This window comes from Nerophis ophidion, unplaced genomic scaffold (assembly GCF_033978795.1).
Source record: "Nerophis ophidion isolate RoL-2023_Sa unplaced genomic scaffold, RoL_Noph_v1.0 HiC_scaffold_44, whole genome shotgun sequence".
NCBI classification, from domain to species: domain Eukaryota; kingdom Metazoa; phylum Chordata; class Actinopteri; order Syngnathiformes; family Syngnathidae; genus Nerophis; species Nerophis ophidion.
In genome coordinates this window covers 850,072-922,160 of record NW_026906966.1, presented here as the reverse complement: position 1 = coordinate 922,160, position 72,089 = coordinate 850,072, and the positions used below count along the sequence as shown (strand labels likewise).

General features: G+C 40.0%; 4 protein-coding genes and 2 non-coding genes across 7 annotated transcripts in view; 3 read left to right on the top strand and 3 right to left on the bottom strand.

Moving 5' to 3' along the window:
• The window catches only part of LOC133546813 (oocyte zinc finger protein XlCOF8.4-like), a 5,639-nt gene extending 2,652 nt beyond the window's left edge, over positions 1-2,987 (top strand). Inside the window, exon 2 of one of the 2 annotated variants that reach the window (XM_061892639.1) lies at positions 1,267-2,987. In XM_061892639.1, coding sequence (XP_061748623.1) covers positions 1,317-2,024 — 708 coding nt within the window. In that variant the 5' untranslated portion in view covers positions 1,267-1,316 and the 3' untranslated portion in view covers positions 2,025-2,987. The remainder of the gene's footprint in view (positions 1-1,266) is intronic. The other variant, XM_061892638.1, reaches the window with a different exon arrangement.
• A 4,351-nt stretch (positions 2,988-7,338) lies between these two features.
• On the top strand, positions 7,339-7,411 carry trnak-uuu (transfer RNA lysine (anticodon UUU)). The gene has a single exon. It is a non-coding gene; the product is annotated as a tRNA-Lys (tRNA).
• A 607-nt stretch (positions 7,412-8,018) lies between these two features.
• On the bottom strand, positions 8,019-8,091 carry trnaf-gaa (transfer RNA phenylalanine (anticodon GAA)). Its single transcript has one exon. It is a non-coding gene; the product is annotated as a tRNA-Phe (tRNA).
• An 18,822-nt stretch (positions 8,092-26,913) lies between these two features.
• LOC133546810 (zinc finger protein 391-like) lies at positions 26,914-39,112 on the bottom strand. The gene is made up of 3 exons (XM_061892632.1): positions 38,712-39,112; positions 37,446-37,712; positions 26,914-29,187 (listed from the first exon to the last, which is right to left on the bottom strand). Exons 1-3 carry the CDS (start codon positions 38,812-38,814, stop codon positions 27,908-27,910), a joined length of 1,650 nt encoding a protein of 549 aa, XP_061748616.1. The 5' UTR covers positions 38,815-39,112; the 3' UTR covers positions 26,914-27,907.
• A 1,039-nt stretch (positions 39,113-40,151) lies between these two features.
• On the bottom strand, positions 40,152-41,857 carry LOC133546815 (gastrula zinc finger protein XlCGF57.1-like). Its single transcript, XM_061892641.1, has one exon. It carries the CDS (start codon positions 41,855-41,857, stop codon positions 41,156-41,158), a length of 702 nt encoding a protein of 233 aa, XP_061748625.1. The 3' UTR covers positions 40,152-41,155.
• A 10,510-nt stretch (positions 41,858-52,367) lies between these two features.
• On the top strand, positions 52,368-61,167 carry LOC133546820 (gastrula zinc finger protein XlCGF48.2-like). The gene is made up of 3 exons (XM_061892648.1): positions 52,368-52,500; positions 54,112-54,334; positions 59,384-61,167. The coding sequence occupies exons 2-3, from the start codon at positions 54,112-54,114 to the stop codon at positions 60,430-60,432; spliced, it is 1,272 nt and encodes a 423-aa protein (XP_061748632.1). The 5' UTR covers positions 52,368-52,500; the 3' UTR covers positions 60,433-61,167.
• The last annotated feature ends 10,922 nt before the right edge of the window (positions 61,168-72,089 follow it).

Below are 72,089 nucleotides of genomic sequence, written 5' to 3'. Positions count from 1 at the left end.
TTAAGCAATGACAGTTTGAAAGAAAAAAAAAACAGCTTAGTTTTATTAGTCAACGTTGCAACTTTTTCTAAATTACATTTAGCCTTTAAGCTCTTTTATTTCACTTTTGTTTATGTTTTTGTTTATTTTAATAGTATTTTTAGAATGTGCTGTGGGCCTTTAAAACATTAGCTGTGTACCGCAAATGGCCTCCAGGGCACACTTTTGACACCCCTGCTATAGATAATAAAAAATTAAATCTGATTAATCAAAGGATAAAAATCAGAGCCTGGCGACGAATGCGCGTTTATCATAACTCTCTCGCTCTCTCTGGCCCTCCCTCACGAATGCTGCTGCGTGCACCACTTTTTGTTTTGTTTTTAACCCCTTCTTAACCCTGAACGTACATTGAAAATACACGCAACCATAACTTAAAATGCCGGACATTCGAGGCATTTAAGAAACTCCACCTGGACATCTCCATAAAGAGGATATATCTCGTGAAAAGAGGAGGTGTGGTCAGTCTATCATATCCCAGTCGTTGCTAGCATGCCGTGTGTTGTTGTTTTTTTGATTGATTGAAACTTTTATTAGTAGATTGCACAGTACAGTACATATTCTGTACAACACCCGAATAAGTTTTTCAACTTGTTTAAGTCGGGGTCCACGTAAATCAATTCATGGTGCCTCGGTGTGCATTATTTACACAACGTGCGGCGCTACTTATATGTCCGTGTCGGATCAGTTCACCTCCGAACCGAAACCTCCGTACCAAAACGGTTCAATGCAAATACACGTACCGTTGCACCTCTACCCATTTATCATTATTTATCATTTAATATTTTACTGCATATTTCAGCAACTAAATTAGGAGCCTGTGTAGTCTGTTTTAAAATTGTTCTGTTAATATTTATATGTGAAATAATATATTACAAAATCCCTTTAAACTATGTTGTCTATCCATATGAAAAAGTTCTGTCCATGAATTGATTAACGTGGACCCCGACTTAAACAAGTTGAAAAACTTATTGGGGTGTTACCATTTAGTGGTCAATTGTACGGAATATGTACTGTACTGTGCAATCTACTAATAAAAGTATCAATTAATCAATCAATCAATCAACCTGGTTTGTTTTTCTTTTCCTGTGAATAATGTTGTAAGAGCAGCGTTTTTCTGCGTCACTGAGATTTTAAGACAGTTCATACGATGACTTGTTTTTCCTAAGTGGATGTAAAAGTACTGAACGCATTGTGTGACTGAGCAGAGATGCTGTGTTTGTCTTGCAGACGTCTGTGAAGAACATCTTCACCCTCAGCAACAGAAGTGGAGCTTCAGGATGCAGACGGAGGAGCCACAGCCCTCCCACATTAAGAAGGAAGAGGAATACCTTCAGATCTCCCATTTTAAAAAGGAAGAGGAAAACCCAATAATCCCCCAGTTTAAAGAGGAAGCGGTAGATCCACAGAGTCCACACATTAAGGAGGAAGAGGAGGACCCACTGACCCCTCACAATAAAGAGGAAGAGGAAGAACACAGCATCAATCAGCAGGGAGAGCATCTTGAAGGACTGGAGGAGGTTGATGTCACCAAGATGCCAGTGACTGGTGTCCCTGTGAAGAGTGAAGATGATGAGGTGAAAGGTGAAAGTGAGGAGAGGGGAGGGGGGGAGCCTCCAAGCAGCAGCTCAACACAACACATGACAACAGAAGCTGATGGAGACCACTGTGGAGGATCACAAGCAGACAAGCTCTTAGCTCCACTATCAGATAGTGAGGACACAACGTCACACTCTCCTGACACTGATGATGAAGACTCTAAAGATGATAAGACATGTCACACTGACAACACTCACTTCACTTGTTCTCTCTGTCACAAAACCTTTAAATACCATAGTCTTCTGAAAACCCACATGAGAACACACACTGGAGAAAAACCCTTTTCTTGTTCACTCTGTAGTAAAGGTTTTACACAAAGTTGGAGTTTGAAATTGCACATGAGAATACACAGTGGTAAAAAAACATTTTGTCTGTTCAACCTGTGGTAAAGGTTTTACACAAAGTACAGATGTGAAAATACACATGAGAACACACACTGGTGAAAAACCTTTTTCCTGTACAACCTGTGGTAAAGGTTTTACAGAAAGTCAAAATTTGAAAAGACACATGAGAACACACACTGGTGAAAAACCTTTTTCTTGCTCAGAATGTGGTAAAGGTTTTGTACAAAGTCCCCTTTTAAAAGTACACATGAGAACACACGCTGGTGAAAAACCTTTTGTCTGTTCAATCTGTGGTAAAGGTTTTGTACAAAGTCCCCTTTTAAAAGTACACATGAGAACACACACTGGTGAAAAACCTTTTGTCTGTTCAATCTGTGGTAAAGGTTTTACAGAAAGTCGATGGTTGAAAGTGCACATGAGAACACACACTGGTGAAAAACCGTTTTCCTGTTCAATCTGTGGTAAAGGTTTTACAGAAAACTGGTGTTTGAAAGTACACACTAGAACACACACTGGAGAGAAATCCCATTCCTGTTCAATCTGTAACAGAAGCTTTTGTGAAGGATCAAATCTTTCACAGTACACATGAGAAGACACCCAGGAGAGAAAGTGTTGAGTTGCAGTGTGTGTGGTGAAAGATTGTCTTCTAAGTAGCAGTGTAAGAAACACAAGTGTGCTGGTGAGAACAGCAGCAGCAAATGAAACTGCAGGATTTGAAATAAACTGTCCAGACTTTCATTTTGACTTTCTAACAACATCAGCACATATAACATGTGTGACATTGTTGTTTGTCTAACAATCTTTTTAATATGCTTCCACGTTTATAGATTAGATATTTTATATGAATGATTTTATCAGTCAAGCACATGCATTAATATGCAACATTGTGTACTTTTATTAAAAAATGGACAGAACAATTTGAGTAGATTAGATAGTAAACAGTACAACACATATTTTACATGCAATAAACATTTTGTGTGTATGTATACACACACACACACACACATATATATATATATATATATATTTATATATATATATAATTATATATATCCTGTATATTCATCATACAATTTTATATGAAATATTGTATTTGTAATTGTTAATAATCCCATAGATTATCACCTTTATATGATATACATATGTACTGGTTCACATCTGAAACATCTTCTGGACCACTTCAGGAAGCATATTATTATTTACTTTATACATCATTTGAACAGTTGTCTTTTATACAATTGTAAAATGTGTGACTTTTTCAATCATCTCTTGGGTCTCTATAATCATTTGTTATTCATTATCGTCATTACTCTGTATTATGATGATTGTGTTGTGATTGTTTTATATGTATGTCCCCAGACCTTTATGCAGTATACAAGTGAGAGAAAATGGCAGAATTTTTTTTTTTGTGAAATGATGGTTTTGTTTTTACAAACTTACATTTGTGGATTATATATATTGTGTTTTAAACATTTGTTTTACTGTTTTTTATGTTCTTTTTTAACATCCCCAAAACAACATCAATATCAGTCAAAGTTTGGAGTGTCAGACAAAAGCCAATATTGTACATCATCCCACAGAGATTTACTTTGCACACATTCTTAAAATAAACTGTTTATTGTGTTTCCCTATCACAGATCGAACAAGTGTTGTCTTCAATTGCAAAACAACATCCAAAATATTACTTTAAGTGGTCAATTCCGTCTTTTTTTTTCTTAAATTAAGTCTTTTGCCTTAGAAAGAATGGAACATTTTAAGTTATGAGTTTTTTTCTTGTTCCAGGTTGTACTTAATGAAATCTTCAAATAATAAACTATTTTTATCAGTCAATAAGTGCATCAGTGACCAAATGCCTTTTTCAAACCATTGCTGTACAAAGATGGATTTGTTTCTCATTTTAATATAAGAACAATTCCATAGTGGAGTATTGTGTGTGATGAAGTTGTGTTTGTAAATTAGTTTCCAGTACAACAACACTTGCTGGTAGGGATGAGTACTGTTCACATTTCAACTGTCCATCCATCCATCCATCCATTTTCTACCGCTTATTCCCTTTCGGGGTCGCGGGGGGCGCTGGCGCCTATCTCAGCTACAATCGGGCGGAAGGCAGGGTACACCCTGGACAAGTCGCCACCTCATCGCAGGGCCAACACAGATAGACAGACAACATTCACACTCACATTCACACACTAGGGACCATTTAGTGTTGCCAATCAACCTATCCCCAGGTGCATGTCTTTGGAAGTGGGAGGAAGCCGGAGTACCCGGAGGGAACCCACGCATTCACGGGGAGAACATGCAAACTCCACACAGAAAGATCCCGAGCCTGGATTTGAACCCAGGACTGCAGGAACTTCGTATTGTGAGGCAGACGCACTAACCCCTCTGCCACCAAATTCCACTACCTCCAAATCAATACCAGTCCTCAACAGTACGACTTTTTGGTACTTTTGTGTCCGTTAATAATATTGATTGTTTGTGATAAATTTGTATTGCAATGTTTAAAAATAAGATTATTATTGATAATTGCGGTCCTTTCGTTACCCTTTGTTTTTTTGTTTTTTTTGTTTTCATATCATCATTTACATGTAGCTTTATTTACATTTGCAAGTCCAGTACGCTAGATGGCTGTAGTGTAAATTCATAATGTGTTTTGTTGCGCCCAAAAAAGTGTTAATACTGAATATATTGGATTTATTATGCACCAGCTGTCTGATACTAACATTCATCTTAGTTATAGTTTTAATTAACTCATTTGGTGGGTGTTAACGTCATGAGAAATTGCTAATGCTAATCAGTAGCATGTCAATAGCAAAGCCAATGTATATTAGCATCAAGCTAACATAACTTTAATAGCGTTTTTTGAGTCCATTTCTTTGTTGGCATTGACAATTGCAACATTTGTCTAAAGGTAGTTTGACTCAGACTGCTCTCAGTGCTGCTGGAGTGACCTCCAAATGCCAAACAGAGGTCAAATGAGTTTCCAAGTTGGATATTCAACAGACATTCAACATCCAGCCAGGCTGACTGTTTGAAAACTCATGCCACGTCTGTCAGTCCCTGCTGACAAGTGCTTTAGTTTAAGGGACCGTCAATAAAGTACTTGTCATTAGCTCACTAAGAACATTTCAATTGTCAGTAGCTTTAGTCATGTGACCTAGAACCTCAAACCTACTTTCATATTGTTTGTTCATCACTGCTGTAGTCGGCTCATGCCTTGAATTGTCCAGTTTTAAGGGATAAACAGTAGAAAATGGATGGATGGAAGCATGTTTAGTGACAGAGTGGAAACTGTCAAACCTCAAGCCCACCAAGTGCTTGAACCCAAAGCAGTTTTGGGAGAAAAGTTTACTGGTCAGATGAGACTTTGCCTCACCTCCAATCAAGAGTGAAAAGGCTGATCTTTGTACACAAGCAGCTTTTCCAACAAGACAACAATATTAAACACACATAAAAACTGTTTTCAAAGGGTTTCAGGCAGGTTTCTGGAATGTCCGTTCCAGAGACTGGACCTTAACCCTGCTAAACATTTGAGAACATTGCTTTGAACTGGCTCTGTTTCAAGAAAGCAACACATTTCAATCAAATCTACCAGTATTTCCAAGAACGGGGTCAAATATGCGAGTAAAATGTTGCCAGAAGCATCTTGCTTCATTTTTATTTATTTTTACGTGTTGTGAAGAAACCCTTAATTGTTCCGTCGTAAGAACATCAGACTTTCATTCTGACTTCCAGGATTCAAGGCCATAATTTTTATGGACAGAATTTCGAGGCACAGTCAGGGCGTTGAGGGGATCGCGTTTGGTGACTGCAGGATTAGGTTTCTGTTTTTTGCAGATGATGTGGTCCTGATGGCTTCATCTGGCCAGGATCTTCAGCTCTCACTGGATCGGTTCGCAGCCGAATGTGAAGCGACTGGGATGAGAATCAGCACCTCCAAGTGTGAGTCCATGGTTCTTGCCCGGAAAAGGGTGGAGTGCCATCTGCGGATTGGGGAGGAGACCCTGCCCCAAGTGGAGGAGTTCAAGTACCTCGGAGTCTTGTTCACGGACATGATGTTTAATGTGAAATGGTATGAAATTGTCTGATGTATTATGTTGTAAGTATGTTCAATGAAATAAACACAAGAAAGAAATAAAAGAAAGAAAGTATAGATCGACTGACTGAGTTTATAATGCAATTTTACCAAGTGATAAAGTAACAGCACAAAGCACACATCAGTCATATTAAATGATGCATCAAGGACAATACTGTAATGACATCAAATAGATATTTTTAATTTCACCAGAGTACCTGGTTGGTTTCACATCTTGTTCAACCACTTACCAGAGGGAACAAGATACCTCTTTTTTCAAAAATCATCATCAAAAAAGTATAGCTTGAAGAAAGGCTAAAGTGCCATGACACGGAGTCGAACTGGGATTGCAGCGGCCACAACACAGAGTACTAACCACTATACCATCACAGATATAACTGAGAATGTGTTTGTTTCACTGTTCATGTTCATAGACAGAATAGTCACATCTAGTTTGAATGCTAGTGACCAAGCCCCAACAATTTTTACTCTAACAAGAGGAAGGCGTGCTCAGGTAAGATTTGTTTTGTTTCACCTTTTTCCTCACCCACTTTATTCTAAATAAATGTCCCGAGTATACCAACAGATACAACTTCCAGTTATCTATTCACAATGATAACAAGACAAAATGTTCGAGTTAGTAGATATTTATTTTAAATGCAAGAAAACACTCTCAAAGAAACAGCACTGAATTTTGTTTCAGTTCAATTAACGAAAACCAATGAGCTAGCCAGGAGTTGAACCTAGAATCTTCTGGTCTGTGGTCAGACGTGTTATCCATTGCACCACTAGCCCTATGTGAAGCCTGATTTTACTGTAGTACAAGTTGTATATCGTAAACATCTTAGGCCAAAGGAACACACAGTTTACATGAGGCTTACTACCAAAACAGGGCTTTACTGACTGCTTATGTTGGACTTTAAAATCTAGTGACCTTCTATTTGTTGCAGCCTGGGCCTTCACCAGCTCTACCTGTTGCAGCTAACCTCCACTAAAAATTAAAACAAAATGCTTCTGGCAATATTTTGGGGAGCATCCAAGTTAAATGCAGCTCAGAGTTGGCAACTTTGGGAGAGGAGCTTCTTTTTTGGTCAAAACCTTCTTTGTTGATGACGATGTAAAACTGGCCTATCTGTCAAAAATGAGCTTTGGGTTCAAGCACTTGGGGAGCTTGAACTTTGACAGTTCCCAGCTTGTCACTGAACATGCTGACTAATTCACTTTCACCTGAGATTGCCAATATGGATGTTATCTCAGATGTTGGACATATCAGCACATCAAAGGTCCTGGGTAGCTCAGTCGGCAGAGCATCAGACTTTTAATCTGAGGGTCCAGGGTTCAAGTCCCTGTTTAAGTGGCTGATGCTGACCGCCATACATTTCTCAAAAAATGTCCCTTTACCCCCCTGCAGCAGTCCTTCGAATCTATATTTAATTTAAATAGTTTTCAACAATGATTGTTTTTCCTCTGTTTAATTTGAAAAACTGATAGTCAAAAACCTCCCTCACATCCACTTTAGTTCAGGTGGGAGAGCGTTAGTGTGATCATCTGAAGGTTTAACCGCAATACCTTAAACACAAATTGTTAGACAGTGTATCTGTATGAAAAAGTTGTGGTTAATATTTTGCTGTAGGTGTGTTAGATGCACCTTCACCTCACACTGAGCTCAGCTTTATTACTCTCAGTTTCAAGTTATACAGTCCAAGACAAACCCCTAAGGCAACAAATTTGTGTTTGAAACAGCCCGATGGAAGGCTCAGTTAAAGACCAAACATTGGCTTAAGGAACGATACACCGTTAAACCACGTAACGGTTGTCCAAATTAAAAAGAGAGGAAAGGTGTGTAACTACTGATACTAGGATTCCACCAGCAAGGTTGGCAGGCCAGGGAGACCATTTCAGTATTGTAAGAGCCACAGAAGGATTATTAGTAAGAAGATTTGATTCTGAAACTCAGCGAGTTGTGCTGAAACCCGGGATCGAACCAGGGACCTTCAGATCTTCAGTCTGACGCTCTCCCAACTGAGCTACTTCAGCTACGCAAAACCTTCTCGGGTTTATACATTCAAATGTAACCAAGGTCTGCCCTATTGGTGACTTTTGAGGGGTGGAAGGAGGTCTTTCCAAGGGGTCTCAAAGTCTAGTATTGGTCAGCAGAACAGGTACTTGAGTCCCGGAAGCTCAAAAAGAATGTCTTGCGCTCCATGACTGAGCATTTCAGGGTCTCTAAAAAATGTACCAAAATGCTTCTGAAGAATGTTTTACTACCGAGAATGTTATGATTATTGCAAACATTTGGCAGATTTTTCAGAAATGTTCAAAAGTTCTTAGCAGGCTAATAATTAATTCTTCAAGTGTAGATGAACCTTGCTTAGAAGAAAGGTAGTTTAAACGGTATAAGAACAGATACAACTACCAGTTATACATTCGCAATAATAAAGAGAAAAAAAACACATATTTCAGTTAATATATTTAAAAAAAAAAAAAAAAGCAAAATAAACACCCCCCAAAATTGTACAGAATACTGTTTCAGTTGAGTTAACAAACAACAGCACGCTGGCTAGGAGTTGAACCTAGAATCTTCTAGTCCGTAGTGAGACACATAATCCATTGCATCACTATCCCTACAGAAAGAAACATCTTACTGTAGGACAGGTTGTGTTTCGTAAATATCTTACGCCAAAACAACACACAGTTTACATCCTCAGGATGTAAGACATTATTTGGATTCTTATTTGAACGACGTCACACAGAAATGTAATGTATGAATGAGTGAGAATGAGGGAGGGATGTTTTGGGTTGGTGCACTAATTGTAAGTGTATATTGTGTTGTTTATCTTGATTTAATAATAATAAAAAAAAGAGTAATCCTTCGAGCCGGATTTGAACCAGCAACCTAAGTATTTCAGCATGAGCAACTACAGTCCTCCGCTCTACCAACTGAGCTATCGAAGGTTAGCATCACCTCATACTTACTCTGATGTTTGAGTCACTTTAGTATCAAACAATCAAAGTTGACTTATATAGCCCTAAATCACAAGTGTCTCAAAGGGCTGCACAAGCCACAACAACATCCTGGGCTCAGATCCCACATCAGGGCAAGAAAAAACTCAACCCAATGGGATGACAATGAGAAACCTTGGAGGGGACCGCAGATGTAATTAAAAATATACCAAAATGAGGCCATGTCATTGAAGAATGTTTTACTGCCATAAATGTTAGGAATATTGCATACAATTAAACTTCATTTAACCTGCCTGAAACCCTTTGAAACCATCTTGTTTGAATACCCTGTTGTGTACCTTGTTCAGCCATGTTGCTGTTAATTGGACTTTAACAAAAGTAGCTGACTATTTGTCTCAACTGACTATTAAACTTGTGTCCCCAAGGCATTTGGCTCCAACATGTGGGGAACATCCAAGATAAATCCAGCTCAGAGTTGGCAACTTCGGGAGAGTAGCTTCTTTTTTGGTCAAAACCTTCTTACTTGATGAGGGTGTAAAAGTGTCTTAATTGTCAATAATGAGGTTTGTGTTCAAGCAATTGGTGAGTTGAGCTTTGACAGTTCCCAGCTTGTCACTGAACATCCTAACTAATCCACGTTCATCTGAGGTTGCCAATATGGCTGTTCTCTTAGATGTTGGGCAAATCAGGCTTGAAGAGGGACTGGGTAGCTCAGACAGCAGAGCATCACACTTTTAATCTGAGGGTCCAGGGTTCAAGTCCTTATTCAGGCAACTCCAGCTATCTTCTTTACATTTCTGCAAAGACTTCACTTAGCAGTCCTGTAACCTGTATTTAGTTTGAATAGTATCTGTCTTTTTCATTGTAAATTGTTAAATATGTATATTTACACAGAAAAGTTCTACATGGCTGAGGGCGTAAGATTGTCGCCCGCAGGTTGGAAGGAAAATAAATAAAGCTGAGAACAGTGGAACAAGTCTCATCATTGTGCTGACCCACAACAGTTACGTAAGCTTTTGGCGACGCTCCCAGCATAGGGCGCCCTTTTCCCCTTTTGCTTTTGTCACAAAGGCTGTCGGTACTTGCCATACTTGTCAATACAGCTACATATTGCTGGTCCAAACAAAACGCTGCTCTCCACCCAAAACATGTTTGTTTAGTTTTGACTGGGTTTGGGATTGAAAGTAAGATTTGCAGTATCCCCAAGAGTGAGCCACGTGTGCGATCAAGGCACTTCAGTGCTCATGTTACAGGCCCCGCACTGAGTAGCCTGGTCCTAGTGTTCACTTCAGTGCTCATGTTACAGGCCTCGCACTGAGTAGCCTGGTCCTAGTGTTCACTTCAGTGCTCATGTTACAGGCCTCGCACTGAGTAGCCTGGTCCTAGTGTTCACTTCAGTGCTCATGTTACAGGCCTCGCACTGAGTAGCCTGGTCCTAGTGTTCACTTCAGTGCTCATGTTACAGGCCTCGCACTGAGTAGCCTGGTCCTAGTGTTCACTTCAGTGCTCATGTTACAGGCCTCGCACTGAGTAGCCTGGTCCTAGTGTTCACTTCAGTGCTCATGTTACAGGCCTCGCACTGAGTAGCCTGGTCCTAGTGTTCACTTCAGTGCTCATGTTACAGGCCTCGCACTGAGTAGCCTGGTCCTAGTGTTCACTTCAGTGCTCATGTTACAGGCCTCGCACTGAGTAGCCTGGTCCTAGTGTTCACTTCAGTGCTCATGTTACAGGCCTCGCACTGAGTAGCCTGGTCCTAGTGTTCACTTCAGTGCTCATGTTACAGGCCTCGCACTGAGTAGCCTGGTCCTAGTGTTCACTTCAGTGCTCATGTTACAGGCCTCGCACTGAGTAGCCTGGTCCTAGTGTTCCCAATCATGTGTCCTGTTACAGGCCTCGCACTGAGTAGCCTGGTCCTAGTGTTCACTTCAGTGCTCATGTTACAGGCCTCGCACTGAGTAGCCTGGTCCTAGTGTTCACTTCAGTGCTCATGTTACAGGCCTCGCACTGAGTAGCCTGGTCCTAGTGTTCACTTCAGTGCTCATGTTACAGGCCTCGCACTGAGTAGCCTGGTCCTCGTGTTCACTTCAGTGCTCATGTTACAGGCCTCGCACTGAGTAGCCTGGTCCTAGTGTTCACTTCAGTGCTCATGTTACAGGCCTCGCACTGAGTAGCCTGGTCCTAGTGTTCACTTCAGTGCTCATGTTACAGGCCTCGCACTGAGTAGCCTGGTCCTAGTGTTCACTTCAGTGCTCATGTTACAGGCCTCGCACTGAGTAGCCTGGTCCTAGTGTTCACTTCAGTGCTCATGTTACAGGCCTCGCACTGAGTAGCCTGGTCCTAGTGTTCACTTCAGTGCTCATGTTACAGGCCTCGCACTGAGTAGCCTGGTCCTAGTGTTCACTTCAGTGCTCATGTTACAGGCCTCGCACTGAGTAGCCTGGTCCTAGTGTTCACTTCAGTGCTCATGTTACAGGCCTCGCACTGAGTAGCCTGGTCCTAGTGTTCACTTCAGTGCTCATGTTACAGGCCTCGCACTGAGTAGCCTGGTCCTAGTGTTCCCAATCATGTGTCCTGTTCTGCTTTACAGGAATACAAAGAAGACACAAAGTGCTTGATTGTCTTCTCATGGCAGGGTGTGGCCTGACTCTTTTATTAAACATGTCTACTGTTGCTTGAATAAACCTCTTCACTTGACATGTTTGTACTGTATCCTGACATGGCCTCCTTTTAATATTGCTGCTTTCTTTTTTCTAGATAGTCACTGTCACTATAAATCAATTACAATTACACATTTTCTTACCTGACTATACCTAGAAAAGGTCTTAACAATCAGAGTTTTAAAGGCCTACTGAAATGAGATGTTCTTATTTAAACGGGGCTAGCAGGTCCATTCTGTGTCATACTTCATCATTTCACCATATTGCCATATTTTTGCTGAAAGGATTTAGTAGAGAACAAATATAACCTTAGAGGAAAATCTAATTTAAAACATGCACATACAACACTTGAAACCTTTAGCATATCAGTATGTGGAATTACATTATGGAATGAATTAAGTAAAGAAATTAAACATTTTACCGATATGATCCATTTTAAGAAGATGTTTAAATTAATAGTGCTTACAAAGTACAAAGAAGAAGAATTATGAGAAACACTTTCAACCTTATTGAAAATAAGATATTCTTCATCTCAGTATGTTGGTAACGACTGGATTAGTTAATTGCATGTAACAGAACCGTTGTATTGCTCATTCACGGATGTCATTTTGATATTCTGCTGTAAAGAGGGTGAGTAGATGTATGTATGTATGTATTTGTGGGCGCTCTGAAGTGGGAAAGGGGTAGGATTAAATAAGATTTGCTTTTTCCTACTCCTGATGAAATGTGAGGTAATATTGTATTGTCCGTATTGTATTGCGTTGTAAATATTCATATTCCAAATAAACTAAGAAAAGAAAGAAAAAGGACATCGACGATAAAGTCCGCAACTTTTGGTCGCTAATAAAAAAGCCTTGCCTGTACCGGAAGTAGCAGACGATGTGCGCGTGACGTCACGGGTTGTAGGGCTCCTCACATCTGAAAATTGTTTATAATCATAGCCAGCAGCAGCTAGAGCTTATCGAACCGAGAAAACGATGATTTCCCCATTAATTTGAGCGAGGATGAAAGATTTGTGGATGATGAAATTCAGAGTGAAGGACTAGAAAAAAAAAGGCGATTGCAGTGAGAGCGATTCAGATGTTATTAGACACATTTACTAGGATAATTCTGGAAAATCCCTTATCTGCCTATTGTGTTGCTAGTCTTTTAATGACATTATACAGTACCTGAAAGTCAGAGGGGTGTGGCGACGGGTGTGGTGACGGCCAGTGTGTTCGTGGGAGGAGTTAATAGTCGCTGCAGCAGCTGCAGGACGACGCTGGCTCCGCTCATAACTACGGTAAGAGCCAACTTATTAGCACAATTTTCTCACCGAAACCTGCCGGTTGACATGTGGTCGAGATCCATGTTTGCTTAACCGCTATGTTCCATAGTAAAGCTTCACCTTCGGGAATGTAAACAAGAAAACACCGGCTGTGTTTGTGTGGCTAAAGGCTAAAAGCTTCCCACCTCCATCTTTCTACTTTGACTTCTCCATTATTAATTGAACAAATTGCAAAAGATTCAGCAACACAGATGTCCAGAATACTGTGTAATTATGCGATTAAAGCAGACTACTTATAGCTGGGATGAGGCTGGAAAATAATGTCCACTACAACCCGAGACGTCAAACGCACGCGTCATCATACGAGTCATCATACCGCGACGTTTTCAACACGACACTTGGCGGGAAATTTAAAATTGTAATGTAGTCAACTAAAAAGGCCGTATTGGCATGTGTTGCAATGTTAATATTTCATCATTGATATATAAACTATCAGACTGCGTGGTGGCTAGTAGTGGCTTTCAGTAGGCCTTTAACTGTTACTTTAGGTATGAAAATACCTCCAACTAGATAAGGATACTATATTTCCACATTCATTTTACAAAACACTTGTGACTACTAATTGTAAGTGTCACACATGTGTCCACCATCTTCCTTCTTCTCCCTATTCTACTCCTTGGTATGCTCTATTTGGCTGCTTCCATTATGCACTTTGTAACATCTACATTCATTTGCACAATAACTTGATTTGTATCCACTTCCTTTAATATCATGTCTGTTATTTCCATAAATTGTTCCCAGTCACCATTATTTTCCACATTGTCCATATTCCTGCTCCCCTCCACACCGTCCACATCTCATCTTGGCATGACACACACTACTATGTGCCCAGAGTGTTGGCACTTGAAACAAGGTACTGGGGGTGGCACGTAAGTTCTAACCTAAAAGCTTGAAAAGCATAAAACATGACTTTTTCCTGGGAGGACTTCCTGGACAAACTGCACAAGCACAGATTCGCTCTCCATCTTTTCTCCATTTCTAAATGCCATCATTATCTTCATCATTGTGACAGTTCACCCTTTTCATTTTTATTTTCAAATCATCTAAATGTTCTGCTCTTGGGATTCCTGTCACCACTCCTCTTGCCCCCTTTCATTCTCCCACTTCCATTATTTCCTTTAGTATCTTATTGCACAGCTTTTGCAATCGCATTGCTTTTGTTCTTTTACTCTCCATTTTTACATTTAATCAAACTACTTCCGTCCTTTAGCACTTTGGCCATCTCCACCTCTCCAATGTCCTTCTTTCATCCCTTAACCAGTGTCATCAAACTAATATCCTTCATGTCTTGATCTGACTTCAATGTATATATAATCTTGCAATTATCAACCATAATATTTTTCATCCTTTCTACTCTCTTAGCGCTCTACTTTCCTTCATGACCTCCTCTCCCTTTCTTTCCTCTCTCCCCTCTAGTCCTATCCATGTCCATACCTTCCTCACACATCCCCTCCTTATCCTCTTCCATCTCTTTTTAACCAGCTACCAGAAATCCATAGCTGGATAATGGAGAGGTTTTGTGAAATAATAATTTAAAAAAAAAATCACCTAAAAGCAAAAATAGAAATGAACTAAATCTCCTCTGTTCTGTACATCATTGTCCAAGTGACATTATATTGTCATCTTCCTCTTTATGCCATTTCCTCAAGGTGACAGAAAAACATGATACAACCTGCCTATCATGTGATTCTACCATGTTGGCAAAATACAAACACACAATATATTGACATATATAACACATAAAACATGGAATTAGAAGTGAACAGTACCCATCCCTACCAGCAAGTGTTGTTGTACTGGAAACTAATTTACAAACACAACTTCATCACACACAATACTCCACTATGGAATTGTTCTTATATTAAAATGAGAAACAAATCCATCTTTGTACAGCAATGGTTTGAAAAAGGCATTTGGTCACTGATGCACTTATTGACTGATAAAAATAGTTCATTATTTGAAGATTTCATTAAGTACTACCTGCAAAAAAAAAAATAAAATAAAATAAAAAGGCTTTCATTCAAAATATTCAAATGACTGTATATCATCTTTTTTAATTATTTACTATTTCTTATTTACTGTATTTTCTCTGGAACAAAAAAATACTCATAACTTGTAAGTTTCCATTCTTCCTAAGGCAAAGGAGTTAATTTATAAAAAAAACAAACATAATTAACCACTTAAAATATTTTTTAGGATGTTGTTTTGCAATTGACGACAACACTTGTTTGTTTTTGTGACTGGGAAACAAAATAAACAGTTTATTTTAAGAATGTATGCAAAGTAAATCTCTGTGGGATGATGTACAATATTGGCTTTTGTCTGACACTCCAAACTTTGACTGATATTGATGTTTTTGGGGATGTTAAAAAAACAAAAAAAAACATAAAAATATTTAAAACACAATACTGGATTTATTTGATGTATCCACAAATGTAAGTTTGTAAAAACAAAGCCATCCTTCCACAAACAATTCAGACATTTTCTCTCACTTTTATATTGCATAAAGGTCTGGGGACATACATATAAAACAATCACAACACAATCATCATACACAATCATGATAAAGATAATGAATAAAATAGATTATAAAGACCCAAGAGATGATTGAAAAAGTCACACATTTTACAATTGTATAAAAGACAACTGTTCAAATGATGTATAAAGTAAATAATAATATGCTTCCTGAAGTGGTCCAGAAGATGTTTCAGATGTGAACCAGTACATATGTATATCATATAAAGGTGATAATCTATGGGATTATTAACAATTACAAATACAAATATCTAATACTTCAATATTTCATATGAATACGTCTAAAATTGTATGCTGAATATATATACATATACATACACACATTTATACGTACACACATATACATATATTTATATATATACACCCATAAAATGATTATTGCATGTAAAATATGTCCCGTACTGTTTATTCCCACCTTTTTACTCAAATTGTTCTGTCCGTGTTTTAATAAAAGTACACAATGTTGCATATTTATGCATGTATTTGACTGAAAAAAGCACTGTCATAAAATATCTCAGCAATAAATGTAGAAGAAATTTAAAAATATTGTTAGACAAACAACAATGTCACACATGTTATATGTGCTGATGTTGTTAGAAAGTCAAAATGAAAGTCTGGACAGTTTATTTCAAATCCTGCAGTTTCATTTGCTGCTGCTGTTCTCACCAGCACACTTGTGTTTCTTACACTGGTACTTAGAAGACAATCTTTCACCACACACACTGCAACTCAACACTTTCTCTCCTGGGTGTCTTCTCATGTGTGCTACAAGGCTTGATTGTCGACAAAAGCTTCTGTTGCAGATTGAACAGGAATGTGAATTTTTACCAGTGTGTGTTCTCATGTGTCTTTTCAAATCCTGACTTTGTGTAAAACATTTACCACAGATTGAACAAGAAACAGGTTTTTCACCAGTGTGTGTTCTCATGTGTACTTTCACATCTTGACGTTTTGTAAAACCTTTACCACAGGTTGAACAGAAAAAACGTTTTTCACCAGTGTGTGTTCTCATGTGTAGGTTCAAATATTGACTTTGTGTAAATCCCTTACCATAGATTGAACATGAAAATGTTTTTTCACCAGTGTGTGTTCTCATGTGTACTTTCAAATATTGACTTTGTGTAAAACCTTTACCGCAGATTGAACAGACATAAGGTTTTTCAGCTGTGTGTATGCTGATGTGTACTTTTAAATATGGACTTTGTGTAAAACCCTTACCACAGATTGAACAGACATAAGGTTTTTCTCCAGTGTGTGTTCTCATGTGTCTTTTCAAATCCAGATTTTGTGCAAAACCTTTGCCTCAGATTGAACAAGAACATTTTTTTTCCCCAGTGTGTGTTCTCATGTGGACTTTCAAATTGTGATTTTGTGTAAAACCTTTACTACAGATTGAACAAGTAAAAGGTTTTTCTCCAGTGTGTGTTCTCATGTGTCTTTTCAATTTACTAGGATATTTAAAAGTTGTGTGACAGAGAGAAGATGTGAAGTGAGTGTTGTCAGTGTGACATGTCTTATCATCTTTAGAGTCTTCATCATCAGTGTCAGGAGAGTGTGACGTTGTGTCCTCACTATCTGATAGTGGAGCTAAGAGCTTGTCTGCTTGTGATCCTCCACAGTGGTCTCCATCAGCTTCTGTTGTCATGTGTTGTGTTGAGCTGCTGCTTGGAGGCTCCCCCCCTCCCCTCTCCTCACTTTCACCTTTCACCTCATCATCTTCACTCTTCACAGGGACACCAGTCACTGGGAACTCCTCCAACCATTTAGGCTGACTGATGCCCTCTTCCTCCTCTTCCTCTTTAATGTGCGGCGGCTCTTGGTCCTCCTCTTCCACTTTAAAGTAGGGTGTCAGTGGGTCCTCCTCTTCCTCTTTAATGTGAGGGTTCAGCGGGTTCTCTTGCTCCTTAAAGTGAGGAGTCAGTGGGTCCTCCTCTTCCTTTTTGATGTGTAAGATGAGTGGGTCCTCCGCTTGCCCTTTAATGTGAAGGGTCAGTTTAACACTATGGGTCTGTGGCGTCTCGTCTTCCTCTTTAATGTGGGGGGGGGGGGGGGGGGGGGATTGTGGCTCCTCTCCTCCCTCTTTGATATGTTGGGAATGTGGTACCTCTTCTTCCTCATGTATGTGGGGGGACTGTGGTTCATCCTCCTGCTCACGAGGACGATGTGCTTCATTGAGGTCTGCGGGACAGGAGAAAACAAACATTCTTTAGAAAAGTCCAGCTTTGCTCAGTCACATGAGACATTGTCCTGCACCAACATATGATCTCACAATCTCATCAGTTTCCCCTCACAGCAGTCAGGGTACTTCCAGCTGACACATGAAGAAGACCTTCAGGGGAATGTCTTCCCAGGCCAACGTCCAATCCACCTTATTCATATAAAAACAGTTTAAAAGTCATTCCTGCAATCCTTAATGGTAGACACCATACGTGAAAGTGTGCTGTTCTCCCTCTGAATAAGTCATACACACACAGGAAATAATGTACCACATGCCAGCCTCCACGCAGTAGTACTAGTGATGAGCTCCCCCTGCTGGTGGACAATAAGTACAGTGATTTTCACATTCATCTTTAGAGACATGTCTGTTATAAAAGAAGCATGAGCACAGTCAACATGTTGGCCAAGAAAGATGACATCTGTTTTACTTTCATTTAGATAGTGTCACCACAGTTAAACTGGGAAGAAGTAATCAGATTACTGACTACACCTTCAAAAGATAACTTGTTTACCTTATTAATATTAGTGCTTCACGGTGGAAGAGGGGTTAGTGCGTCTGCCTCACAATACAAAGGTCCTGCAGTCCTGGGTTCAAATCCAGGCTCGGGATCTTTCTGTGTGGAGTTTGCATGTTCTCCCCGTGAATGCGTGGGTTCCCTCCGGGTACTCCGGCTTCCTCCCACTTCCAAAGACATGCACCTGGGGATAGGTTGATTGGCAACACTAAATTGGCCCTAGTGTGTGAATGTGAGTGTGAATGTTGTCTGTCTATTTGTGTTGGCTCTGTGATGAGGTGGCGACTTGTCCAGGGTGTACCCCGCCTTCCGCCCGATTGTAGCTGAGATAGGCGCCAGCGCCCCCCGCGACCCCAATAGGGAATATGCGGTAGAAAATGGATGGATGGATGGATGGGCCGCAGTTATAACAATCCAAGATGGCGCCAGTGTGTGCTGTGGCCTGTCGTCTCTCGCTGTCAGTTCTGTTTGTTTTTGTGCTGTTCACGTTTTTTGTTGTCCCTGTCAACTCACTGTTGGTGTATGATCGCCAAACGCTGTTGGATCTGTGTCCCTCTCACACGGACATGATCATCTTGGACGTTGGTTTTTCGACGTCCAAGTCAGCGTTCTCACCTGGCCGGATTCCTCATTTCCTTTTTCGCCCACTGGCTCCTCCCCCCCGGCGAAAGCGCCACCGGCGCCCCGGCAAACGTGGCGGCCAGCTGGTGAGAGTTAGGGCACTCCTGGCCCGCCTTTCCATGGCTTCCCGAAGGAAGTATGGTCCGGTACCTGGTCTCTTCCTGCACCCGCGTTCGCTGGATCCCCCCGGGTCCTGGATTGTGCCTGTTGTCGGTCTGCAGAGGGAAGCTCGCCCGCCTCGCTCCTGCTGGCCCCGCCCCCGGAGACGCGGCGTGAATTCCCGCCACCTGCGGGCTCTGTGTCAGGCCCCACCTGGATTAGCAGCGGCCTTGGACGAGCCGGCCCCCGTTAAGTTCAGTCTTGTTAACGCAAGATCCTTGACCAACAAAACATTTATCCTGAAGGATTTATTGGTCTCCCGCGGACTGGACCTCCTCTGTTTGACAGAAACCTGGCTGAGAGTTGGTGAGTCCGCCGCTCTTAATGAACTTCTGCCTCCGGAGTGTTCCTATTTTAATTCTCCGCGGTCGTCCGGCCGAAAAGGAGGAGGATTAGCAGTGGTTTTTAAAAATGACTTTAAATGCCGTCAGATCCGCCTGCAATCCTCCTTTTCAAGCTTGGAACTATGCATGTTTGAACTGGGTCTTTCTGGTGTCGTCCTGTGTGTCGTCGTATATCCACCACCCAAGTACCACAAAGACTTTATAAATGACTTTTCTCAATTTCTGGCCGAAATCCTGCCCAAATACGATCGTGTCTTAATTGTTGGTGATTTTAATATTCACACCTGCTGCCCAGACGAACCTTTATCCAGGAGCTTCTTGAATGTCATTGACTCTTTTAACTTTGTACAGTCTGTGTGTGGTTCTACACACGAACGCGGGCATACAATAGACCTTGTACTGTCTTATGGTTTTATTGTTGACAATGTTGTTATTGGTGATGCGGTGTTCAGTGATCACAGTCCTGTTATGTTTAATTTAACTTTTGAACCTGATGTAAAGCCGCTTGCCGTGCGTCATGCGCGTGTTATTAGGTCTGACACTGCAGCCGCCTTTTCTCCTTTGTTTACTGAGTCCATGCAGAGTATATCACACCCTGCAGACACTCAACAATTGATGTACTCTTTTCTTTCGACATGTTCTAAGATTCTGGATAGTATAGCGCCCCTCAGAGCTATACGTCCCAAACCAAAACAGGAACCTTGGCTCAATGAAATCACACACACAGCTCGGCTTGAGTGGCGAAGGGCGGAGCACAAGTGGAAAGGGGATCACTTGGAAGTCTCCTATCAAATTTTAAAAGAAAACTGTCGAAATTATCAAAGTGTGGTTAAAGCTGAGAAAACAAAATATTTGTCAGACTTCATTTTAAATAGCATCAGTAAGCCACGTGTTCTTTTTAATACTATTAGTAATGTTCTTAAACCGAATCCAGCCACTTCACTGGAGATGACAAGTGAAACTTGTGAAAAATTTCTCTCCTTTTTTAATGATAAGGTTGCTTCTATTCGGGCAAATCTTTCTCGTTTTCCATTAAGTTTTAATGTGGCCACTCAGTGCTCGACTGTGTTCTGTCACTTTGAGCCTGTGTCCATGCCTGAACTTACAGGAATAGTCGGCAAGCTAAAACCCTCGTCATGTCCCACAGACCCAGTCCCCCCTCGCTTTTTTAAAGAAATCTGGGACACTATTGATATTTCTGTTAGGAACATCATCAACAGCAGCTTGATTTCTGGCTGTGTCCCCTCCTTTTGTAAAAGAGCTGTTGTTGAGCCTTTGATTAAAAAAACAGGTCTTGATCCGACAAGTTTGTCAAATTATCGGCCCATTTCCAAATTACTTTTTGTGTCAAAGATTTTGTAGAAATGTGTTCTGGCACAACTGCAGCCTTTTTTAGATGAAAATAGCACTTTAGATCCATTTCAGTCTGGATACAAAGCTTTGCACAGTACTGAATCTGCACTTTTAAAGGCTTTTAATGACTTGCTTTTAATGTCTGATTCTGGCAGCTCTGCCATTTTAGTGCTTTTAGATCTTACAGCTGCCTTTGACACAGTCCACCACACAATTCTTTTAGAGCGCCTGAGAGACTGTGTGGGTGTCAGGGGGACTGCGTTAGCGTGGTTCAAATCTTACCTGTCTGAGAGGTCATTCTCTGTCAGGCTGGGGGACGCCACCTCCTCTTCTGCCCCGCTTTACTGTGGTGTCCCCCAAGGATCTATTTTAGGCCCCATCCTGTTCGCTCTTTATTTCCTCCCTCTTGGAGATATTTTTAAGAAACATGGAGTGTTTTATCACTTTTATGCAGATGACTGCCAAATTTATATGCCAATTTCAAAAAGCCACGGCCCCCTGACACCCCTTCTTAACTGTCTATGTGACGTCAAGGCTTGGTTAGCCCAGAATTTTTTAATAATGAATGAGGGAAAAACGGAAATTTTAGTTTTTGGTGCGGCCCTCACTGACTTGGGACCATTGCAAAATGATGTGCGTCCCAAAGTCACCAGCCTTGGCGTCACTATAGACAGCCATTTTAAACCTCACAAACAAGTCAATGGCGTTTTAAAATCGTGTTTTTATCACCTTCGTCTTTAAGTAAAGGTTAAACCGTTTTTATCTTTTAACCTTCTTGAAGAAGTGGTGCATGCTTTTATTTGAAGTGGCCTGGACTACTGCAATGCACTTTATGCTGGCATTAGCCAAAAAGCTCTCTCCCGGTTGCAGTTAGTCCAGAACGCGGCAGCAGGACTTTTAACAGGGGCCAGGAAACGCCAGCATATAACCCCAATTCTTCAGAGTTTGCACTGGCTCCCTGTTCATTTTAGAATTGATTTTAAAACATTGCTGTTTGTTTTTAAATCTTTACATGGACTGGCACCTCAATATATCTCGGACCTCATCCAAATTTACATTCCTGCGCGCGCTCTGAGGTCCGAGAGCCAGCTTCAGCTCGTGGTGCCCAAGACCAGACTTAAGACCAGGGGAGACAGGGCCTTCTCTGTGGTCGGCCCTAAGCTCTGGAACACTCTGCCCCTCCATGTTCAAACTGCTTCCACAGTGGAGTGTTTTAAGTCTCGTCTTAAGACCCACTTTTATTCTTTGGCTTTTAAAACTACGTGAGTTGTGTGGTCCTCTGTCCTCTGTTGTCCTCTGTGTTTTTTATACACTTTGATTTTTATTTTACTGTTTTAATTGATTTTACCCTTTAAAATAGTTTTTAATCATATTTGTTTTTATATTGTTTTTATTGGTTTTGTTTTTATTCATTTTTTGTTTTGTTCAGTCATTAGTGGAGCATAATATTGTTTTTAACATGGCTGTGCAGCACTTTGGAAACGTTATTGTTGTTTAAATGTGCTATATAAATAAAGTGGATTGGATTGGATTGAATATATGAATATTAAAAACGTGTTTAGTGTATAAATATTAAATACACGTTTAGCGTATGAATTAAATATACATTTATATATATATATATCCATCCATTTTCTACCGCTTATTCCCTTTCGGGGTCGCGGGGGGCGCTGGCGCCTATCTCAGCTACAATCGGGCGGAAGGCGGGGTACACCCTGGACAAGTCGCCACCTCATCGCAGGGCCAACACAGACAGACAGACAACATTCACACACTAGGGCCAATTTAGTGTTGCCAATCAACCTATCCCCAGGTGCATGTCTTTGAAGGTGGGAGGAAGCCGGAGTACCCGGAGGGAACCCACGCATTCACGGGGAGAACATGCAAACTCCACACAGAAAGATCCCGAGCCTGGATTTGAACCCAGGACTGCAGGAACTTCGTATTGTGAGGCAGACGCACTAACCCCTCTGCCACCGTGAAGCCCCTATATATATATATATACATATATATATATATAAATAGAGAGAGGGAGAGCGAGAGGGGCAAAGAGAGTGAGAAAAAAAAGAGAGAGAGATAGAAATAGAGAGAGAGAGAGAGAGAGAACCAGACTTATGAAGAGGGAACGTGCGCCCTCCTGTGGACTTCTGCTGCAACTGCACACACAAAAAAATTCATTACTTCCAAGTGTGCCTTATTTAGTGTCCCAGACTTCCAATTCCTCCTTTACATGTTTAGTGTATAAGTATTAACCCTTGTGTGGTGTTCATATTGTTGTTACTCAGCCAGTGTTTTGGGGTCTAATGGACCCGTTGCATTTTGTGACTTTTAATGCCTCACAAGCAAACAATTTATGTTAAAATACTGAACAGATGTTTACCTTATTCCAATTACAAGGAGTATAAACAATATATATGGTTAATATCTGCCCTTTACCTTTGTTAGGTCACAATTACAACGTATTATTTAAAACATAATAAAGAAAATCAATTAAAATCAAGATATGAGTGGAAACAAATTTGCAAGTGAAGCAAGCTTTTTAGAAACTACTGACTTTTATTTTGTTGAACTTGAAATGTAAGCCATTGAGGTGCACAACACAAGCTGAACAACATGAACACAGAGTAAACATAGCAGTGAAGACAACACATTGAACACATGGCCTGTAGCCACTAGCCTATACAACACTTGAGGGGCAGAGCTTTACTGTGTGTGTGTGTTGCAGATATACGTGTTGTTTTCCTGTCCATCTTGGGGCCGCACACTTCTTCTTGTTGCTGGTGTTCACAACCCAGAATAATGAAAAGATCAGGAATTTTACTAAGACTTCTGTCTCTCTTTAAGAAGACATGAGTGGCAGACATGTATCAACAGCATCACACACTTACTTCAGGCTCTGCAGACAGGCCACCAGCATTCTCCTCCTGAATCCTCCTCACCATGGCTGCAGAGGCTGGGGTTCTGGGGACATCATTTCTTCTCTCCATTTGTGGTCTCACCAATGCCATTCCCAGATCCTCAAGGAAGGGCCGTCTTTTCTGGAGCTTCACTCGTTTCCACTCTGGGTTCAGTGCCATCCAAATGACAAAGGAGTTGTACGCTGAGATGTCCAACATGTCAAAGGATATCACCAGTGGTCAGCGTAAAGTCCTCCGTTTGCAGCTGTAGGCCGTCACCAGCTTGTCCATGTTGTCTACCCCTCCTTTTGTGGCGTTATAATCCATGATGATCTCTGGTTTGTGATGTTCCTGGTCACAGATTCTTCCTTCCCCGTGCAGTGTACACATGAGCACCACATTCTGGCCTTTCTTCGGCACAAAGGATACCCGGGATGTGTCAGCCGTGTATACAAACTTGGAAGACTTGACACGCCTGTTCTTTGAAGTCAGCAGTTGAGGTGGGAGCTCTGACCTGTTTTTCCTTATTGTTCCCACCATGGTCAGCTTCCTCTTCAGGAGCTCCTGTCCCAGTTTGTGCAAAGTAAAAAAGTGTCGCATGTGTTGTTGTGTCCACGGAGGCACTGAGACATGTCGAGGACTACTCTCATTCCTTGTTTTTTCTCAGGGGCTCCTCCATCAGGTTTCCCTGTGTAGACTTGCAAGTTCCAAGCATATGAGGAAGTGACATCACTGGCAGCCCAGATCTTTATACCATACTTTGCAGGTTTAGATGGTATTTACTGCCCTAGTGTGTGAATGTTAGTGTGAATGTTGTCTGTCTATCTGTGTTGGCCCTGCGATGAGGTGGAGACTTGTCCAGGGCATACCCCGCCTTCCGCCCGATTGCAGCTGAGATAGGCGCCAGCGCCCCCCGCGACCCAAAAAAGGGAATAAGCGGTAGAAAATGGATGGATACTGCCAAAAGGGGGCCCTAAATTGCATCAGCTGTTCGTCAATGGTGACATTTGGCCCAGGGTTGTACAGCAAGGGGAGAGCGAACAGCGTTGGCAGGTAGTGTTGCAACCTTGCGTTTGACCCTCTGATGTTCTGTGTACATACACTCTGTCCTCCTCCTGTCTAGGCCTGCTGTGTGTGTGTGTGTGTGTGTGTGTGTGTGTGTGTGTGTGTGTGTGTGTGTGTGTGTGTGTGTGTGTGTGTGCGTGCGTGTGTGTGTGTGTGTGTGTGTGTGTGTGTGTGTGTGTGTGAACAGAACATCAATTTCCACACTTCTATTAGCTCCGGGTCCAGGGGACCCCGAACATCCTATATGTAACAGAAATGTGTAGGGGGGTGTATGGTGTGTGTTCATTAAATATGTATTCTGATATATGTTCTTCACAGAAAATGAGCCAAAGCCAGTGAGTCTCAGTTTAACAAAATTAATTAATTGTATTATTTTTCTTTTAATAAACATTGAAAACGGGTCCCACAGAGCCGAACACCACACAAGGATTAAGACAACTGCTGAAATGATGTATAAAGTAAATAATAATATGCTTCCAGAAGTGGTCCAGAAGATGTTTCAGATGTGAACCAGTACATATGAACTAAGAGGGATTTATGAGTACTCAAAAGCAAATGTATTAACAAATGTAAAACAAATATATACACCATATAATGTTAATCTATAACATCAATAATAATTAAAAATGATTTCTGAATATCTCTATACACATATAAAAGTATTTTGTCCTGTTTATTCTCACCTTTACAGTCAAAGTGTTGTTTATTTTTGAATAAAGTACACAATGTTGTATATTAAAACATGTACTTGACTTAAAAATGCAAAATATCTAATCTATAAATGTTAGGATCTATGTGCTGATTTTGTTAGAAAGTCAAAGTTTTAACAGTTTATTTCAAATCCTGCAGTTTCATTTGCTGCTGCTGTTCTCACCAGCACACTTGTGTTTCTTACACTGGTACTTAGAAGACAATCCATCCATCCATTTCCTACCGCTTATCCCCCTTTGGGGCCGCGGGGGGAGCTGGTGCCAATCTCAGCTACAATCGGGCAGAAGGCGGGGTACACCCTGGACAAGTCGCCACCTCATCGCAGGGCCAACACAGATAGACAACATTCACACACTAGGGACCATTTAGTGTTGCCAATCAACCTATCCCCAGGTGCATGTCTTTGGAGGTGGGAGGGGCCTATCCCCAGGTGCATGTCTTTGGAGGTGGGAGGAGCCTATCCCCAGGTGCATGTCTTTGGAGGTGGGAGGAGCCTATCCCCAGGTGCATGTCTTGGGAAATGTCACGCTTGCCACTGACGGTTTGTGTTTTAGTTTCTCCTCTATGTGTTTAGAATATCCTGTCCTTAGTTCCTGTCAGCACTCTTATTTTGGTCCAGCTTCCTGTTTGTCTCCCTGTGTGCTGTTTTTCCCTCAGCTGCGGCTGATTGGCACCTGGCTACAATCAGCCCGCTCCTATTTTACCTGCTTTTTTCCTCCGGTCAGTGCTGGATTATTGTCGTTGCCACATGTCGCACTTGTCTTTGCTACCTGTCGTATCTTGTCTTGTCCATGCAGCGTTGCTGTAAGCTATGTTTGATTGCGGTTTTTAGCTTACTGCCTTTTGTTCCCTGCTTCCAGTTTGTTTTCTAAGTACAAGTACGACTTCTGTTTTCCATGCTAAATTTCCTTTTTGTTTTCTAGCTCCCATGCTAGCTCTCTTGGGTTGTTATCCTCCCATGTGGGTGCTTTTTGTTTGTACCCTTTGTTTGGTTTTGTTCTAGTATTTTATATTAAAACCATGTTTCCTTATTCAATGCCTGACTCCGTCTCCGCATCATGGGGTTCGTCAACAACAAACTTTGACAGGAAGTGGGAGGAAGCCGGAGTACCCAGAGGGAACCCACACATTCACGGGGAGGACCTGCAAACTTCACACAGAAAGATCCCGAGCCCGAGATGGATTACAGGACTACTCAGGACCTTTGTATTGTGAGGCAGACGCACTCACGCCTCTGCCACCGTGAAGCCTAGAAGAGAATCTTTCACCACACACGCTGCAACTCAACACTTACTTACCAGTGTGTATTCTCATGAGTCTTTTCAAAAGCAGACTTTGTATAAAACTTTTACAATATATGTATAATGTAGCCTGCATGTTACTTAAGTAAAGCACTGTACAAGTATTAAGTAAACAATGAATTATATAACTGGGCTAGATCAGAAGAAACTGAATCAGCTCTAGGAATGGAGAGTAATGAAGACTGAACACAGGTTTTATGTTTAAATGGTACCAAATTATACTAAAGAATTATAGGAAAAATAAACAACAACAAAAAGACATGTAAATTGGAATGGCCATTCACATTTTCAACATAAATTACAGAACGTTCAATATTTACAATGTGATACAGTACTTGATTCAGTCCTTGTTTTTACCAAAGAGGGTATAGGCGCAACACGACACTTCATTAAACGACCTCGCAAAGTCCACGTTGTGGTGGCAGTGTCCAGAGGGGTTTTAGTGAAGGTAACGGGGTAAATGTGAAAGTTCAGGGAGGACAGAAATGAACACGTTGCGTTATGGAAAACCAAAGGGAAAAAACAGAGCGGCTGCTGAGGAGCCTCCTAGCCGCCCGGCTCGGTTGGGTGGATTCAGTTGGGTTGGTTCAGTTCCAGGCATAAAGCTTCAGGCTCTAGCTCGCCATCCAACTTGGCCAATTCCGCAGATAAATCCCACTTAAACACTCTCGCACGACGACCCACGGCTTCAGTAGTTGGCTCCTGCAGCAACGTCTCTCTCGCTCTTCCTGGAAGCAGCCCACTACTGGATTGTATGCTTCCCGCAATAGGTCACGTGACCGCGTGACGTAATGACGCACGCAAAGACACGAAAATAAATAGGATATTTAAGTAAAATGATATTTAAATAGAAAGATATTTAATTAGAAATAATATTCAATGGGGTTTTGAGAGGATATTTAAATACAATTATTTAAATAGGAAGATTTAATTACAAACAATATTCAATGGGGTTTTAAAAGGATATTTAAATGAGGATATTTAATGGGGTTTTGTCACCCAGGTTACAATAAGGTATGTCTCCAGTGTGTGTTCTCATGGCTACTTTCAATGTGCTTTTTCACACAAACGCTTTAACACATTCTGAGCAGGAAAAAGGTTTTTCTCCAGTGTGTGTTCTCATTTGTACTTTCAAAATGCTTCATTGTACAAAAGCTTCACCACATTCTTAACAGTGAAAAGGTTTTTTATTCATTGTGTATTCTCATATGTGCTTTGAAATGGTCCCTTCGGGTAAAATCTTTACCGCAGATTGAACATAAAAATGTTTTTTCTCCAATGTGTATTCTCATGTGTGCTTTGAAATGGTCACTTCGAGTAAAAGCTTTACCACACATTGAACATGAAAAAGGTTTTTCTCCTGTGTGTCTTCTAATGTGTGCTTTGAAAAGGTGCCTTTGAGTAAATCCTTTACCACAGATTGAACATGAAAAAGGTTTTTCTCCAGTGTGTGTTTTTGTGTGGTTTACCAAATGTCCCTTCTGGGAGAATCCTTTGCCACAAATTGAGCACATGAATGGTTTTTCTCCAGTGTGTATTCTCATGTGTCTTTTGAACTCTGCTCTTCGCGCAAATCTTTTACAGCATTCTGAGCAAGTAAAAGGTTTTTCTCGAGTGTGTATTCTCTTGTGTGTGTTCAAATGTTGCCTATGAGTAAAATCGTTACCGCAGATTGAACATGAAAAAGGTTTTTCTCCAGTGTGTGTTCTCATGTGTCTTTTCAAATCGTACCTCTGAGTAAAATCTTTACCGCAGATTGAACATGAAAAATGTTTTTCTCCAGTGTGTGTTCTCATGTGTTCTTTTAGCATTTGTTTTAGTCTAAAATCTCTACCACATTCTGAGCAAGGAAAAGGTTTTTCTCCAGTGTGTATTCTCATGTGTCTTTTCAGATGACAATGGTATTTAAAAGTTTTGTGACAGTGAGAAGATGTGAAGTGAGTGTTGTCAGTGTGACATGTCTTATCATCTTTGGAGTCTTCATCATCAGTGTCAGGAGAGTGTGACGTTGTGTCCTCACTATCTGATAGTGGAGCTAAGAGCTTGTCTGCTTGTGATCCTCCACAGTGGTCTCCATCAGCTTCTGTTGTCATGTGTTGTGTTGAGCTGCTGCTTGGAGGCTCCCCCCCTCCCCTCTCCTCACTTTCACCTTTCACCTCATCATCTTCACTCTTCACAGGGACACCAGTCACTGGCATCTTGGTGACTTCAACCTCCTCCAGTCCTTCAAGATGCTCTCCCTGCTGACTGATGCTGTGTTCTTCCTCTTCCTCTTTAATGTGAGGGCTCAGTGGATCCACCGCTTCCTTTTTAAAAATGGGTGTCTGTGGGTCCTCCTCTTCCTCTTTATAAAGGGGGGTATGTGGGTATTCCTCTTCCTTCTTAATGTGGAAGGGCTGTGGCTCCTCCGTTCGCATCCTGAAGCTCCATTTCTGTTGCTCAGGGTCAAGATGTTCTTCACAGACGTCTGCAAGACAAACACAGCATCTCTGCTCAGTCACACAATGCATTCAGTACTTTTACATGCACTTAGGAAAAACAAGTTATTGTAAGAACTGTCTTGAAATCTCAGTGACGCACAAACACGCTGCTCTTTACAACATTATTCACAGGAAAAGAAAAACAAACCAGGACAACAGGACTTTTTACTATGGATGAACGATATGGTTTAAATTAGATTTTGTGATTAAATTATTTCATATAGAATTACTAATAGAACTATCTTAAAACAGGTTACACAGGCTCCTAATTTAGTTGCTGAAATATGCAGTAAAATAATACATAATTTCCAGTATTTTTTTTCCTCGAATAAAGTAACCAGATATTAACAGTAAATAAACAAGTACATTAATAAAAATTGTTCGATAAAATAATACAATTAGAAATTACACAATATGTTACTGCATATGTCAGCTGCCAAATTAGGAGCATTTTTTAACCCGCTTTGAAATTATTCTATTATCAATCATATAACAAATTATATATTGTGACATATATTGTAATTAGGATATAGATTTGAGGTCATATCGCCCATACCAAACATTGGCTCCCCGAGTCATTTTGTTTGGCCCACCAAATATATTTATTTTTTATATTCTTCAGATGTGTGTGTATGTTTAAAATGTTGTACTCCTGTTCTACATCACTTGGAAGTGTCATATCATGGGGATGGTGTGTTTTTAACTAAGGGTGTGACGATGAACATGATTCTTACACATGTGTGTACTTCATGTGTATATGAATGTACTTTCCCTTGTGTGCTTAGTTTGACTGTAACTTCATAGTGGATAATATCTATAAACAACCTCAATTGTTTTACATCTTTAATTTGAAGGACTGTTTACTTATCTGACAAACTCAAAGGAAACTGCACTTTTTTAAAATGTCGCCTGTCATTCACAATCCTTATGTGAGACATATTTTTTAAATATTTATGAATTCTAATTAGTAAATAAACATGAGCAGAAATCAGCTAATATTGGAGTCAATGGGAACTCCTCTGTTAGACCCACAAAGTCCTCCAAAAAACATCCAAAAACTGCCAACTATACTCATTTTACATTTTGTGACCTGAATATTAACCAAGTATTAGTGATATTGTTATTATAAGCGCTAACGTTAAAGGCCTACTGAAAGCCACTACTAGCCACCACGCAGTCTGATAGTTTATATATCAATGATGAAATATTAACATTGCAACACATGCCAATACGGCCGCTTTAGTTTACTAAATTGCAATTTTAAATTTACCGCAGAGTGTCTTGTTGAAAACGTCGCGGAATGATGACGTGTGCGCGTGACGTCACGGACTGTCAGGAAATATTAGCTTAGCATAACACACAGCTAAAAGTCGTCTCTTTTCATCGCATACTTACACAGTAATTTGGACATCTGTTCTGCTGAATCTTTTGCAATTTTTTCAATTAATAATGGAGACTATAAAGAACAATGCTGTTGGTGGAAAGCGGTGTATTGCACCTTTGTTTTTAACACAGAGCGGTCAAGCGAACATGTTTCTCTACGTCAACCAGCATGTTTTTGGATGGGAAAATTGTGATATATATCTTACCGGAGACATCATTGGATTATTTGTCCTCCTGCAGTAGCTGTTTAAAAGGCAGCTGTGAGCTTGGCTCCTCGGCTTTTCTTTAAGACACTGGGTGTTCACCGCAGCCATCCGACCTCGAGGTATGTCTTTACAATCTCACTAAAACACTATTAAAAAATAAGCAGATAAGGGATCTTCCAGAATTATCCTAGTAAATGTGTGTAATTACATCTGAAACGCTCACAATGCCGCTGCCCGGAGCCGTTGCTTTTTATTTTATTTTATAAAAAAAAAAAAATTCTAGTCTTTCGCTATCAATATCATCATCCACAAATCTTTCATCCTTGCTCAAATTAATGGGGAAATTGTCGTTTTCTAGGTCCGAATAGCTCTTGCCGCTGGAGGTTCCCATTATAAACAATGTGAGGACGTGAGGAGCCCTCACCCTTGTGACGTCATCGTCTGCGACTTCCGGTAAAGTCAAGGCTTTTTTATCAGCACCAAAAGTTGCGAACTTTATCGTCGATGTTCTCTACTGAATCCTTTCAGCGAAAATATGGCAATATTGCGAAATGATCAAGTATGACACATAGAATGGACCTACAATCCCCGTTTAAATAACAAAATCTAATTTCAGTAGGCCTTTGAGGACCTACTTTTAGCGGCGCATAGATCACAGAAGTAACTAGCTTATGCTGCTATATTGACATATTGAGCTGCTTTCTCGCCTCTAAGAGGGTGAAAGCTAATTCTAGATTATATAAATCATGCTTCTCACTTATGTAGTAGAAGGTTGTGGACATAAACCGAGAATTTGGTCAACTCTGACATCCAACTTAGACCTGGAGATGGCAAGAAAGATTCGAAAATACGCTATTTTGCACCCACCCTTTTTTAACCATTTGTGAGGATTAATTCTTCATCTAAACGGGAAGATATGAACATACCATCAGTCGGCATCCCACTGAGAGCAGACATTGTATGCTTAAAATGAGAAAGATATGTAAATATGACATGTTATTAAGTGTGTGACTACATTACATATATACTTACAGTGTGTATTTAAAGGGGAACATTATCACAATTTCAGAAGGGTTAAAACCAATAAAAATCAGTTCCCAGTGGCTTATTTTATTTTTGGAAGTTTTTTCAAAATTTTACCTATCACGCAATATCCCAAAAAACAGCTTTAAAGTGCATGATTTTAACCGTCGTTATATCCGCCTGTCCATTTTCCTGTGACGTCACTGCGTGAAGCCAATACAAACAAACATGGCGGATAGAACAGAAAGCGACATTAGCTCGGATTCAGACTAAGATTTCAGCGGTTTAAGCGATTCAACAGATTACGCATGTATTGAAACGGATGGTTGGAGTGTGGAGGCAGATAGCGAAAAAGAAATAGAAGAAGAAACTGAAGCTATTGGGCCTTATCACGACAGACATCGGCAACGAGGACGAATTCGGCGATTGCCTTCTAACCAACGATTGCATCTTTTGAACACTGAGCAACTTGAATCCGTCAATTGGTATGTATTTGTTTGGCATTAAATGTGGGTGGAGCGAAAGGCTGGATACAAATATAGCTACAAATGAGGCATAATGATGCGATATGTACATACAGCTAGCCTAAATAGCATGTTAGCATCGATTAACTTCCAGTCATACCGTGAGCAAATATTTCTGATTAGCACATAAGTCAATAACATCAACAAAACTCAACTTTGTGATTTCGTTGACTTTATCATTGTAAATGCATCTGCTTTGAGTGTCGCAGGATATCCACACATCTCTGTGCCATCTCTGTCGTAGCATCGCTATCGTCGGTAAGGTGTGCAGAACAAACGAGGGACTTTCGCATCTTTTGACCACTGGTGCAACTTGAATCCGTCCATTGGTATGTGTTTGTTTGGCATTAAATGTGGGTGGAGGGAAAGGCTGGATGCAAATAAAGCTACAAATAAGGCATAATGATGCAATATGTACATACAGCTAGCCTAAAGAGCATGTTAGCATCGATTAGCTTCCAGTAATATGTCTGATTAGCACACTCCACGTAAGTCAGCTGGTGTTGTTACACCGTCCGACAACACACCGACGAGGCATAATGTCTCCAAGGTACGGAAAACAGTCGCAAAAACGGAAAATAACAGAACTGATTTGACTTGTGTGTGTAATGTGTTTGAGAAAATGGCTGATTGCTTCCCGTTGTGACGTCACGGGTGAAAGGTCATTGCTCCGACAGCGTTTAAATCGCCAAATCCACCCTTTTAGAGTTCGGAAATCGGTTAAAAAAACATATGGTCTTTTTTCTGCAACATCCAGGTATATATTGACGCTTACATAGGTCTGCTGATAATGTTCCCCTTTAAAATGTTAAAGGTGGATTTAAAGGCCTACTGAAAGCCACTACTAGCGACCACACAGTCTGATAGTTTATATATCAATGATGGAATATTAACATTGCAACAAATGCCAATACGGCCGCTTTAGTTTACTAAATTACAATTTTAAATTTCCCGCGGAGTTTCTTGTTGAAAACGTCGCGGAATGATGACGTGTGTTTGTGACGTCCCGGGTTGGAGGGGACATATTAGCGCAGCACCATTTGCGGGTTGAAAGTCGTCTCTTTTCATCACGCAATTACACAGTATTGTGGACATCTGGGTTGCTGAATCTTTTGCAATTTGTTCAATTAATAATGGAGAAGTCACAGTAGAAAGATGGAGGTGGGAAGCTTTAGCCTTTAGCCACACAAACACACGGCTTTACTATGGATCAGAACGGTCAAGCGAACATGGTTCCCGACCACTTGTCAACCGGCAGGTTTCGCTGAGAAAATTGTGGTAAAAACTCTCCTCTTACTGTAGATCAGCTGAGCTTGCGCCGTCCATGCAGCTGCCGTCAACTTCCCTCAGAGACTGACGTCAAGACACCCGTGGACACACCCCTCCGACTATCAGGTACTATTAAACTCACTAAAACACTAGCAACATAATAGAAAGATAAGGGATTTCCCAGAATTATCCTAGTAAATGTGTCTAAAAACATCTGAATCCATCCCAATGCAATCGCCTTTTATTTTAAATTATTATTATTATTTTTTTTTCTAGTCCTTCGCTATCAATATCATCATTCACAAATCTTTCATCCTCGCTCAAATTAACGGGGAAATAGTCGTTTTCTCGGTCCGAACTGCTCTTGCTGCTGGAGGCTCCCATTAAAAACAATGTGAGGACGCGAGGAGCCCTCACACTTGTGACATCATCGTCTGCGACTTCCGGTAAAGGCAAGGCTTTTTTGTCAGCACCAAAAGTTGCAAACTTTATCGTGGATGTTCTCTACTAAATCCTTTCAGCAAAAATATGGCAATATCGCGAAATGATCAAGTATGAAACATAGAATGGACCTGCTATCCCCGTTTAAATAAGAACATTTCATTTCAGTAGGCCTTTAAGATGTTATTTAGAGCACTTTGAAAGCAGAATAGAGCGGCTACCAATGACTCAATTGCTCAAGGTTTATTTTCTATTTAGGATGCATTAACCATCGACCTGCTCAGTGGCCTTTTGGTTAGAGTGTCTGCCCTGAGACTGGAAAGTCATGAGTTGAAACCCTGGCCGAGTCATACCAAAGACTATAAAAATGGGACCCATTGCCTCCTTGCTTGGCACTCAGCATCAAGGGTTGGGGGTTAAATCACCAAATGTTTCCTGAGGGCGGCCACCGAGGAGCTTTTAACTACCTCGGCGACCTCGGCCCAAGAAATAGGAGAGCCCACCACAGATTTTCCAGGAACTGCTTCCTCATACGAAGATGTGTTGGTGGGATTGAAGAGGTCTTCTAAGTATTCCCTCCACTGATTAACAACAGCCGCAGTAGAGGTCAGCAGCAAACCATCCTCACCATACACGGTGTTGACAGTGTACTGCTTCCCACCCTGAAGCGGCGGATGGTGGTCCAGAATTGCTTCGAAGCCGCCCGGAACTCGTTTTCCATGGCTTCCCCAAACTCCTCCCATGTCCGAGTTTTTGCCTCCGCGACCGCTGAAGCCGCACTTCGCTTGGCCAGTCGGTACCTGTCCACTGCTTCTGGAGTCCCATGAACCAAAAGGACCCGATAGGACTCTTTATTCAGCTTGATGGAATCCCTCACTGCTGGTGTACACCAGCGGGTTCTAGGATTACCGCCACGACAGGAACCAACCACCTTGCGGCCACAGCTCCAATCAGCCGCCTCGACAATAGAGGCACGGAATATGGTCCACTCGGACTCAATATCCACTGCCTCCCTCGTGACATGTTCAAAGTTCTTCCAGAGGTGGGAATTGAAACTCTCTCTGACAGGAAACTCTTCTAGGCGTTCCCAGCAGACCCTCACAAGCTCACCACAAGGTGGTGATTGGTAGAAAGCTCTGCCCCTCTCTTCACCAGAGTGTCCAAAACATGAGGCCGCAAATCCGATGACACAACTACAAAGTCAATCATGGAACTGCGGCCGAGGATGTCCTGGTGCCAAGTGCACATATGGACACCCTTATGTTTGAACATGGTGTTTGTCATGGACAATCCGTGACAATCCGATAACAAAGCACCACTTGGGTTCAGAGCCGGGCGGCCATTTTTCCCAAGCACGCCTCTCCAGGTTTCAATGTCGTTGCCAACATGAGCGTTGAAGTCCCCCAGCAGAACAAGGGAATCAGCGAGGGAGCACTCTCCAGTATTCCCTCAAGGGAATCCAAAAAGAGTGGGTACTCTGAGCTGCTGTTTGGTGGCTAAGCACAAACAACAGTCAGGACCCGTCCCCCCACCCGAAGCCATGATGTTGTGTGCCAGGCTTCACTAATATAAGAGTAGCTATCAGCTGGCAACAACCCTTGACTAGATAAGGTGAGTGCATTATCATCACAAAACTGTATTAGGTGTCTTGCATTATCAGAGCTGCCATCAGAAATATCAGCATTCCAGTCACCGACCACATAAATACACGTACAGTGATTATCCTGTATAAAATAATTAATAAAAGCAAGTTTAAACATGGATTCATCCTCATTGTCTTTACATTCATACGGAGTGTACACATTGAGAACAATAAACTCCCTATTGTCGGACTTATACTGAACAGCAATACACTTCGAGCCTAATAACACTAATAACTGCATCGTGCTTTTTGTGCCAGAGCACAGCAACACCTCCCGCTATCCTCCCTCATACAATTCCCATTATTAAAATAATTCAACAGCCCCAGGTCTAGTTTTGGGAGGAATGTCTCTTGTAAGCATAACATGTCAAAGTGGAGCAGCAGGTTGTCAACAACTACACGCCGAGCCCGGTCCCCGGCGCTGGATATTAGATTTTTGTTTTCTCTTTGGCCTCAGTCTGGATCCCCTCTCCAGGGTCCCAGGCTTAGACTGATTTTTTTTCTCACCTCTCCTCCTTTTTACCAGTTTCTCACCTTTTTATTAAGGGGCGGCGGAAGTTGGCAGACCTGTTCTGTCTCCCTGTAATGTTTGTCTGCTCTTGAATGGGATTGTGCTGAAAATCTTATATTCTCCTCTGAGATTATTAAGTGTTTCTGATTCTGATTGTGTTTCTATCAGCCATCTTCAAACATAATTAACTTTCCGGTACAATTTCTTAAATTTTGATTCGCCGAAAGTTTTATCAGTCACAAATACTGCCTCAGTTTGCAATCGGACAACTTTACCGCTAGGAGGCTATTGGAAGAAAGACTTTAGAAAGACAAGACAACTTTGCTAATTAGTACTAATAAACTAGATTGATTGAGACATTGCTGGACAGCAGAGAAGTAACTAAATCCACACAAACGTTGAAATTATTTTTTTAAGATATCTGGCTTGTATTTTAAGGAGGGATATAAATCGTTAGAAATGTATTGATATGATACCCTAATCGATACCAGTATTTGTCGGTACTTTTTTTGGTACTACATGTCATTTGTGGAAATAAAAAAGTGGAAAAAGTCATTTTAAATAGCATTCCTATTAGCACAAGAGCTTGAACACCTCCAACATGATGTTCTGTAACATCTCAGAGCAGGGAAGTCTTTTATCAGCAGCTGTTTATTTGAAGTCTTAAAGAAGTCAACTATGTGTGCAGTGCAAGGTGAAATGCAGTTATGTCATCTTCTTCTCAATAACACACACATCAAACTTTGGTTGCTTCCTTATTTGTCATTATTCAAAGCTGATTGTAATGTGTAGCAGCGGCAGCTGAACTCAGTGTGACAACGTGTCATAGTTACCTCAGTCAGCTGGAATTAAAAATACAAATAGTTGTGTCTTTAATCCAGAATTTTCACGGTCCTCATGGACGACATAATTAGGAACCAGTATCAATAAAAAAATGGTACTTGGTGTACATCTCTTATCTTCACCACTAAACCTTTGAAATATGCTGACATATGTGCTGCTAAAGGTAAATAAACAGTAGCCATATTGAATGTTTGCCTTCATTTGACCACGTGAGGTAAGGAGGACGGCCTCTAGGTCACATGGTTACACCCCAGCAATTACACTGTTGATGATTGATGAGCATTCATATTTAAATGGTGGTGTTAAAAAGCAAACATATCTTCATCTTTAGTGATAAATGTGTCCCCCGGATGAACATGTGTCACAAACATTGTATTAGATGATATGTGGATGTTGTGCTTACTTGGACTGTGATGAAGCTGTGAGGACTCAGGTGGTTTGTCTTCATGCTCTTCAGTCTTCACAGAGACAACAGTCAGTGGAAACTTGCTGACATCAGCCTCCTCCTGCCCTACAGGACACTCTCCCTCCTCTTCCTCTTTGAAATAAGAGGGCTGTGGCTCATCTTTGTCCCCTTTAAAATGTGAGGGCTGTGGATACTTTACAGTGAAACTGTCCCCCTGCAGATGAGGGAGACATTCTTCTTGGTGTTCAATCAGCTGATGGATGTCTACAGGACACAAACAAAACACATTTTAACTCCTACATGCTAAATATTAAATTGTACATGAAATATAGGGCTGTGGCTATTGAAAATGTTATTAATCAAGTGTTCTACTGGAAATGTTTCCGATTAGTTGAGTAACTGGAAAAAACAGTGTTGCTTGGTTAAAGACAAATTTAAGCGACTATAAAACATTTCACTTAATAATGAACGGCCAATTGGTTTGAGATGGTATGAGATCAAGATGTCATCTTTAGATCAGGCTTTGTTTTTTTGCCAATCACAGACACGTTAAAACGTTAAAGTACCAATGATTGTCACACACACACTAGGTGTGGGGAGATTATTTCCTGCATTTGGCCCATTACCCTTGATCACACCCTGGGAGGTGAGGGGAGCAGTGAGCAGCAGCGGTGGCCATGCCCGGGAATAACTTTTATGGTGATTAAACCCCAATTCCAACCCTTGATGCTGAGTGCAAGGCAGAGAAGTAATGGGTCCCATTTTTATAGTCTTTGGTATGACTGGGTTGGGGTTTTAACTCACAACCTACCGATCTCAGGGAGGGTGCACCGACATGAAGGAAATAACAGGTCAGTATGCTTTTACACACATATATAACTTGTCAAACCTGCCAGCTAGCAGGCTAGGTTTACAGCATCAGTAACCATGGTAACTGACTCTGACTTTGTCTTACCTCTCTTATTTTTGGAGGTAAAACTCTCGAGCTTTCCATACTCAGGACTTTGCACTTAACCTGCTCTCTGGAATATTCTCCCGGTGACTGTGTGAGTTTTGTGTAAACCTGTTGATACACATTGTTACAAACATCAACCTCTCATAAATATTGTGTGTCTGACAAATTCTACTTCTTATGAACAATGTAAAACAATTAGTGCATCATCCTCACATGACAATTCATCTTCCTATAGACAATTTATTGAAGAATAGTGTTAATAATAAATATAAAGTTAGTAAAGATGTGAGAGTAAGAAGTAAACAAACCTGTTCTGTGTAACACAACTTGATGTTTTTCATGTTGTCGCTCCTTCTCCTCTTTTGTTGGACAAAGTTCCTCCTCGTACTCTGCTATGGTTCTTTGGCACATTTTCACACAATCACAACACTTTACACTCACACTTGATCTCTACTTAGCGATGTGTTTTGATCACTTCCGCCTCTCTTTGTTAGCAGCTAACAAGCTAAACTAACTAGCAAGCTAATCTAGCTCGAGAAGCATCAAAGTGCGCTCAGACTAATATAACCGGATGCAAACAGTTATTAACGATGTTTACTCTATTTACTAGAGTGTAATAAAGGACATATATGTGTACATGGAGGCACAAATTAAGAACATTGAACTGTGACGACTGCAATAACGTCTTCACCGTCAGACGCCATCTTGCTTTATCATCGCCGTGTTTGGTTCGCGCGCAGTGTTGTCAGATCTCGCGAGAGAAACAAGTAACCAGCTCTTTTCCAAATCTCGCGAGAGAAATAAGTACAACCAGTTTCCCACAACGGTAAAACTATTTTATTATATACTATTTACTTATTGTGAAAATAAAAGTAAACCTGTCGATTTCAAAATTTCTAAACAAAGACATACAACTTATTTTCGTAAAAATATTCAAATATTTAACAATGTATTGGAATTTAATTTTCCTAGTAGACATAACAGTTTGACAGCATTCTCGAATGGAACATTCTGGAGAACCATCCTGGATTTATTTGGATAGAAGTGAATTACAAAGGTAAACTTTTGAATGATTTAACTTCATTTGTAATGATTTATCTCTTATGGTCAGTCCATTTTTTTCCCAAATTTAATTTGAGGGAAGTTGTCACCACCTGCTGCCACCTAGTGGTTTGTATTGTCAGTTTTCCTCTTTTGGTGCAGTTGATCTTGTTCTTACATTTCTCCTTCCTCCTAAAGTCCCTGTGTTGCCTTTGTGGGCGGAGTTGTGGGACGTGCACAGCTGCCTCCGATTGACCCTGGTGCTACTTAAGCAGCACATTGACAGCTGGATGGCACTCAGCGATTCCACATCATGCCAGTTGATTCTATGCTTTGAGTATTTTGCTACCTTGGCCATTCCCAGTGCCATCCATCTTGGTGTTGTTTTGTATTGTGCACGTCTTGTAACTCCAAACCAAGTTTAGTTCATTTTTGTATATATGTATCTTTTGTTATTTTGTCCACAATACACATTTTGTCTTCTCTCTTTCGCACCGTCGCTTTTTGTTTCCTCCTGTTTGGATTGTTTTTGTGAGTAGATTTCCGCAGTAAAAAATGTGTTTTACTCAGCGTCCTGTGCATCCTTTGGTTCCTCTTTGCAGTGTTGAACAGCACTCTGACAGAAGGAGTTTCTCCAAAACGCAACACCCTTTGGCTGACAAGTTTGTGATTAAATGCTATACATAAAAAATGAAAGGGACAAGTGGTAGAAACAATGGATGGATTGACTTTTATTGACTTTTCCCTAACAATCCAAACTTCCCCATGTTTTCTGAAATTGATAATGTTTGAGGGATTCTAAAAAAGGGGGAACAAAATCATAAACAACTTTTTTTTTTTTAAATTGTCATGTGTAGTTTTTAAAAAAAATAAGAAATGTAGATTATTAAAAACAAAACTATCCTTCATAACCTTCCACATATAATGTTGCCATTTTCTGTAATCTACATATTGCATAAAGGGGACATACATATAAAACAATATTCATATTACAAAAGAGAGTAATACAGATTAATTAAAAAAATTTGATTATTGAGACCCAACAAATGATTCATAAAGTCACAGATTTTAAAAGTAAATGATCTTGTATAAAAGACAACTGCTGAAAATGTATAAAGTAAATAATAATATGTTTCCAGAAGTGGTCCAGAAGGTGTTTCAAGTGTGAACCACTAAATTTGAATTAAGAGGGATTTATGTGTACTCAAAAGCAAAGGTATGAACACATGTAAAACAAATATGTACATCATTTAAAGGAGTTACTCTACAACATCATTAAAAATCAAACATGATTTCTGAATATATCTATACACATAAAAAGTATTCGTAACATGTTTTGTCCTGTTTATTCTCATCTTTACAGTCAAAGTGTTGTGTTCATTTTTAAATAAAAGTACACAATGTTGTATATTAAAACATGTACTTGACTGAAAAAAGCAATAATCTGAAATATCTAATCTATAAATGTTAGAATCTATGTGCTGATGTTGTTACAAAGTCGAAGTTAAGATTTGACAGTTTATTTCAAATCCTGCAGTTTCATTTGCTGCTGCTGTTCTCACCAGCACACTTGTGTTTCTTACACTGGTACTTAGAAGACAATCTTTCACCACACACACTGCAACTCAACACTTTCTCTCCTGGGTGTCTTCTCATGAGTCTTTTCAAAATACGGACTTTGTATACAACTTTTACAACACACTGAACATGTTTAAGGTTTGTCTGCAGTGTGTCTTGTCATGTGTGCTTTGAAATGGTGCATTTGAGTAAAATCTTTACTGCAGACTGAACATGAAAAAGGTTTTTCTCCAGTGTGTATTCTCATGTGTCTTTTCAAATGCATACTTTGTATAAAACTTCTACAACATACTGAACAAGTATAAGGTTTTTCACCAGTGTGTGTACTCATGTGTATTTTCAAGTAGTTCTTTCGAGCAAAATATTTACCGCATATTGAACATGAAAAAGGTTGTTCTCCAGTGTGTATTCTCATGTGTTTTTTGAAATGGTCCCTTCGAGTAAAATCTTTACCGCAGATTGAACATGAAAAAGGTTTTTCTCCAGTGTGTGATCTCATGTGTGCATTTAAACGTTCATTTCTTACAAAACTTTTACCACATTCTGAGCAGGAAAACGGTTTTTCTCCTGTGTGTGTTCTCATGTGTACTTTTAAACTTTGATTTTTTCCAAAACTTTTACCACATTCTGAGCAGGAAAAAGGTTTTTCTCCAGTGTGTATTCTCATGTGTATTTTCAAAATGTATGTTTGAGTAAAATCTTTACCGCAGATCGAACACAAAAAATGTCTTTCTCCAGTGTGTGTTCTCATGTGTCTTTTCAAAGAGTGCCTTCGAGTAAAACTTTTACCACAGATTGAGCATGAAAAAGCTTTTTCTCCAGTGTGTGTTCTCATGTGTTCTTTCAGAAGACTAGGGTATTTAAAAGTTTTGTGACAGTGAGAAGATGTGAAGTGAGTGTTGTCAGTGTGACATGTCTTATCATCTTTAGAGTCTTCATCATCAGTGTCAGGAGAGTGTGACGTTGTGTCCTCACTATCTGATAGTGGAGCTAAGAGCTTGTCTGCTTGTGATCCTCCACAGTGGTCTCCATCAGCTTCTGTTGTCATGTGTTGTGTTGAGCTGCTGCTTGGAGGCTCCCCCCCTCCCCTCTCCTCACTTTCACCTTTCACCTCATCATCTTCACTCTTCACAGGGACACCAGTCACTTGCATCTTGGTGACATCAACCTCCTCCAGTCCTTCAAGATGCTCTCCCTGCTGACTGATGCTGTGTTCCTCCTCTTCCTCTTTAATGTGAGGGGTCAGTGGGTCCTCCTCTTCCGCCTTAATGTGAGGGCTCAGTGGATCCACTGCTTCCTTTTTTAAATGGGGTGTCAGTGGGTCCTTCTCTTCCTCTTTAAAATGGGGGATTAGTGGGTGTTCCTCTTCATTTTTAAAATGGGGGATCAGTGGGTATTCCTCTTCCTTCTTAATGAGGTTGTGCTGTGGCTCCTCTGTCTGCATCCTGAAGCTCCACTTCTATTGCTCAGGGTGAAGATGTTCTTCACAGACGTCTGCAAGACAAACACAAGTTTGAGAAACATCCATATCTGCTCAGTCACATAATGCATTCAGTACTTTGACATGCACTTAGGAAAAACAAGTTATTGTATGAACTGTCTTGAAATCTCAGTGATGCACAAACACGTTACTCTTTACAACATTTTTCACAGGAAAAGAAAAACCAACTAGAACAACAGGACTTTTTACTATGGATAAACGATTTGGTTTAAAATTGATTTTACGATATATTATTTCATATTGAATTACTAATAGAACCATTTTAAAACAGGCTACAGAGTCTCCTAATTTAGTTGTTGAAATATGCAGTAAAATATTACATCATTTCCAGTATTATTTCCTCAAATAAAGTAACCAGATATTAACAGTAAATAAACAAGTACATTAAAAATATTTTTTTCAACAAAATAATACAATTATAAATGATACAATATGTTACTGCATATGTCAGCTGCCAAATTAGGACCTTTTGTAACCCGCTTTAAAATTCTTCTAGTATCAATTATACACCAAATTATATATCGTGACATGTATTGTTATTAGGATATAGATTTGAGGTCATATCGCCCATACCAAACATTAGTTCGCCAAGACATTTTGTTTGGCCCACCAATTTTATTTTTTAATATTCTTCAGATGTGTGTGCATGTTTAAAATGTGGGACTACTGTTCTACATCACGTGGAAGTGTCATGTCATGGGGATGGTGTGCTTTTAACGTAGGGTGTGACGATACGGTCAGCTCACCAAAGGATACTCGATATTGACTTTAGGAGAACAAGACAATATTTTGGTGTTTAACATGATTCTTACACGTGTGTGTACTTCATGTGTATATGAATGTACTTTCCCTTGTGTGCTTAGTTTGACTGTAACTTCATAGTGGATAATATCTATAAACAACCTCAATTGTTTTACATATTTAATTTGAACGACTGTTTACTTATCTGACAAATTCAAAGGAAACTGCACTTTTTTAAAATGTTGCCTATCATTCACAATCCTTATGTAAGACATATGTTTTAAACTTTTATAAATTTAATTATTAAATAAACGTGAGCAAAAATCAGCTAACATTGGAGTCAATGGGAGCTCCTCTATTAGACCCACAAAGTCCTCCAAAAAAACTGCCAACAATACACCATTTACATTTTGTGACCTGAATATTAACCAAGTATTAGTGATATTGTTATTATAAGCGCTAACACTAAGGACCTACTTTTAGCGGCGCATTGATCACAGAAGTAACTAGCTTATGCTGCTATATTGACATACTGAGCTGCTTCCTCACCTCTAAGATGGTGAAAGCTAATTCTAGAATATAAATCATGCTTCTCACTTATGTAGTAGAAGGTTGTGGACATAAACCGAGAACTTGGTCAACACTGACATCCAACTTAGACGGATGTCTAGAAAGATTAAGTAGTATGCTCTTTTGCACCCACCCTTTTTAACCGTTTGCGATGATTAATTCTTCATCTAAACGGGAAGATATGAACATCCCATCAGTCGGCATCCCAGTGAAAGCAGACATTGTATGTGTGGAGAGACACAGCCGACGGGCCGACAATGGGCGGAAAGCAGCAGCGCGGGCCCACCTGGAGGCCAGGAGGCGGGGCATGCGGCGGCGAGGAGAGGCATGACACACGCGAAGCGACACTGCAGCGGCAATCTGAGCCAGGTGCGTATATTACACACCTGCTTACAATCTGTCTATCTGCTGCTAGAGTACAAAAAGGGCGAGGGAGGAACGAGCGGGGGAGCAGCACGGAGGAGGAAACAACGGCCAGCAGACGAAGAGCGCAACGACCCACACCGAGAGAGCGATGACGCACCCCCGCAGTGGACGCAAGCCCCGGACGCTGTTTAATATAGATTAGAATAGGCCGTGCAACTAATCATATGTCCTGAGTTCCAGGTGAAAGTGGGTGCAAGTTCATGCCCACGCACACACACTCTTATCGCCCACATTCTTCACACTGTTTACGTGGCTTCTTGGCCGAGGTCTGAGGGACAACACCAGATATGAAGTCAGAGTCCAGGGAGAAAAAAAGCACCAGTCAATATCGCACAGAAGGAACCTTCCTGGTGTTACCTGACGGCACGACCACTGAGCTGCGACACCACTACAAAGGCTCCTCCGTGCTCGTGCTCGTACCACCTGGCTTGGTAGCCTCGTACCCGCCTACCAAGCCAAAGACTTAGGTCCAATGAGGAAACAGGGCGTAACGGCTGCTGATTGGACCGACACGCAAATACCACATTTTCAAAACTCCCCGTTGTCAATTAAAAACATAGTTATGGGCTGCACTTTGGACACACCTGCTGTAGGCTACGAGGAGCGAGCAGCTACACAACAGCTAAGCTAAAACAGCACTTTTAAGCATATCAAAAAATTATAGTTGCTTAATACGTACACAAAGTCTCCAAAACAAAAGTCTGATAGAAAGTATCCAGTAACAAACGTGCCCGCATCATTCAACATTGTGAGCCATGAGCTTGACTTCATGAATTATTGTGGCCACCAGGTGTTGGGAAAGATCAAGTAAAACAATTGCAAAAGCATCCGTCATAAGGTTACTGTTTTTTATATATTTGTGTCAATATGTAGAAGCATCCTCAGCCTTCCCGGGAAGGTCCATTCAGAAGTACTGGAGAGGAGTTTATGCCGCATAGTTGAACCTCGAATTCAGGAGGAACAGTGTGGTTTTCATCCTGGTCGTGGAACTGTGGACCAGGTCTATACTCTGGGCAGGGTTCTTGAGGGTGCATGGGAGTTTTCCCAGCCAGTCTACATGTGTTTTGTGGACTTGGAGAAGGCATTCAACCGTGTCCCTCGGCAAGTCCTGTGGGGAGTGCTCAGGGAGTATGGGGTATCGGACTGTCTGATTGTGGCGGTCCGCTCCCTGTACGATCAGTGTCAGAACTTGGTCCGCATTGCCGGCAGTAAGTCAGACACTTTTCCAGTGAGGGTTGGACTCCACCAAAGCGCCTATTTTGTTCATAACTTTTATGGACAGAATTTCTAGGCGCAGTCAAGGCGTTGAGGGGATCCGGTTTGGTGGCTGCAGGATTAGGTCTCTTCATCTGGCCAGGAACTTTAGCTCTAACTGGATCGGTTTGCAACAGAGTGTGAAGCGACTGGGATGAGAATCAGAACCTCCAAGTCCGAGTCCAAGGTTCTCGTACAGAAAAGGGTGGGGTGCCATCTCCGGGTTGGGGAGGAGACCCTGCCCCAAGTGGAGGAGTTCAAGTACCTAGGAGTCTTGTTCACAAGCGAGGGAAGAGTGGATCGTGAGATCGACAGGCGGATCGGTGCGGCGTCTGCAGTAATGCGGACGTTGTATGGATCCGTTGTGGTTAAGAAGGAGCTGAGCCGGAAGGCAAAGCTCTCAGTTTACCGGTCAATCTACGTTCCCATCCTCACCTATGGTCATGAGCTTTGGGTCATGACCGAAAGGATAAGATCACGGGTACAAGCAGCCGAAGCGGTCTGTTTATTTCAAGTGTTCGTTTTCCCTTATTAGCTCTTGTGTTATTTATTTAAACCCATATTTGTTCCCACTACCGCACCTTTAGTTGGAGTCTTTAATCTCGTTATATGCAAATATAATGACAATTAAGTCTATTCTATTCTATTCTAAATTAGTTTCCTCTGCCGTGTGGCGGGGCTCTCCCTTAGAGATAGGCTGAGAAGCTCTGTCATCCGGGAGGAACTCAAAGTAAAGCCACTGCTCCTCCACATGGAGAACAGCCAGATGAGGTGGTTCAGGCATCTGGTCAGGATGCCACCCGAACGCCTCCCTAGGGATGTGTTTAGGGCACGTCCGACCGGTAGGAGGCAACGGGGAATAGACTATGTCTCCTGGCTGGCCTGGGAACGCCTTGGGATCCCCCGGGAAGAGCTGGACGAAGTGGCTGGGGAGAGGAAAGTCTGGGGTTCCCTGCTTAGGCTGCTGCCCCCGCGACCCGACCTCAGATAAGCAGAAGAAGATGGAAGGATGGATGTGTAACACAACTTGATGTTTCTTGAAAACAGCGTCCAGTAGTTGATGTTGTTGCTCCTTCTCCTCTTTTGTTGGACAAAATTCCTCCTTGTACTCTGCTATCGTTTTTTTTTCTAACATCACAAATATTTCTTCAATGGCAGCAGTTAGTCGCTGATTCAGCAACACTCACATCATTTGTAATGTAGACATGTTCACACAATAAAAACACTTTACACTTACATTGGATCTCTGCTTTGATGTGTCGATCACTTCCGCCTCTCTTTGTTAGCAGCTAACAAGCTAAGCTAACCAGCAGGCTAGGCTAGCACGTCAAAGTGCACTCAGACTAATGTATCCGCATACAAACAATTAATAACGACGTTTACTCTGTTAAACGACACAAATGTGCACATGTACGTTGTAATTAAGACCTAGAAACCATAATAACCAAAACAACGTATTCTCCGCCAGACGCCATCTTGTTTTGTTCTTCCTCCTTCTTCTTCTTCTTCTTTTGTTTTTATGGCGGTTGGCAAGCAACCTTCTGGTGTGCATTACCGCCACCTACTGTAATGGAGTGTGGACCGAGGTGGATCCCTACTCTATATTCTTTTACTTAACCCAGTGTTTTTTAAATATGTGTATATTGCTTTATATCCTATGTTTTCTGAATGCAATCCTAATATATCTCCCACTTCTAACCTAATATTTTCTTTTGCTAACTTATTTTCCAGTATTTCTCTTTCTCTATTATATTTCCTACATTGTATTAAGACATGGTCAACATTTTCTATCTGGTGGCAAAAATCACACAGCCCTGTAGTATGTTTGCCTATCAATTTTAGTGAACTATTTAGATATGTATGCCCTAATCTCATTCTAGTCATAATGTCTTCTTCCTTCCTATTTCTACCCCCTCCTCTCATTACACCTACTTTCCTCTGGACTTTGTAAAACTCTCTACCTTTTGTTTCCTTATTCCAATTATCCTGCCACTTTTTATTGTGTTCTATCTTAATTATGCTCTTCACTTCTTCTTTACTGTGCTTCATCTCCATGTTTACTTCTGTTTTAGTGGTTGCTTGTTTTGCGTATCTATCAGCTAACTCATTTCCCTCAACTCCTACATGAGCAGGAACCCAGAGAAATGTTACCACACCTCCCGCTTTATTTATTCTGTAGATTGCCTGAACTATTTCATAAACTATATCTAGTCTTGTTTCTGATGTTATGTTTTTTATGCTCGTCAATGCACTGCTGGAGTCCGAGCACACGACTACTTTCCTAGCTTTGTTTTCCTCTATCCAGTTAACTGCCATATAAATTGCTACCAATTCCCCCGTAAAAACAGATAGTTTATCACTAATTCTTTTATTCAACACTATATTTCTCTGTGGGATAACTGCAGCAGCTCCTACTTTACTATTTATAGTTTTTGATGCATCTGTGTATATCATAATATTATCAAAAAACATTTCCTCAATCCGTTGTTCTATTTGGTAACTATTTAAATGTCTATTCTTCAGTAACTGCATGTCTACCTTTGGGTTTTCATACATCCACGGTGGTATTGCAGGAATTGGTACTGTAGGGCTCACTTTAATATCGTCAATTTGTGTTTTTTTACATATATCTCCTATTATCCACCCAAAACTATTCATTTTTTTCTTCCCTTTTTCTTGGCAATTTGTTAGCACTTGACGGGTTGGATGTCCTTGCTTGGATCCTTTTAAGTTTGCCCAATAAACTGCTGAGAGTTGATCTCTCCTCATGTCCAAAGGTTTTTCATTCATTTCTACTTGTAATGCTGCCACTGGAGTAGATTTAGTAGCTCCACAACATAATCTTAACGCCTGCGACTGGATCCGGTCTATTTTCTCAAGTAGAGTTTTTGAAGCAGATCGATAAATAATGCATCCGTAGTCGATAACAGACCGAATTAAAGTGATATATATTGTTTTCAATGTTAACCTATCAGCCCCCCAATCTTTACCCCTCAAAGCCCTCATTATATTTAACACCTTTTTACTTTTCTCCATTATCTTGCTGATGTGGGTTGACCAGTTAATATTTTTATCAAACCATATTCCTAAATATTTAAAAACTTGTACCTCTTCTATGTTTTCTCCATAGAGTTTTATTTGGAGCTTGTTTTGTATTTTCCTCTTCGTAAAATGTATGACTTTTGTCTTTCCAACAGAGAATCTTAAACCCCAAGCCGTCCCCCAGTCTTGAACATTATTTACCGCTTTTTGAATCTTCTTTTCTATATAATTTGTATTTCTACCTCTCTTCCACATCACTCCATCATCAGCAAACAATGCCACCTCCACTAACCCTTCCACTTCACTAAAAACTTCATTTATCATGATGGAAAATAGTACTGGACTTATTATACTCCCTTGTGGGGTCCCATTTTCCACTTTGTATTCTCTACTATATTCATTTTCTATCTTTACTAATAATGTTCTACTTGTTAAAAAGTCTTTTATCCATCTGTACATTCTTCCTCTAATCCCAATCCTATTTAGTTTCATCAGCAACCCCTGTTTCCACAACATATCATACGCTTTCTCTATGTCAAAAAATACCGCAATTATACTTTCTTTATTTATTTGTCCCTTTCTAATTTCCTCTTCCAGCTGCACTGCTGGGTCATTTGTGCTTCTTGCTTTGCGAAAACCACTTTGGTAGTTTTTTATAATTTCTTTTGACTCTAAATAATATATTAATCTTTCATTAATCATTTTTTCCATTACTTTGCCCAAATTTGAGGTCAATGCAATCGGCCTATAATTTCCTGCCTCTTCCGGATCTTTCCCTGGCTTGCATATTGGAATTATTACAGCTGTTTTCCACTCATCTGGTAATTTTCCTTCTTCATATATCCTATTATATAATTTCAAGACCACTTCTTTGCCGATGCTACCTAAATTTTTGATCATTTGATAACTCACCAGGTCTTTCCCTGCCGTCGTATTTTTAACTTTTTTTAAAATTCGAACCATTTCATCCAAAGAAAATGTCATATCCACAGTGTTGATAAAACTATTATCGTTGTCTTCCTTCATTTCCTCAATATTTACACTAATTGTTTCTTCTCTCTTTTGTTTTTCTACATTTTTCAAATTATCATTACTGTGCACTTTAACAAAGGTTTTTGCTAAAAGTTCTGCTTTTTCTTTATTTCCTACCACACTCCGCATTCCATCTTTCATCACATGATTTTTATGTTCTTTTCTGAGCCCTGACATTCTCTTGATCATTCCCCACACCTGGCTTAAAGGAGTAGTTCTATTTAGTGTTTCACAAAAAGTTCTCCAATGGTGTTTTCTTGTTTTTTTAATAACATACCTTACTCTAGCTTGATGCCTTTTATACTGGATCATGTCTTGGAAATTATGTGTTCTTCTCAATATTCTAAATGCTCTATTCCGTTCTTGTATTGCATCTGTGCACTCTTGTGTCCACCACGGCACTATCTTCCTTCTTCTCCCTATACTATTCCTTGGTATGCTCTGTTCGGCTGCTTCTATTATGCACTTTGTAATATCTGTATTTAATTGTTCAATATCTTGATTTATATCTACTTCCTTTAAAGTTATGTCGGTAATTTCCCTAAATTTCTCCCAGTCACCATGATTATACTTCCATCTTCCTTCTATCCTAGTGCTTTCTGTCCTATGATTTATGTTTATGTGAATGACGATTGGATAGTGATCACTTCCCATTGTGCTGTATTTATTTACTTCCCACTCCACCTTTCCTGCTAACCCTTGTGACACTAGTGTTAAATCTATTGCTGTTTCTTTACCCGTGACGACATCTAACCTTGTTCCCGACCCATCATTCACACACACCAGTTCTTTTTCCTCCAAAAGTGCTTCCAATGTATCCCCATTCCAGTCATCCCTTTCACCCCACATTGTGCTATGTGCATTAAAGTCACCACACCAAATAATATTGCCACTCCAGTGCTCCATTATTGTTTCTAGTTGGTGAATTTCTAATTTCTTGCATGGGTTATAGAAGTTTAGTACTTTGTATCTTTCTTTATTATTCCATACTTCTACTCCTACTATCTCTAGTTCTTGTTTTACTTTTAATATTGAATAATGCATATCTTCCTTAATAAATATGGCACATCCTCCTCCTTGCCCATCATTCCTATCTTTACGTATCGTTATATATCCTTTTATTATAAAGTTTAATTTTGGCTTCAGCCATGTTTCTTGAATACATATTATATGTGGTTTATTTTTCATATTATTAATATATCCCTTTAATTCCTGTCCGTTTGCTATCAGACTTCTGGCATTCCACTGAACAATTAACATGGCGTTGGATTGTGGTAACATGACTCGGTCTCGTCTACTCTCTGTAGCTCACCTTGCACCTGTTCCCAGGATAATTCTTTTAAATTTAAAAACTTTGCTGCTGCTTTGACAATTATTTTGATTTTCTCAGTCTTGTTTCTAGCCTGTTCTGTACAATTTATTACATAAGCCAGGAATACAACTAGTTTATCCATGGAAATTCCTGTATTTGCTGCCTCTTGTTTTTTATTTCTTGAACTATTTTCACTTCTGTCCTGTTCTGCACTTTCTTGATTTCTTATTTTAACTGCCTCTGCATAAGTAATATTTCGTTCAACTCTGATTTGCTGTACTTCTGTTGCCTGTTTTCTTATGATGCAGCCCCCATACGCTGCTGTGTGATTCCCGCCACAATTACAACACTTGACCTGTTCATTTTCTCCACATTGTCCATATTCATGCTCCCCTCCACACCTTCCACATCTCATTTTAGCATGACACACACTAGCTATGTGCCCATAGCGTTGGCACTTGAAACAACGTACTGGGGGTGGCACGTAAGCTCTAACATAGAAGCTTAGATACCCAATCATGATTCTCTCTGGTAGGACCTCCTCTGCAAATTGCACTAGCACAGATTCGCTCTCAGTCTTTTCACCGTTCCTAAATGCCATCAATCTTTTCATCGTAGTGACAGTTCCTCCTTTTATTTCTCTTTTCAGATCATCTAAATTTTCTCCTCTTGGGATTCCTGTCACGACTCCTCTTGCCCCCTTCCGTTCTCCCACTTCGATTTTTTCCTTTATTATTTTGTTGCACAGTTTTTGCAATCGCATTGCTTTGTTCTTTTGCTCTCCATTTTTGCATTTAATCAACAGCCGTCCGTCCCTGAGCACCTTCGCTATCTCCACCTCTCCAATGTCCTTCTTTAATCCCTTAACCAGAGTCATCAAACTAATGTCATTCATATCTTGGTTTGACTTAAATGTATAAATGATCTTATATTCATCCATCATAACCCTTTTCCTCTTATCAACCTCTTCATCGTCTTCATGCACTCTTTTAGTACTCGCCTTTCCTTCACTCCCTCCTCTCCCCTTCTTTCCTCTCTCCACTCTAGTCCTATCCATTTCCATACTATCCTCATACATCCCGTCACTATCCCCTTCCATCTCGATCCAGTCACAAAACAGCTTATGCTCAACCGCCAAAACAGATTTAGATACTCTCGCCGCCGCCAAATTCACTCCAAATGTTTGGTAGTTCCGCGTCTCTCCTCGTCTCCTCCAGCCTCTGTGCGCATGCCACGTTCACCAGGCAAATATTCTGGTGTCCTTTTCGTTCTTCCTCCTGTGTGACGTCATCGAAGTGTTCTCAACCGCGGAACAAATGTTGGCCAAACACGCGTTTCACTTGGACAATAGTGAGTGGTGCACACTTCCTTCAAACACGTGTTTTACTGGGACAATAGTGAGTGGTGCACACTTCCTTCAAACACGTGTTTCACTGGGACAATAGTGAGTGGTACACACTTCCTTCAAACACGTGTTTCACTGGGACACTAGTGAGTGGTGCACACTTCCTTCGCCCGGCCACAGAAGACAAAAAAGAGTTGCTGGTGTAACAATAGGAAGAATATATTCCACTCCTCTCTTGTACACGCGGCTTATGAGGTAATATACATGATATATTTTCATATTATTTATCTTATTTACCTCATATGTTGTTCGAAGCTAACGTGCTAGCGTTAGCCCGCTAGCAGGCCTTTGTAGCAAATGCGAGCGTTTTTTTTTTGAGGAGTGTATTTTATATGTTCTCTATGAGAATTATATTGACTTATTTAATACTTTAACTGTTTTTTGTTGTATATTACAGTCACGCTTAACATAATTAAATATTTGTTACTAGAAAGAAACAAACGTCTTGTAATTTAAGTCTGGAATAAGTCACATGGTATAATAATAATAATAATAATACATTTTATTTGGTATAGCGCTTTTCAGTGTACTCAAAGATGCTTTACAGGATGAAAAAAAATATTATTGTTATTGTAATGACAGTGTAATATAATGTATTATTGCAGTGGTCTGCTTTATGTTGGTGTCAACTTTATTAGCAATAAATACAAATGATGTTTGCACGCACTTCTATTACCTTGATAACATCCATCCATCCATTTTCTACCACTTGTCCCTATTTGGTGTTGCGGGGGGGTCGGGGGGTGTTGGAGCCTATCTCAGCTGCATTGGGTGGACATATCATGGAAATTAAATCAACTGATGTTTGTTATTATGAATACACTATTTGCACAATTGTAAGCGATTAATGCTTATTCAGTCGGACTAAAATAAATATTTAATTAAATAAATGTTAAATATTAAAAATAGCTTTAATATACTGCACACAAAATGAATTTGCATCAATATTTTGTATGTAGTCGAAACATGAGGTACCCAAATATTCTAAATATTTGTTTACATTTATGAATTTGTATATATATATATATATATATATATATATACATATCTGTATATATTTATATATATACTCGCTGCCACTTGTTCCACGTGCTTCACTGCACTTCTGTTTGTTTTCTGTTGGGTTAAAAATGTTGCTTTCGCAGAAGAAAGTTAAAGTAGCAATGATTGTCACACACACACTAGGTGTGGTGAAATGTGTCCTCTGCATTTGACCCATCCCCTTGATCACCCCCTGAGAGGTGAGGGGAGCAGTGGGCAGCAGCGGTGCTGCGCCCGGGAATCATTTTTGGTGATTTAACCCCCAATTCCAACCCTTGATGCTGAGTGCCAAGCAGGGAGGTAATGGAGAACAAGGAGAGGATATTGTGCGTAAAAGTAAAGCCAACGGACCACAGCTCTGTAGTCCTGGTCACCGTTGACGTGAGGTGGGACTATTTTGGAGGTGCACGTCAAGGTTGGCTGGTAGGTTGGTAGTGGGAGGAGCCAGTTGGCGTCACTTGATGCTGCAGCACAATGAAACTTTTGTACGTGCAGACTGACTTCATGCAGTCATGACGGTATTAAAATCCCAGCAGGAGGTTTTCTTTAAGTTGTTACTTTTTCATCAATAATTAATGTAAATGCAGAAAACAGGATCAATGACACAATTCATAATAATCAATAACTGATGATTATTCCATGTGTAGAAGAACATCACCACAGAGTGGAGTCAGTCCACTTGGAAAATATTATATTTGATAGACAAAACATATTTGACACATCTGAGCTGAAGTTTGTTTGTGTTGTCTTACGGACGTCCAACAGATGAACGCTCGTCAAGAAGAACGTCCCCTTCAGCAGCAGGAGGATCCACAGCCCCCCCACATTAAAGAGGAAGAGGAGGAAGTGTGGATCAGTCAGGAGGGAGAGTGTCCTGTAGGGCAGGAGGAGGCTGATGTCAGCAAGTTTCCACTGACTGTTGTCTCTGTGAAGACTGAAGAGCATGAAGACAAACCACCTGAGTCCTCACAGCTTCATCACAGTCCAAGTAAGCACAACATCCACATATCATCTAATACAATGTTTGTGACACATGTTCATCCGGGGGACACATTTATCACTAAAGATGGAGATATACTTGCTTTTTAAAGGCCTGCTAAAATTAGATTCTATGTGTCATACTTGATCATTTCGTGATATTGCCATATTTTTGCTGAAAGGATTTAGTAGAGAACATCCACGATAAAGTTTGCAACTTTTGGTGCAGACGATGACATCACAAGTGTGGGGGCTCCTCACATATTCACATTGATTTTAATGGGAGCCTCCAACAAAAACAGCTATTTGGACCGAGAAAACGACAATTTCCCCATTAATTTGAGCGAGGGTGAAAGATTTGTGTTTGAGGATATTAATAGCGACGGACTAGAAAAATAATAATAATTTTAAAAAAAAGTTATGTTTTTAGAGACATTTATTAGGATAATTCTGGGAAATCCCTTATCTTTCTATTGTGTTGCTAGTGTTTTAGTGAGTTAAATAGTACCTGATAGTCGGAGGTGTACGTCCACGGGTGTCTTGACGCGCAGTGTCTAAGGGAAGTCGACGGCAGCTTTATGGATGGCACAAGCTCAGCTTTTCTCCAGGTAAGAAGCAACTTTTTACCACAATTTTCTCAGAGAAACCTGCTGGTTGACATTCGGTTGGGATCCATGTTCGCTGTGATCCATAGGAAAGTTTCACTTCCGGGAATTCTAAACAAGGAATCACCGTGTGTTTGTGTGGCTAAAGGCTAAAGCTTCCCAATTCCATCTTTCTACTGTGACTTCTCCAATATTAAGTGAACAAATTGCAAAAGATTCAGTAACACAGATGTCCAAAATACTGTGTAATTATGCGGTTAAAGCAGACGACTTTTAGCTGTGTGTGTGTGCAGCGCTCATACTTCCTAAAAACCCGTGACGTCTTGCGTACACGTCATCAATACACGACATTTTGAAGACGAAACTCCCGGTAAATTTAAAATTGCAATTTAGTAAACTAAAGCGGCCGTATTGGCATGTGTTGCAATGTTAATATTTCATCATTGATATATAAACTATCAGACTGCGTGGTCGCTAGTAGTGGCTTTCAGTAGACCTTTAACACCACCATTTAAAAACGAATGCTTATCAATCATGTGAATTATGTTTATATAGCGCTTTTCTCTAGTGACTCAAAGCGTTTTTACATAGTGAAAGCTAATATCTGAATTACTGTCAGGGGGTGTTGTTGCTGAACCCCAAGATGCAGAGATGGCGGCAGGCATTGTGCAGGAAAACATGATTTAATTTAACACTAAAACAAGAACAAACAAAAGGGTACAAACAAAAGGCGCGCACAAGGCGGAGAACAAACTTGGCTATGAACAAAACTAGCACAAAGGCTAACTTTGGACTAAAAACAAAAACACTTACTGTGACACGAAGGAACTATGACGTGAGCAGAGTGAACAGAAGTAGACACAGCTACAACGATTAGTATAAATGACATTGACAGGTAGTGGTGACATCCACACGACACAACAATAATCCAGCACTGACTGGTGGGGAAGGCAGCTTTAAATAGTATCTGGCTGATTGACACCAGGTGTGGCCAGGTGCCAATCAGCCACAGCTGGGGAGACAAAGCACTCAGGGAAACAACCAGGAAACGGACAAAATAATAGCGCTGACAGGAAATACTACACACAGAGGAAAAACTAAAACACAACCAAACTGTCAGGGGCAAGCCGGACAGTTACTTTTCAACCAGTGTGGGTGGCACTAGGAGCAGGTGGGTAAAGAGTCTTGCCCAAGGACACAATGGCAGTGACTAGGATGGCAGAAGCGGGGATCGAACCTGGAACCCTCAAGTTGCTGGCACGGCCACACTTCCAACCGACAGGGCGCTCACTCCCGCTGACATGCCGGTCTTCAAGTGACGGCGTGATAAGAACGCACCGTCACAATAAACAAAACAAAACACTGGTGGAAAGTGATATTTGTTAAAAAAAAAAAAACAAGCAAACTGGAGTTTTGACCCAGAGAAGGCAGGTCGGTTAAAAAAAAAAACACTCTGCAATCCAGGGACGCCCGGATTTAAGGAAATGCACGTCCTTTTTGATTTCAATGCGTATAAAGACATAAAAAGTGTATTAATGCCAACACTGGTTATTCATGTGATTATCAGACAGCAGTCATTTCCATTACACAATATTCAAATATAGCTGGGAGTGTTGGAACCATACCAATATTTTGCTACCGGTACCAAATTTATTTTGGTACTTTTCTCAATAAAGGGGACCACAAAAATGGCATTACTGGCTTTATTTTAACAAAAAAAACTTAGGGTATATTAAACATATGTTTCTTATTGCAGTTAAGTCCTTAAATAAAATAGTGAACATGCTAGACAACTTGTCTTTTACTAGTAAGTAAACAAACAAAGACTCCTAATTAGTCTGCTGACATATGCACTAACATGTTGTCTCATTTATACACCTATTATTTTGTCAACATTATTAAGGACAAACTGTAAAAATGGATAGTTAATCTACTTGTTCATTTACTGTTAGTATCTGTTTATTTTCTCTTTTAACATGTTCTATCTACACTTCTGTTAAAATGTAATAATCACGTATTCTTCTCTTCTTTGATACTTTACATTAGTTTTTGGATGATACCACAAGTTTGGGTATCAATCCGATACCAAGTAGTTACAGGATCATACATTGGTCATCTTTAAAGTCTTCATGTGTCCAGGGACATATTTCCTGTGTTTATAAACATAATACTGTATACATTTAAAAAAAAAAGTGAAATAAAATGTTGTGATACCAAAAAATATTGACGTAATCATAGTAGTATCGGCTAGATATGTGGCGTTTGTTTACATTTTTATGCCGGTGAGCTACGGTGTGTAGTGAAGCATGTTTAGCTGTTCCTCGTCCTCCAGTGATAATGTTACTTGTGAGAAACTTACTTTATTTGTTGCCATGGAGGCGAGGATTAGTGATTTAGAAGTAGCTAAAACACTACCGACGGCGGATGGATGTTAGCCGCTAGCTAGCTTGCTATGTCTTAAAGCCCCTCTTCCTGAGGGTGTTTCAGTGTTATAACTTCACCTTTATTGTTAGTTTTTAAGCCAAAATGAATCCGTTGTTCCTTTTCTGTCTCCACGCTGTGTCTGCTTGTAAGTACTCAGTGATTGTGTGCCGCCGAACATGCTCGTCTGCTCGTAAACCCGAAATGTCACGACGTGACTTCGATGCGAGGGTACGGTACAGCGAATGATTCATTAGCGGTACTATACCAATACCAGTATACTGTACAACCCTAATAGCTGGTATGGCCCACTTATAATTCAAATAACAAAATAATGTTTGCTTTCATCAGATATGTTCTAGTATTGTATATGTGGATGGGGGCCCTGCTTTGGAAATAATGTGTGCCTCTTTCAGAGATCAGGTTTAGTTCCACTTGAAACATTGACATGTTGCACAATGAGATGAGTGCTGTAGCACAAGCGTGGGATAACGTCAACAGTTGTGGAACTTTCTAACAAACACAGTGGAAAGTAGTTAGAGAAAAATGAAACGACGCAGATATTGCTTTCTCCTTTTACTGTTAACTCAAGATAAAAACGGGATCTCATTGGAAGCGATAGTTATGCGCAGACGTCGTTTTAGGTAAAACAAAATGGTGTCTGCCAATGTAGTTTACTACGTCAGTAGTTGTCAAACTTTTTTCACCAAAAATACTTGGCTGTCCAAGTACCACCTCAATGAACTTTCAGGTTCATTCAATATAGGAAACTAAAACACTGTACTTAAACAATTAAAGAACATTTGTCGTACCATTAGTGGTACACTTAAATCGGTTTTATGTGTGTGTGTGTGTGTGTGTGTGTGTGTGTGTGTGTGTATATATATATATATATATATATATACACACACACATACAGTCGCGATCAAAAGTTAACATACACCTGTAAAGAACATAATGTCATGGCTGTCTTGAGTTTCCAATCATTTCTACAATTCTTATTTTTTTGTGATGTAGTGATTGGAGCACATACTTGTTGCTCACTAAAAACATTCATAAAGTTTTTTTTTTTTATGAATTGATTATGGGTCTACTGTACATGTGAGCAAATGTGCTGGGTCAAAAGTATATGTACAGCAATGTTAATATTTGCTTACATGTCCATTGGCAAGTTTCACTGCAATAAGGCGCTTTTGGTTGTTGACCACCCCTCTTGACAAAATTGGTGCAGTTCAGCTAAATGTGTTGGTTTTCTGACATAGACTTGTTTCTTCAGCATTGTCCACACGTTTAGGTCAGGACTTTGGGAAGGCCATTTTAAAACCTTCATTCTAGCCTGATTTAGACATTCCTTGACCACTTTTGACGTGTTTGGGGTCATTGCCCTGTTGGAACGCCCAACAGCATCCAAGACCCAACCTCCAGGCTGATGATTTTAGCTTGTCCTGAAGAATTTGGAGATAATCCTCCTTTTACATTGTCCCATTTAAAGCAGCAGTTCCATTGGCAGCAAAACGGACCCAGAGCATAATACGACCACCACCATGCTTGATGGTGGGAATGGTGGTCCTGGGATTAAAGGCCTCACCGTTTCTCCTCCAAACATATTCCTGGGTATTGTGGCCAAACAGCTCCATTTGATATTCATCTCACATGGACGGAGCTAAGATCTTCTGGAGGAAAGTTCTGTGAAATACCCCAAAATAACTTGTAGTGTCTTGTTAATTTATAGCCAAAAATGTTTTTATTTTATAGATATTTTCAAAGCAGAAACATTTCCTTAGGGTCCTCTGGCACCCCATAGGGGACCCATAAGGTCTGGGCCTCTTAAGACCTCACTGTAGGTGCTAATCGACCTGTTTCTTCACCTTTTTACCGAATTTGAAAGCAAAAGAGTCCACAAATAACCGAATCGTAAAGCAGAATTGAAAATTAAATCTGAATTGGTAAAATCTTATCAATATCGCTCCTGACATGTGACTGAAAAAAAGATGGACTCCTCTCGACCATGTTTGTCTTCCTGTGTCCTGCAGACGTCTGTGAAGAACATCTTCTCTCTGAGCAACAGAAGTGGAGCTTCAGGATGGGCAAGGAGGAGCCACAGCCCTTCCACATTAAGGAGGAAGAGAAGGCGCCACATACATTGCAAATGCAAAGGGAAGAAAATAACCCACTGACCCCGCATTTTAAAGAGGAAGAGGAGGAACACAGCATCAGTCAAGAATGGTTGGAGAAGTTCCATTTGATTGTGAAGAGTGAAGATGATGAGGTGAAAGGTGAAAGTGAGGAGAGGGGAGGGGGGGAGCCTCCAAGCAGCAGCTCAACACAACACATGACAACAGAAGCTGATGGAGACCACTGTGGAGGATCACAAGCAGACAAGCTCTTAGCTCCACTATCAGATAGTGAGGACACAACGTCACACTCTCCTGACACTGATGATGAAGACTCTAAAGATGATAAGACATGTCACACTGACAACACTCACTTCACATGTTCTCACTCTCACAAAACTTTTAAGTACCATTGTCGTCTGGTAAGACACATGAGAACACACACTGGAGAAAAACCTTTTTCATGTTCAATCTGTCGTAAATGTTTTACTTTAAAGCACAATTTCAAAGTACACATGAGAATACATACTGGAGAACAACCTTTTTCCTGCTCAGTATGTGGTAAAAGATTTGTATTAAATCAAAGTTTAAAACTACACATGACAACACACACTGGAGAAAAACCTTTTTCATGTTCAATTTGCGGTAAAGATTTTACTCAAAAGCACAATTTTAAAGCACACATGAGAACACACACTGGAGAAAAACCTTTTACATGTTCAATCTGCGGTAAAGATTTTACTCAAAGGTACCAATTCAAAGCGCACATGAGAATACACACGGGAGAGAAACCTTTTTCCTGCTCAGAATGTGGTAAAAGTTATGTCATAAATCGAAGTTTAAAAGTACACATGAGAACACACACAGGTGAGAAAGTGTTGAGTTGCAGTGTGTGTGGTGAAAGATTGTCTTTTAAGTACCAGTGTAAGAAACACAAGTGTGCTGGTGAGAACAGCAGCAGCAAATGAAACTGCAGGATTTGAAATAAACTGTCCAGACTTTAAGTTTAAGTAACATCAGCACAAGTAACATGTGTGACATAATAATTTGGAACAACATATGCTGCCATTTAAGCGCCATCTTTTTCATGGACACCCCTGTTTATTTCAGCAAGACAATGCCAAGCCACATTTAACATATGTTACAACAGCGTGGCTTCGTAAAACAAAGAGTGCGGGTACTTTCCTGGCCTGCCTGCAGTCCAGACCTGTCTCCCATGGAAAATGTGTGGCGCATTATGAAGCGTAAAATACACCAGCGGAGACCCTGGACTGTTGAACGACTCAAACTCTACATAAAACAAGAATGGGAAAGAATTCCACTTTCAAAGCTTCAACAATTAGTTTCCTCAGTTCCTTAACGTTTATTGAGTGTTGTTAAAAGAAAAGGTGATGTAACACAGTGGTGAACATGCCCTTTCCCAACTACTTTGGCACGTGTTGCAGCCATGAAATTTTAAGTTAATTATCTTAAAAACAATAATAAAAATTATGAGTTTGAACATCAAATATCTTGTCTTTGTAGTGCATTCAATTGAATATGGGTTGAAAAGGATTTGCAAATCATTGTATTCTGTTTTTATTTACCTCTAACACAATTTCCCAACTCATATGGAAACAGGGTTTGTATGTCCCTGGACCTTTATGCAATAAACAATGTATGATTCAAATACAATTGGGTACAATAAATGTAGTTAATATTTGTGGGGATGTTTTTTATTCTATTTGTTATCGCAGTCAATTTTTAAATGTTTTCTTTATATGACTTACATGTAGTTTCCAGCTTACTTCATCATGTAGACTAACTCAGCCTGGAGGATGTGTGTAATGTTGAGATGTATTGGAGATGACTTGGTTTGTTTGGATGTTGTCAACCTGTCAATTGTTCAATTTAAACTATTAATGTTGTCAGATCTCACGAGAGAAACAAGCAACCAGCTCTATTACTTCTTCTTCTTACTGGCAATTTGCAGCCATGACTTGAAAGGTTTATACTGCTATACCTTCAAGGTACTCAAAGGGCTTTGACACTATTTCCACATTCACCCATTCACACACACATTCACACACTGATGGCGGGAGCTGCCATGCAAGGCAATAACCACGACTCATCAGGAGCAAGGGTGAAGTGTCTTGCCCAAGGACACAACGGACGTGACGAGGTTGGTAGAAGGTGGGGATCGAACCAGGAACCCTCAGGTTGCTGGCACGGCCGCTCTCCCAACCGCGCCAATCCCTTTCGGTGTTTTGTGCAACTGACTCTGACTTTGTCTTATCTCTCTATTTTTGAGGTAAAACTGGAGCTTTTGAAGTGTATTTCTGGTCTTGTCATCCTGGTCCGGACAGAAGGGCGACACGGCAGAGCGACTGGATCCAAACAGACGTCGGAGACGCTTTACTGAAGCAAAAGTCGCTTAATTACCAGAGAGCGTCATTTACACAGGACTGCAGTTCCTGGGAGGAGGTCAGGTCAAATATGGAGGACTCCTCTCCTGGAGAAGCCAAAGCATCGTTTTTTATGTTCCTTCTTTCACTGTCTGGGTGTGCGCTAAAGCTAAACAACACCACCTGACCACAGAAGGAGATGTTGGTGTGTAAATATCTGGAAAACAACTGCTTTCAGTCAGAACTTAAAGGTTGGCGTTTGAGCTAGACAGGTAGTCTCCTTTCAAGGATATGGTTGTCAATTGTTTTGCATCTCGAAGTCCCAATTGGGGCCTCTTTTCCTATGAGACCTCAAAAAAGACAGGCAGTAGAAAATGGATGGATGGATAGCTAATCAAAGAAAAACAATAAATAAATAAATATATGTATATATATTCGCATATATAGAAATAATTTATATGATGCCAGAGTAAATTTAAAAAGAACATGAAAACCTCCCACATTCTAAAATACATTATAAAAATGATTAGCATCAAAGACAATAATAATATCATGAGTGTAATATGTATTTATTGTTTTTCTTTCCTTATGCTACTGTCGTTTCAATACATTGTTTTTTTTATTAAATCAACATAAAAATATACAGGATACACTTTCAATTAGTGCATCAACCCCCCACCCCCCCCTCCCCCATTCACACTCATCCATACCCACTCACACAAAAAAGGGTTGTTTCTTTCTGCTACCAAAATTGTGGTTCCCTCAACATATCTAGCACAGGCGGCAAGGGACACAGTCCCTGAAACACACATGATTGTGTGTGCCGAACATTATCATTAATTACTATTTTGTATGTAATTGTTTTATATTATTTTACTTTCTTTTTTTATCCAAGAAAATGTTTTATATTTCAATTTTTTATCTATCTTATTTGATTTTATTTATAAAATAAAAAAATGACCTTACCTTCACAAGACCAGGTTATTATTGAAATTAGACTTTTCTAAAGGTTTTTAAAACCAGGTCCAGTCCAGATTGATTGATACTTTTATTAGTAGATTGCACAGTACAGTACATATTCCGTACAATTGACCACTAAATGGTAACACCCCAATAAGTTTTTCAACTTGTTTAAGTCGGGGTCCACCTTCATCAATTCATGGTAATGTCCAAGTGGGGCTCAGCAACACACCCCCTCATCCATGTACAACAACAACAACAATTAGGGAAACAACAGATTGCATATAATTTATAAACAAAATGACATTTTCATAAAGCATTTGTGTATAGTCTATATTATGTCCAAGTCAGACTCAACACACACTTTCATTTTGTACACTCAAAAATCGGGAACATAACAACAGATAACATATATGTTGCTGTTGTTGCATGTCTATAAACATTATTACATTTTCACAATAAGCCTTTAAGGATTTCCCATCTTGTTTCATGTTTTTTGGCATCATTCGCACGTCGACAGAGAAGGGAGCCGAACGCTAATAAGTCAGTCTCATTACTTTTTCTCCAGTTTTTAAATATTCACGTCGTATAAAATACATCTTTGAGTCTTTATTTAGGGATAAGATTGTCTTGGTGCGCGAGAAGCATTTCGCCGCGTTTCGTGCTGACTTAGCTTAGCTCGCTAGTTAGCTTAGCTTGTTAGCTGCTAACAAAGACGCAGAAGTTGTCAACACATCGCTGAGCAGCTAAATATCATCTCTGACCAGACTGTGGGGTCTTAAGGGCTCGTCGTCACGGGACCGAAGAGAACCCCAGCGGCGGAGGAAAACGAGGACATTAAAAAGTCACTTCAATGTCTTTCACAAGACGTAAATGACATACGGATATAATTCTTAAACGAAGTCATGGAGCTCCGTATGTGCATCCAGGAGAGGGATAAGAAGATTGGCGAGTTGGAGAGGAAAGTGGAAGATCTGGAGCAGTATTCTAGACTGAATGATGTGATCGTGACGGGGCTAAAAGTGAAACCCCGCTCATATGCACAAGCTGTGGGGAGCGAGAGTGCATCTAGGGACCCGGAGGCTGGCTCGGTGGAGGAGCAGGTTGTGGCCTTTCTGGCTTCCAGAGACATTCATCTGGACAAGAACTCAATGGAAGCGTGTCATCCTCTGCCTGCGAAGAGGGACGTCATGCCTGCTGTCATCCTGAGGTTCGTCAACAGGAAAAGAAAGACTGAACTCATGAAACAAGGGAGAAAGCTAAAAGGCACCAACGTATATTTGAATGATCACCTGATCAAAAGGAATGCAGATATTGCAAAAAAAGCCTGGCACTTAAGGAAACAAAACAAAATACAGAATACTTGGGTCACAAACTGTAAAATAGTCATAAAACTGAACGGATCACCTGAACAAGCAAAAGTGCTGGTTGTTAGAGACATACAGGAACTGAAGAGATATGAATAAATATGTGAATTAGTGGGACAAGGAGAGTTAAAAAGTACATTTACAAGTTCATTCAATGGCATACAATCAGTCCTCTGATATTACAGACAACAATTTAACAATACAACAAAGGATTCTAGATTCCGAGCTTTTTGAACTAAAATCATCTGAGTATACTGATCACAATTCATTAGACTTGGAATATCATCTCGATCCAGATAATATGTTTCCATCATCTGACTCCATTAACTGCAAATACTATTCAGAAAGGGAATATAATAACTCAATAAAATCAAAAGGCACATTTTCAGTCATCCATTTTAACAGTAGAAGCATGTATGCAAATTCCAGTGCAATTCAAGACTACTTACAACATTTTGCTATATCCGAAACATGGTTTAATGAAGCAAAAGGCATTGATTTTGAGATAAAGGATTATAATTTAAACTATGTTAACAGAACAAATAAAATGGGTGGAGGAGTCGCTATGTACGTTCATAAGAAATATAAATACAAAATATTAAAAGACATGACTGTATCAGTAAATGATATAGTTGAATGCTTATCAATAGAAATCATTAATGAAAGGAAGAAAAACATCATAATTAGCTGTATATACAGGTCACCAGGTTCAAATGTGGAACTATTTACTGAGTGGGCTGAAAAAACTTTCTCAGAAATAGTTAATAAAACAATATTTATTTGTGGGGATTATAATATTAATCTCATGAATCCAAATAACCACATAGCAACATAAAACTATATTAACAGGATGCACAGTATGAGTTTATACCCAACCATTACAAGACCGACTAGAATAACATCGCACAGTATTCATCGATAACATCTTCACTAATAATATGCAGTCTTCAAACATCAGTGGAGTAATGATCTGTGACATAACCCATCATCTGCTTGTATTCACAGTCTATAATGATGAGACCAGTACACACCTGAATCCACAGCAAAAATATACTTACATAACCCATCATCTGCCTGTATTCACAGTCTATAATGATGAGACCAGTACACACCTGAATCCACAGCAAAAATATACTTACATAACCCATCATCTGCCTGTATTCACAGTCTATAATGATGAGACCAGTACACACCTGAATTCACAGCAAAAATATACTTACATAACCCATCATCTGCCTGTATTCACAGTCTATAATGATGAGACCAGTACACACCTGAATTCACAGCAAAAATATACTTACATAACCCATCATCTGCCTGTATTCACAGTCTATAATGATGAGACCAGTACACACCTGAATCCACAGCAAAAATATACTTACTAACCAGTTAGAAGAGAAGACTCTTTCAATCTATTAAATCAGGACCTAACAATGCAAAACTGGGATTGCGTGTACAACAAAAAGGAGGTGGATAGTGCCTTTGAATCATTTATAGATATATTTCATTCAATATATAACCAAAAATGTCCAATAAAAAAAAAGAGAAACAACAACAAAACTTTAAAGTGCCCATGGTTAACCAAGGGTTTACAATACGCTTGTAAAAAGAAAAACACATTATATAGACAATTCATCAAATTAAGTCATGTAAAACCTGGCTCCAAAAATGAATGTACAAAGAAACTGATTGAAGACTCTGAACATAGATATAAAACATATAAAAATAAATTGACTGATATAATAAGGACTAGTAAGAAATGATATTATAGCAATCTATTACATAGGAATAAGAACAACGCTAAGGAGGTGTGGGGAATACTTAACACTATAATTAAAGGCAAATCAAAAAATAACTTGTGTCCTAGCTATTTCACTGCTAACAACCAAGATAATTATAATATGAATAATGTTGTGGAGAGTTTTAACAGTTTCTTAGTAAATGTCGGATCAGAATTGGCAGCCAAAATCCCTGATTATAGCAGCAATGAAATGGAGTCACTGATTGAAATGAATCCAATGAGTATGTTTCTGTTGGGAGTAACTGAAGAGGAAATAATAGATGTTGTTCATAATTGCAAAAATAAAACATCTACTGATTGTTTCGACATAGATATGACACTTGTGGAAAAAAAACATACATTCCATCACCAAACCACTAACTGACATATTTAACCTGTCCTTCCAAACAGGACAATTTCCTAATAAAATGAAAATGGCAAAGGTAATACCAATATATAACAATGGGAACTAACACATCTTCACAAACTGCCGACCTGTCTCTTTGCTCCCGCAGTTTTCCAAAATCTTAGAGAAATGATATAACACTAGATTAGAGAAATTTATAGATAAACATAAGATAATTAATGAAAGTCAATACGGTTTTAGGACAGCAAGGTCAACATCTCTGGCAATAATTGATGCAGTAGAAGAGATAACCAAGAGCTTAGATAGTAAGAAATATGCAGCTGGAATGGACATGGATCTGAGGAAAGCATTTGACACCATTAATCATCAAATATTACTGAAACAATGATACAGATATGGAATAAGGGGAGTAACTTTGACTTGGATAAGGAACTATTTAACACAAAGACAGCAGTTTGTGAAGATGGGCGAGTTTACATCTGGGCATTTGGACATTGCTTGTGGGGTTCCACAGGGAGCCGTTCTTGTTATTTAACTTATATATTAATGACATATTTACATCTGGGCATTTGGACATTGCTTGTGGGGTTCCACAGGGAGCCGTTCTTGGTCCCAAGTTATTTAACTTATATATTAATGACATATTTACATCTGGGCATTTGGACATTGCTTGTGGGGTTCCACAGGGAGCCGTTCTTGTTATTTAACTTATATATTAATGACATATTTACATCTGGGCATTTGGACATTGCTTGTGGGGTTCCACAGGGAGCCGTTCTTGTTATTTAACTTATATATTAATGACATATTTACATCTGGGCATTTGGACATTGCTTGTGGGGTTCCACAGGGAGCCGTTCTTGGTCCCAAGTTATTTAACTTATATATTAATGACATATTTACATCTGGGCATTTGGACATTGCTTGTGGGGTTCCACAGGGAGCCGTTCTTGTTATTTAACTTATATATTAATGACATATTTACATCTGGGCATTTGGACATTGCTTGTGGGGTTCCACAGGGAGCCGTTCTTGTTATTTAACTTATATATTAATGACATATTTACATCTGGGCATTTGGACACTGCTTGTGGGGTTCCACAGGGAGCCGTTCTTGTTATTTAACTTATATATTAATGACATATTTACATCTGGGCATTTGGACATTGCTTGTGGGGTTCCACAGGGAGCCGTTCTTGTTATTTAACTTATATATTAATGACATATTTACATCTGGGCATTTGGACATTGCTTGTGGGGTTCCACAGGGAGCCGTTCTTGGTCCCAAGTTATTTAACTTATATATTAATGACATATTTACATCTGGGCATTTGGACATTGCTTGTGGGGTTCCACAGGGAGCCGTTCTTGGTCCCAAGTTATTTAACTTATATATTAATGACATATTTACATCTGGGCATTTGGACATTGCTTGTGGGGTTCCACAGGGAGCTGTTCTTGGTCCCAAGTTATTTAACTTGTATATTAATGACATATTTACATCTGGGCATTTGGACATTGCTTGTGGGGTTCCACAGGGAGCCGTTCTTGGTCCCAAGTTATTTAACTTATATATTAATGAGATATTTACATCTGGGCATTTGGACTCTGCTTGTGGGGTTCCACAGGGAGCCGTTCTTGGTCCCAAGTTATTTAACTTATATATTAATGACATATTTACATCTGGGCATTTGGACATTGCTTGTGGGGTTCCACAGGGAGCCGTTCTTGGTCCCAAGTTATTTAACTTATATATTAATGACATATTTACATCTGGGCATTTGGACATTGCTTGTGGGGTTCCACAGGGAGCCGTTCTTGTTATTTAACTTATATATTAATGACATATTTACATCTGGGCATTTGGACATTGCTTGTGGGGTTCCACAGGGAGCCGTTCTTGGTCCCAAGTTATTTAACTTATATATCAATGACATATTTACATCTGGGCATTTGGACATTGCTTGTGGGGTTCCACAGGGATCCCTTCTTGGTCCCAAGTTATTTAACTTATATATTAATGACATATTTACATCTGGGCATTTGGACATTGCTTGTGGGGTTCCACAGGGAGCTGTTCTTGGTCCCAAGTTATTTAACTTGTATATTAATGACATATTTACATCTGGGCATTTGGACATTGCTTGTGGGGTTCCACAGGGAGCCGTTCTTGGTCCAAAGTTATTTAACTTATATATTAATGAGATATTTACATCTGGGCATTTGGACTCTGCTTGTGGGGTTCCACAGGGAGCCGTTCTTGGTCCCAAGTTATTTAACTTATATATTAATGACATATTTACATCTGGGCATTTGGACATTGCTTGTGGGGTTCCACAGGGAGCCGTTCTTGGTCCCAAGTTATTTAACTTATATATTAATGACATATTTACATCTGGGCATTTGGACATTGCTTGTGGGGTTCCACAGGGAGCCGTTCTTGGTCCCAAGTTATTTAACTTATATATTAATGAGATATTTACATCTGGGCATTTGGACTCTGCTTGTGGGGTTCCACAGGGAGCCGTTCTTGGTCCCAAGTTATTTAACTTATATATTAATGACATATTTACATCTGGGCATTTGGACATTGCTTGTGGGGTTCCACAGGGAGCCGTTCTTGGTCCCAAGTTATTTAACTTATATATTAATGACATATTTACATCTGGGCATTTGGACTCTGCTTGTGGGGTTCCACAGGGAGCCATTCTTGGTCCCAAGTTATTTAACTTATATATTAATGACATATTTACATCTGGGCATTTGGACATTGCTTGTGGGGTTCCACAGGGAGCCGTTCTTGGTCCCAAGTTATTTAACTTATATATCAATGACATATTTACATCTGGGCATTTGGACATTGCTTGTGGGGTTCCACAGGGATCCCTTCTTGGTCCCAAGTTATTTAACTTATATATTAATGACATATTTACATCTGGGCATTTGGACATTGCTTGTGGGGTTCCACAGGGAGCTGTTCTTGGTCCCAAGTTATTTAACTTGTATATTAATGACATATTTACATCTGGGCATTTGGACATTGCTTGTGGGGTTCCACAGGGAGCCGTTCTTGGTCCCAAGTTATTTAACTTATATATTAATGAGATATTTACATCTGGGCATTTGGACTCTGCTTGTGGGGTTCCACAGGGAGCCGTTCTTGGTCCCAAGTTATTTAACTTATATATTAATGACATATTTACATCTGGGCATTTGGACATTGCTTGTGGGGTTCCACAGGGAGCCGTTCTTGTTATTTAACTTATATATTAATGACATATTTACATCTGGGCATTTGGACATTGCTTGTGGGGTTCCACAGGGAGCCGTTCTTGGTCCCAAGTTATTTAACTTATATATCAATGACATATTTACATCTGGGCATTTGGACATTGCTTGTGGGGTTCCACAGGGATCCCTTCTTGGTCCCAAGTTATTTAACTTATATATTAATGACATATTTACATCTGGGCATTTGGACATTGCTTGTGGGGTTCAACAGGGAGCCGTTCTTGGTCCCAAGTTATTTAACTTGTATATTAATGACATATTTACATCTGGGCATTTGGACATTGCTTGTGGGGTTCCACAGGGAGCCGTTCTTGGTCCCAAGTTATTTAACTTATATATGAATGACATATTTACATCTGGGCATTTGGACATTGCTTGTGGGGTTCCACAGGGAGCCGTTCTTGGTCCCAAGTTATTTAACTTATATATTAATGACATATTTACATCTGGGCATTTGGACATTGCTTGTGGGGTTCCACAGGGAGCCGTTCTTGTTATTTAACTTATATATTAATGACATATTTACATCTGGGCATTTGGACATTGCTTGTGGGGTTCCACAGGGAGCCGTTCTTGGTCCCAAGTTATTTAACTTATATATCAATGACATATTTACATCTGGGCATTTGGACATTGCTTGTGGGGTTCCACAGGGATCCCTTCTTGGTCCCAAGTTATTTAACTTATATATTAATGACATATTTACATCTGGGCATTTGGACTCTGCTTGTGGGGTTCCACAGGGAGCTGTTCTTGGTCCCAAGTTATTTAACTTGTATATTAATGACATATTTACATCTGGGCATTTGGACATTGCTTGTGGGGTTCCACAGGGAGCCGTTCTTGGTCCCAAGTTATTTAACTTATATATTAATGACATATTTACATCTGGGCATTTGGACATTGCTTGTGGGGTTCCACAGGGAGCCGTTCTTGTTATTTAACTTATATATTAATGACATATTTACATCTGGGCATTTGGACATTGCTTGTGGGGTTCCACAGGGAGCCGTTCTTGGTCCCAAGTTATTTAACTTATATATCAATGACATATTTACATCTGGGCATTTGGACATTGCTTGTGGGGTTCCACAGGGATCCCTTCTTGGTCCCAAGTTATTTAACTTATATATTAATGACATATTTACATCTGGGCATTTGGACATTGCTTGTGGGGTTCCACAGGGAGCTGTTCTTGGTCCCAAGTTATTTAACTTGTATATTAATGACATATTTACATCTGGGCATTTGGACATTGCTTGTGGGGTTCCACAGGGAGCCGTTCTTGGTCCAAAGTTATTTAACTTATATATTAATGAGATATTTACATCTGGGCATTTGGACTCTGCTTGTGGGGTTCCACAGGGAGCCGTTCTTGGTCCCAAGTTATTTAACTTATATATTAATGACATATTTACATCTGGGCATTTGGACATTGCTTGTGGGGTTCCACAGGGAGCCGTTCTTGGTCCCAAGTTATTTAACTTATATATTAATGACATATTTACATCTGGGCATTTGGACATTGCTTGTGGGGTTCCACAGGGAGCCGTTCTTGGTCCCAAGTTATTTAACTTATATATTAATGAGATATTTACATCTGGGCATTTGGACTCTGCTTGTGGGGTTCCACAGGGAGCCGTTCTTGGTCCCAAGTTATTTAACTTATATATTAATGACATATTTACATCTGGGCATTTGGACATTGCTTGTGGGGTTCCACAGGGAGCCGTTCTTGGTCCCAAGTTATTTAACTTATATATTAATGACATATTTACATCTGGGCATTTGGACTCTGCTTGTGGGGTTCCACAGGGAGCCATTCTTGGTCCCAAGTTATTTAACTTATATATTAATGACATATTTACATCTGGGCATTTGGACATTGCTTGTGGGGTTCCACAGGGAGCCGTTCTTGGTCCCAAGTTATTTAACTTATATATCAATGACATATTTACATCTGGGCATTTGGACATTGCTTGTGGGGTTCCACAGGGATCCCTTCTTGGTCCCAAGTTATTTAACTTATATATTAATGACATATTTACATCTGGGCATTTGGACATTGCTTGTGGGGTTCCACAGGGAGCTGTTCTTGGTCCCAAGTTATTTAACTTGTATATTAATGACATATTTACATCTGGGCATTTGGACATTGCTTGTGGGGTTCCACAGGGAGCCGTTCTTGGTCCCAAGTTATTTAACTTATATATTAATGAGATATTTACATCTGGGCATTTGGACTCTGCTTGTGGGGTTCCACAGGGAGCCGTTCTTGGTCCCAAGTTATTTAACTTATATATTAATGACATATTTACATCTGGGCATTTGGACATTGCTTGTGGGGTTCCACAGGGAGCCGTTCTTGTTATTTAACTTATATATTAATGACATATTTACATCTGGGCATTTGGACATTGCTTGTGGGGTTCCACAGGGAGCCGTTCTTGGTCCCAAGTTATTTAACTTATATATC

What these genes read in the sequence shown, in the direction of transcription:
- LOC133546810 (XM_061892632.1), bottom strand. Translation starts at nt 38,814, where the DNA reads ATGTGCCAAAGAACCATAGCAGAGTACGAGGAGGAACTTTGTCCAACA. An exon ending in AGTTGTGTTACACAGAACAG is followed by an intron (nt 37,713 to 38,711) that starts GTTTGTTTACTT and finishes TGTGTCCTGTAG; the next exon opens with ACATCCATCAGCTGATTGAA. An exon ending in ACAGCTTCATCACAGTCCAA is followed by an intron (nt 29,188 to 37,445) that starts GTAAGCACAACA and finishes TTTGTCTTGCAG; the next exon opens with ACGTCTGTGAAGAACATCTT.
- LOC133546815 (XM_061892641.1), bottom strand. Translation starts at nt 41,857, where the DNA reads ATGAGAACACACACTGGAGAAAAAGCTTTTTCATGCTCAATCTGTGGT.
- LOC133546820 (XM_061892648.1), top strand. Translation starts at nt 54,112, where the DNA reads ATGAACGCTCGTCAAGAAGAACGTCCCCTTCAGCAGCAGGAGGATCCA. An exon ending in ACAGCTTCATCACAGTCCAA is followed by an intron (nt 54,335 to 59,383) that starts GTAAGCACAACA and finishes TGTGTCCTGCAG; the next exon opens with ACGTCTGTGAAGAACATCTT.